Source organism: Homarus americanus, unplaced genomic scaffold, assembly GCF_018991925.1.
Source record: "Homarus americanus isolate GMGI-L3 unplaced genomic scaffold, GMGI_Hamer_2.0 scaffold19318, whole genome shotgun sequence".
Lineage (NCBI taxonomy): Eukaryota > Metazoa > Arthropoda > Malacostraca > Decapoda > Nephropidae > Homarus > Homarus americanus.
Genome location: NW_024732238.1, coordinates 7,372,798 through 7,444,886, shown reverse-complemented (window position 1 = coordinate 7,444,886; position 72,089 = coordinate 7,372,798). Strand labels below are relative to the sequence as shown.

The 72,089-nt window shown below is 40.6% G+C and overlaps 2 protein-coding genes across 6 annotated transcripts in view; both read right to left on the bottom strand.

Moving 5' to 3' along the window:
* The window catches only part of LOC121868428 (PP2C-like domain-containing protein CG9801), a 72,011-nt gene extending 51,384 nt beyond the window's left edge, over positions 1-20,627 (bottom strand). For all 3 annotated transcript variants that reach the window (XM_042369066.1, XM_042369067.1, XM_042369068.1), the window contains exon 1: positions 20,351-20,627. In XM_042369066.1, the coding sequence (XP_042225000.1) occupies positions 20,351-20,505 (155 nt within the window). In that variant the 5' untranslated portion in view covers positions 20,506-20,627. The remainder of the gene's footprint in view (positions 1-20,350) is intronic.
* Positions 20,628-25,662: 5,035 nt separating this feature from the next.
* LOC121868427 (annulin-like) lies at positions 25,663-66,698 on the bottom strand. 3 transcript variants are annotated; one of them, XM_042369063.1, is made up of 15 exons: positions 61,251-61,764; positions 42,692-42,706; positions 35,096-35,293; positions 34,346-34,464; positions 32,663-32,789; positions 32,018-32,247; positions 31,363-31,780; positions 30,810-30,975; positions 30,425-30,504; positions 29,958-30,102; positions 29,206-29,348; positions 28,062-28,222; positions 27,139-27,278; positions 26,533-26,711; positions 25,663-26,337 (listed from the first exon to the last, which is right to left on the bottom strand). In XM_042369063.1, exons 1-15 carry the CDS (start codon positions 61,387-61,389, stop codon positions 26,264-26,266), a joined length of 2,334 nt encoding a protein of 777 aa, XP_042224997.1. In that variant the 5' UTR covers positions 61,390-61,764; the 3' UTR covers positions 25,663-26,263. The 3 variants fall into 3 exon arrangements, with proteins under 3 accessions (XP_042224997.1, XP_042224999.1, XP_042224998.1); XM_042369065.1 differs by lacking the exons at positions 42,692-42,706; positions 61,251-61,764 and adding an exon at positions 66,631-66,698; XM_042369064.1 differs by lacking the exon at positions 42,692-42,706.
* Positions 66,699-72,089: the final 5,391 nt, after the last annotated feature.

Sequence of the window (72,089 nt, the reverse complement as noted above, 5' to 3'; positions counted from 1 at the left end):
TGTCTGCTTGCTTAACCTTACCCTCCTGTCTGTCTGTCTGCTTGCTTACCTTACCCCTCCTGTCTGTCTGTCTGCTTGCTTACCTAACCTTACCCTCCTGTCTGTCTGTCTGCTTGCTTAACGTCACTGACAGACAGAGAAAGACAAAATAAATTCCTCTCGTTAGTTCATTGAGAACATTAAATCTCATTGGTTGCTCACATATTGGGTCTAAACTGTGATTGGTTGCTCACAGATCGGATCTTAACTGTGATTGGTTGCTCACGTATCGGATCTTAACTGTGATTGGTGATTCCTTCTCGGACCTTAACTGCAATGATTGGTGGTTCCTTCTCGAATCTTAACTGTGATTGGTGGTTCCTTCTCGAATCTTAACTGTGATTGGTGGTTCCTTCGAATTTAATTGATTGGTGGTTCCTTCTCGAATCTAACTGTGATTGGTGGTTCCTTCTCGAATCTTAACTGTGATTGGTGGTTCACGTATGACCTTAACCTTATTGATCCGGGACAACAACACGACGCGACTGTCTGTACCGAGTGTCTTGATGGCCCACTTGCACGACGACTGGGGGGAGGGGGGAGGGGAGAGACGGAGGGGGGAGGGAGGAAGGAAAGAGGGAGAAAAGAACAGGAATATGAGTCAGAAATAGAGAATGAATGAATGTCAGAAAAGGACGGAGAGGAAAAGAGGAAAGGAAAGAGAGGTAAGGTGGGGGAGAGAACCACCATCCCCCGCAACAAGCACCACCACCACCACCACCTCCCTCCCTAGACCCCCCGCTAATAAGATTATTTCCCCATAACACCTTCTCCTTAAAACCCCCTCTCACCTCCCTTCAACGACGTAGTGACTCCTGATGGGGTCTTGAACGAGGGACCCAACAGGACCACCCATCAACTAGGAAAAAGACCCACTCTGGAGGTGTTCTTCCTCCTCCTCTTCTTCCCGGTGATGATGATGATGATGAGGCAAGATGAAGAAGACATTGTTGAAGGCTGAATACTTCTTCGTCGCCGTCTAAGTAACAGTAAGAACTTTTACACACACACACACACACACACACACACACACACACACACACACACACACACACACACGGGCCACATATACACAAGCGAATTCCATTACACCTTTAGCAAATTACCGAACGCGAAGTAATAGAATTTATTTGGAAATTGTCACTGGTGTATTAATCTAAATATTGGACTCCAGGCTGTGATAGTTCCATGAATACACTCAAGAGGTGACCAGCGGGCGTGTAGAGAGGTTCAGAGTGTATTATTAGGTTTCATTTACCTATGTATAATCTACATATCCACGCATACAGGATATATATTTAGCATATTATACTTATTTATACATACAAGACACATATATGTAAACAAATACAATATATACATGCATACATTCTCCAAATCACACACACATACATACACATACCCCATACATACATACACATACATACGCAAATACATCACTTACATGCATTCAAAACACACACACACACACACACACACACACACACCACTACAAGTGTCTCCTCGTCACTCGACCTCCATCCAGGTAAGAATTCAAGAAGGGGGAAAAAAAAGGTCAATTAATTCCCTCCCGGCAATACCTGACATATATAGACGTGGTTCGGAAGGCTTCACAATTTTCCCCTGCTGGATTTTTTCCTGTTAAATAAGGGGATATAGGGGAAAAAACATACCGCTACGTCCACTAATCTTCTGTCAAGGTAAATAGTCTCTCTCACACACTCTCTCTGTATCTCTTTTTTCCACACACACTAACACACCTCCTCACCACCACACACTAGCACGACACACTTTTCCCTCTTAAGCCCCGCCGTGTTGGTGTGTGGGGGCTGCAAGTCGGCTACAGGCTGTTGCTGCGGTTTGAGCGAGATTGGTTGAAGGATTCCCCACTATAACGAGGTCGTGTGTGTGTGTGTGTGTGTGTGTGTGTGTGTGTGTGTGTAAGTGTGTGTGTAAGTGTGTGTGTGTGTGTGTGTGGCTAACATGAGGCCTTTCTGTCTGTGGAGGGTTAGCCTGGTGTATGTGCGTGTATGTATGTATGGTATATGTACGTAGGCCTATGTGTACCTTGGAGGACTAGCCTGAGGTAGGTGTTTAAGTGTTTGTGTCTGTCTGTCTGTCTATCTGTGTTTGTATATCTGTCTGTTTGTCTGTCTACTTGTGTCTGCATGTCTGTCTCTCCAGTGACAGGTACAGGTAATCAAGGCCACATTAACAGAAGTAGCCACCTGGAGGGGTTCTCACAGCCTGATCCAGACAATTTACAGGTGCAATAACAACACCCAAAGAATAACATATAAAACCTAATGCAGTAATTACACCTCGTAGCGACATAATAACAATACCTACTTGTTGAGATTAAGGGTAATAACAACAACAACAATAATAACAACAACAACAATAATAATAATAATAATAATAATAATAATAATAATAATAATAATAATAATAATAATAATAATAAACTAACATCACATAATATTGACAGGAAACCAATCCCCCATCCACCCATCCCCTATCCTCCCCCACCATCCTCCCCACCACCCCCACCCAGCCACATCTGCTAACGACAGCTTTTGACACTCGCAGACAGCAGGAGTGGCAGCAGGTGTCAGCACTAGGGTGGGTCCTGCCTACAACAGCCCATCTACCTGTTCATTAAGTTGACTCCTTTCTCACTCTGGTCTGGGGTGTTCAGGGGGTGGTTCAGGGGGTGATTCAGTGGGTATGGTACAAAATTCAAGAAAGGGAGGGATTTTGGTTTGTCAGATATGGTAAACAAAAGAATAAAAAGTGATGAGAAACTAGTAAAACAACAAGTGGACACACACACACACACACACACACACACACACACACACACACACACACACACACACACACACACTTCTCTGTTTCTGTGTTACTGTGATCATCTTGAGACAACTTTGCCAGGGACGATTAGGACGCGCGTCCAAGGAATTAAAACAAAATAACTTCGCGCGCTTCAGGAACGAATTTAAAAGCGTCGCGGATTTTATTTGATATGTAGATTATCTCCGTGTACAGGAAACAAAGTAACGTTGTGTTATCTCCGTGTACTTAGCGATAAGAGGTGTAAGAAATCATACCGATAGCGCCACCTCTCGTTCGCACACACGCGCCATGGCCCATAAACAAACGTACCTACAATGTTAAACAAATTACCACGGACACGAGATCGCTTACAAAACAAAAAACAAAACAGAAAACACGCACGCGAATATAACATGGTATATTTATCCAGAAATATACGTTTATATAACTCGAAATTAATATATTTTTGTATCTGCCATTTTTTACAGGTTTTTAATAGACTACTGTTTAATAATAATGATAATAGTAATATTATAATTTGTAAATAGCGTAAACTGGGGATTTAATGCGGCTTCTGTTTAATTAGTTTATAATGGACAGTTGCGTGGTGTGGGCCGGATAATTATTGTCGTTATAGGATCTGGGTTGAGTTGTTATAGACGCGATGGGAATAGATTTCGTTTACGTATTGCTATAATGTGGTTAGATTGTGCTTACTGTCATGTTATTACTTCGACTATTACAACGAATATGTGTATGTATGTGTATTTGTGTATTTGTTGTATGCGTGTGTATGTACAGTATATAGGTATGTGTGGATATGTGTATGTATGTATGTATAAATTTGTGTGTGTGTGTGTGTAAAACTTGGAGACTACACCTTGATATTTATGGCACTGTCAGCACATATAGGAACATCCTTGGCCCTCGTGGTTCATCCTGTACAACCCGGATATACTGTATATATACCGTACTGACAAATAGACAAACAGACGAAAGGAAATACATTATCTGTTCCATGGCGGATGATGGCGTTACGTGTTGACTATTTCCTCTCCAATGACACCTGAGGCGGAAGAGGGGGGGATGAACACAGCACAGCACAGCACAGCACCACTCAATCTTGCACACCCAGGTCATATATACACATCCCCAGTACAGCATTAGTTAGATCATACACATTTCAGCACAGTACTATACACACCCTAGCACAGCACTAGGTAGGTCAAACACATCTCACCACAGCACTAGGTAGGTCAGACACATCACAGCACAGCACTAGGTAGGTCAGACACATCCCAGCACAGCACTAGGTCAGGAGTACAGGAGGTAGCGGCTACACTCACCACCACTCGCTGTACTGGACACACACACACACACACACACACACACACACACACACACACACACACACACACACACACACACACACACCTGATCAATACAAGATTAATGGTGACAGTAACGGTAAGGAAGAATGTTGTTAAAAAATTATACTATATCATTATGTGGATGTTGAATGTTGATTGAATATCGTACTTACACTGTTGTCATGTTAAAGCTGAATGTTAAAGAGTATCCAATGTTACGGTCGTGATATTACATAATATTAAAGAGTACAATGTTAAAAGTGTCACGGTAGTATGTTGTGTCATAACCCCGGCCTCAGTACCCCCCACCCTCCTACACCACCACCACCACCACTACACACCCCGCCTGAAGTTCCACCCCCGCTGTCTGCCACACAAGGGGTCGCCACAGCTCAGTTCTACCACACTATCCACTAACTGTTACCTGTATCCTCCTGTGTTTTGTTATACCTGTGTCTAATTAACTCAACGACAGGCCTTCCGTCCTGACTGATAAGATTGTTTACGTGTAAGGGATATTTGATGTGTTTTTCCCAGTCAATAATTTTGTTTTTATTATTATCACACTTGTCTGTTTATTAATTTTTCAGAACTAATCTTTTTCCGTCTGCGTGTCCGTCTAAACGTTCTCCCGTGTGTGTGTGTGTGTGTGTGTGTGTGTGTTATACGTCTGTCCACAAACACTCTACAACAAAGTATATAATCAAACTCGATATAATAGACGGTCGGGGGACGGTCGGTGGACGGTATGGGACGGTCGGGCTAGTCGGGCGGGTGAACTTGGCTACCTTTACCGTATAACCTTGCTGGTAAAGGCCTCTTGTGTTGACGGTGTCGGGCTGCCACGTTGAGGAACCGGATTTGACTTGACTGGGTAAGGAAGTCGCTGGTGGAGTCTCTGTCTGTCTGCATGAGCACGCACCCCAAGCTTAGCCTATGAAGGTCAGGTGGGATGTGTTGTGGTGCTGGTGGTAGGCTGTCTGTCTCTCTCTGTCTGTTGTGGTAGCAAGAAGACTCTCTCTCTCTCTCTCTCTCTCTCTCTCTCTCTCTCTCTCTACCTGGATCTATTCATCATGACAAGAAGCACCACAAAGACAGACCCTAAATAAACACGACAGCAGAATAACAGAAAGAATTAAAAAAAACTTGTACAGAAAATATATATAACGAAAGAAATATGAACCCACATACAGACAAAGACACACACACACACACACACACACACACACACACACACACACACACACACACAGAAAAAGACACACACACACACGCGCCAATATAATGATACCACGTTGATAAGTCTTGCGTATCCTTATCAAAACGTCACGGCTTTACGCTGGTATTTCTGACGTATCCTTAATTAAAATTCCACGGGTGTACGCATGATATAGTTTCGGCGTAAACCAGGTGTAGGAACACTCTTGGGTTGGAGAGACACGTGCGTATGAATGGAAGGAAGCGTATCAAAATATCACCTTCACTCACCCCCTCTCCTACCTCCCTCCCACCGTGTTATAATATGCAGTGGAGCTGAGAGAGAGAGAGAGATTAAAGACTCGGCCGATGGTGTATGTATTACGTAGTGAATAGCAGGATGTGCCAGAGACCAAGGCTGATGAAGCAGGAGAGAGGGGAGGGTGAGGAGGAGAGGTGTGAGGAGGAGAGGGGGAGGAAGAGTTGGGAAGAAGAGGAGTAAGAGGGAGGGTGAGAGAAAGGAGGGGGTGAGAGGGAGGAAAAGAGACTATGGACGTGAGGGGGGGAGATAAGAAGAGATTAAAGGATATAAGGAGAGGATAGAAGGGAGAGAAGAAGAGATAATAGAAGACAGAAGAGAACGAATGAAAAGTGAGGGGGAAGAGTGAGAATGGGTGGGAAATGGAAGGAGGGAGAAGGAGTGAGAGGAGCAGAGAGAGGACGGAGAGGGTGAGGGGTGAGAGTGGGAAGAGGGGAGGTGTAGGCAGGGGTGGGGAGGGGAGGGGTCAGCCCAGCAATGGAAAGGTGTGCCCAGAACAAGCCTCAGCCAAGCGTGCAGGAAGATGCAATGGATGAGAGCACAAAGGTGAAGTTAGGTTAAGCTTAGGTAGGTTTGGGTAAGCTTGAGTAGGGTAAGCTTGGGTAGGTTTGGGTAAGCTTGAGTAGGTTTGTGTAGGTTAAACTTGGATAGGTGAGGTTAAGCTGGGCAGGTTAAGCTTGTAGGTTAGGAAAGACACACGAGATAAAAGAACATGCCTGGTCAACGCCTGTCTACGTCTTGTGTATACACTAAACAAGATCAATTAAAACAAACAAACACACACACACACACACACACACACACACACACACACACACACACAACATGAGAGCCTGGTGAGAAGAACCGGGAGGTGTGAGGGAAGACAGGTGGTGAGTTGGACCAGGTAGGAGAGGGAGGAGGGAGGGGGGAGGAAGAGGGGTGGAGGGGAGGAAAGGCACAATCATCATCTGGAGCAGCAAGGAGGACCCATCAACTGAAGCAAGAAGAAGAAGAAGAAGGAAGAAGGAAGAAGAAGAAGAAGAAGAGATGAAGAAGAAGAAGAAGAAGAAGAAGAAGAAGAAGAAGAGATGAAGAAGAAGAAGAAGAAGAAGAAGAAGAAGAAGAGATGAAGAAGATGAAGAAGAAGAAGAAGAAGAAGAAGAAGAAGAGATGAAGAAGAAGAAGAAGAAGAAGAAGAAGAAGAAGAAGAAGAAGAAGAAGAGATGAAGAAGAAGAAGAAGAAGAAGAAGAAGAAGAAGAAGAAGAGATGAAGAAGAAGAAGAAGAAGAAGAAGAAGAAGAAGAAAGAAATGAAGAAGAAGAAGAAAAGAAGAAGAAGAAGAAGAAGAAGAGATGAAGAAGATGAAGAAGAAGAAGAAGAAGAAAAAGAAAGGAAGAAGAAGAAAAGAAAGAAGAAGAAAAAGAAGAAGAAGAAGAAGAAGAAAGAAATAGATGAAGGAAAGAAGATAAAGAAGAAGAAGAAGAAGAAGAAGAAGAAGAAAAGAAGAGATGAAGAGAAAAAAGAAGAAGAAGAAGAAGAAGAAGAAGAAGAAATAAAGAAAGAAATAGGATGAAGAAGAAGGAAGAAGAGATGGGAAGAAGAAGAAGAAGAAGAAAGAAAGAAAGAGATGAAGAAGAAGAAGAAGAAGAAGAAGAAGAAAAGGAAGAAGAAGAAGAAGAAGAAGAGATGAAGAAGAAGAAGAAGAAGAAGAAGAAGAAGAAGAGATGAAGAAGAAGAAGAAGAAGAAGAAAGAAGAAGAAGAAGAGATGAAGAAGATGAAGAAGAAGAAGAAGAAGAAGAAGAAGAAGAAGAGAAGAAGAGATGAAGAAGAAGAAGAAGAAGAAGAAGAAGAAGAAGAAGAAGAGATGGAAGAAGAAGAAGAAGAAGAAGAAGAAGAGATGAAGAAGATGAAGAAGAAGAAGAAGAAGAAGAAGAAGAAGAAGAAGAAGAAGAGATGAGAAGAAGAAGAAGAAGAAGAAGAAGAAGAAGAAGAAGAAGAAGAAGAAGAGATGAAGAAGAAGAAGAAGAAGAAGAAGAAGAAGAAGAGATGAAGAAGAAGAAGAAGAAGAAGAAGAAGAAGAAGAAGAAGAGATGAAGAAGATGAAGAAGAAGAAGAAGAAGAAGAAGAAGAAGAAGAAGAAGAAGAAGAAGAGATGAAGAAGAAGAAGAAGAAGAAGAAGAAGAAGAAGAGATGAAGAAGAAGAAGAGAAGAAGAAGAGAATAAACCATCAGCTGAAGCAACAAGATGAGCAGATGAAAGAGGGAATGAAAGAGGTCTGCCAGGTGGTGGACGCGGGCGGGCGGGCGGGCGGGCGGGCGGGCACACACACACACACACACACACACACACACACACACACACACACACACACACACACACTTCCTGCCCGTGACCCTCAACCATGAAGGACGTCGACCTGAAAACACTACCACACCACCCCAACCATCCACACCGACCATCCACACCATGCATCCACTCCAGCCACCCTCACCACCCATGGACCATCCACATCACCACTCCAACCATCCACAACAAATCCTCTGAAATACCACTATGACCCATCACACCATCCTAACGACCTTGTAGCTACCACCACCACCACCACTACTACCACAACTACCAGTCTTACCTACCATACCTGAGAACCTAATAGAACCACTAATATTATGTATATACCATCTCAGCAACTCATATCTTCACACGATAAGCCAAGACCACTCGTCCACTACCATCATCACTACCATGACCTAATAACATTAATATAATCATTAACCAACCTTTAAAAGCCTACCATACAACTTTACATCACAGCCATACCATGTCACCACTACCTGCTACCATACATTACCCCTACCACCATACACTATCACCTACCGCCATCATCTACTACCATACACTATCACCTACCACCATACACCGTCACCACAACAGAAAAAAAATTACTGTCTTTGTTCCACGTGACCAACAACCAGTAAACACAAGCTATGACGTAATTCAAGGTTGTGGTCACCAAAGAGAGGTCATGCAAGGTCACTCACAGCACAAATAATGTAACCCTGGAAGAGGCCTTTACTCCCACGAGAATAGTTTAATATTTTTTTTTTACCGCGTTAGCTATTCTTACCCGAGATCTTAACCAGGGGATTATTCTTACTAAATGCTCGAGAATTTAAACATCCCGGACTTATGATTTATGACCCAAAGAGATACGATTCCCCGCCAATGTGTCTGGAGAATGATCGCTTACACACACAACACAAACACACAACAGTATCATCCTTTTCCTCCTCCTAGCCTTTAACCACAGATGAACGAATTAGCCCTAAACCAATCAATGCTTCTTAGTCGACCTTAAGACACACTAAGCCTCCGTGTCTGTAGATCAACGATAAAGCACATTATCCCCATAGCAGCCAGCACCACACAGCCTAGTGACCTACTTTACAAGCCTAGCCTAACGTAATTATTTCATGCGTTGAGATTTTGTCCGTAGGTTTTGCCAGTTGAGAGAGAGAGATGGGGAGGGGGGGTACTACAATAAACAACCCGGGTGATCAAGGCCAGGTGTGAGGGCGGGGGAGGAGGAGGAGGCCGTGATCGCTTGATTCACTTCAACACGTCCCTACTCGCCACCACCAACCTCCGCTCTTGTGGTTTCTACTGTAAGTGCTCCAACAACTGCCGGGATTATAAACAGTTCAATAAAAATTCTTGGTTTTTACAGCAGATTTGTTTTTTAAATCAAGAGATACTGTTTTTTAACGTTGTTTTTCGATCTAAATACTAGTAGGCTATATATAATAAAAGTCTCAAGTCTATTCACCACCGTTCGCCGACTTGCCAAGACACGTATCTCTTGAATAACGGGTTCTGTTGATGTTATGTGTATGATGTAAGCTGATTGAAGTGTATCTGTGCTTCAGCGGTCAGGGAGGGTCTTGAAACACCGTCCACTAGGCCCTAGCATTATAACACTACAGACGATAACTTCTGAAAACTAGAAATGGAATTTGAACAATGTTAAAAAAATTACCTCGGACATGAAGCCTTCTCGCTCCGTTCCTCCCCCAAGTTGAATACTCGCTTATACAGTATTTCACTTTTACTGCCCCACATTTCAACATTTTCTGTCCTTTCTTGAGCTTCTTGTGTCCGCTTTTAAATTTATATTGCTTGTTACATTTTCATAACCTTCTACATGCAGGTGTTTTGTGTGAAATGAAAGGATTTATTATTATTATTATTATTATTTTACTGCTCCTTAGGGTATCTTAAAAGAACTCTCATCGGATAAGTCTTTTTAGCTATTACCCATCTTATCATACTTCTTACAAGATATAATTAATAATATCGAGCCTAATCATTTTATCAGTCATACTTGTTTAATCTCTATTATCTCAATTTATCCTTTATGACTCACTCGGCCATTTGGGAGAGAGAGAGAGAGAGAGAGAGAGAGGGGCTCTTAATCAGCTGCTGGTCAAATAGGGCTCTGTCGTATGAGGAGGCCTCAAACCTAATGGGCCCACAGGATTAAAACCCGGTTCTAATAGGAACTAATTTTAAAGGGGTCCAATTCTAATAAGTCTTTCATCCTATTGGGTAGGTTAGATTAGATTAAGTTGGGTCAGGGTTATGTTAGATTAGGTTAGGTTAAGTCAGGATAGGTCAGATTTGATTAGGCTACGTCAGGATAGGTAAGGTTCAACTAGGTTATGTCAGATTAGATTAGGTCAAGGTACGTTAGGGTAGGTTAGATTAGGTTAGGTTAAGTTAGGTCAGGGTAGGTTAGATTAGGTTAGGTTAAGTTAGGTCAGGTTAGGTTAGGTCATGATGGTGCCTATTAAACAAGGGCCCAAGTGACCTGAAACTTCTATATTGACGTCATTTGGCCCACCGATATATGGCCTTGATCTTAGCCCAATTGTGAGCCAACTTTAATCATTTCACTCCGGCCAGTTACCCTCTGCACGTTCAAAGTTTCCGCGAAATTGGCTCAGGTGGGTCGTGGTGAGGACTGGTGAGGATTATGGGTGTCAGGTTTAGGACCGGGCTGAACCACACACACATACACACACACTGAACAGCTACGTCGTGTGCATCAACTCTAGTCTACAAGAGGAACAATGTTGGAGAAGTACCACGAAGGGAGGGATGGAGGGAGCGTTTGCCTTATTTATTACTTCCACGAACAATCCACAAACAATCAGACCTTATCCAACTCAAGGTAACCAAAACTAACCCAAACAAAGCTACCTACAGCTTGTCTAACGCTTTCTTTTTAAATTAATCAATAAATCGATGGTTTTGGGGGGCACTGTTCTATGTATTCCTCAAACATGGGCTAATTTGCACTCCGCCTAACCTAGTGCAATCCAGCCCTGGGTGTGCCTCTTCTCTCTCTCTTCTCAGCCAACGCCCACAACACTCTTGTTCTCCACCCGTCTCACGAAGCTAATAATTAAGATGATAATAGCAATGAAAATAATAATAACAATAATGGAGACGTGAAGTGGTAGTGTGGAAGAAATTCACTAACACACCGTAAATAAAATGCTGAAATTCTGTAACAAGTTTTCTTATTTTTTCATGGTATCTGTATTAATATTTTAGTTCACATCATTTACCATATATTGTGTACGTTAAGTAGCTGAGTAGTTTTAAGGTAAGCTCAAGTTCATACCAGTATATAGTGTTATAATACCAAGTTTATAATACTGTCAATATGGGAATCCTCACAAAAGAACTCAATAACTAAAGCTGTACTTATACTTATTAAATAAAGCATCTGAATTACAATCTGATCCTTTAACTCAGACACTAAGTCAAATCTAACCCAATATAACCTAACCTAACGGGCCCCTCCTCACCCCTGCATGCTTCCCACGCGTCACTATCAACTCACTATTTTATCACCATGCTGGACACAATCACTCCGTCCTTTCTGGTGCATATAGAAACTAGTGACGAAATCTAGTTGTTGTTTTTTTCCGAGTCGTTTCAAGTGTGTTGAGTGAAAATGTCTATTGAGGAACTATTCTCAAGAGTAACGGGATTTAGTTATTGGGTTTTTTTCAGATGCAACTGTATTGGGGAGGCACTTGTTCGGGATCATATGAAGATCTTCCCCCCCAAAGTATCCAACTGAAGATCCTCCCCCCCCAGGCTAGATCATATGAAGATCCTCCCCCAAAGTATCCAACTGGAAGATCCTCCCCCCAGGCTAGATCATATGAAGATCCTCCCCCCCCAAGTAGGTTTGGGGGGGAGGTTAGGTTAGGTTTGGTTAGGTTAGGTTAGGCTAGGGTGGATCTTCAGATGAGCGCGACTGGGCTTGATCATATGAAGATCCTCCCCCCCCAGGGATCATAGTGAAGATCCTCCCCAAGTAGGTTTGGGGAGGATCTTCATATGATCCCTTGTTCGTAGTATGTCAACATGGTGAATGCATTTCCTACTTGATCACAGTTTTCTTACCTTTATCACGAAAACCGGAGTGTAATGAACAAATCAGGCTCTTGAAACTATGTCAAATATGTAAGAACACATAAATTTCACGATACCAGACCTGTGGTTAGGTTAAGTTCTATTTTACTGGCTCGCCGTCTGCTCTCAAAACTGGCAATGCCATCTTTGTTCGTGGTATATTCTCAACATTAAATAATTTGTATGGAAGGGGGAGTAATGCGCCCGTAGATGACGTCGCTGGTGCCGTGATAAACGACTAGGAACACGGCCAGTCTTTCATGGTACGTACACTTACATCAGAGGCAAGATGACACTACTAAGACTACCTGCTTGTTCCAGAAATAGACGCGAGAGGGCGGGGGAGGTAAGAATCGTTCTACCCTGTCGCAGCAAAACCTACAAAAAAAAATTACGAGGACAGTGTTGTTTTTGTTAGGGTATAATGCAAGTGAAACTGTTATATAAGTAATGTTAAGGAGAACAGTTAGTAGAGCTAAGTGCCTGTGCGGTCATGTCTTCCTGATGTGCGCCAAGGTTAGCCAGACATATGCAGGTGGTGAGCCTGGTCAGGGGTCTGGGCACGTGAAGCAACATGTTGAAGAAGTACCACAAACATGATCTTTAAACTATTTGTTTTCAGACGACAAGAACCCAACTTCAGCAATTAAATCCTACCCTAAGAAAATGTAACCTAACCTAACGAAACGACAGTAGTTTTGGTTAGGATAAGGTTAGGTTTAGTTAATCCGTGGCATTAGTTTTCAAAATAAATAAGTCATCTTGCCGACCTCATGCCTGACACGTCACGTCATTACTGTACATTCTGGTCACTTCTCGATTTCCGCCAAGGTTAAAGAGGCGTATGCAGGTGGCATAGACTTCCTTGCAGGTGGTGAGTTTACCGAGGCCGCAGGCGCGCCAAGATGCTGCTGCGGATGGTGCGTCATTGTGGCCAACCAAACTGCGGTTCTCCCTTATGAACGGTGAGTTTATTCTGACTTGTAGTGGTCCAACGATTCTTCTGTTTTAACGACGGACAAACGAAAATCGACCGCATAAAAAGATACATATCAGAGTTGAAGGGAGATCACTAACCATCACTAACTTCTTTTTTTTTTCAATATTTATGGCTTTAAGATATGAAGATTTAATAACAACAAATACTAACCGATTTCAATCACTACATCACTCGGTCAACAATGCCGATTTTGAGACAATGACCATCCATAAATAGAATAACGTTCATTTTAAGTCATGCGAATTGTAAATATGTAATATTAAACACAGTACATAAAAACTGGCTGTAAATATAACAAACCATAAATGTAACCTACTCTAAGTTAACCTTTTACCGGCAGACTAATTAATTACGCTTAAAGTTAATTTGCATTCCCCGTAGTGCCATTATAAAACGCGTATATAAGATAATCCCCATAACATTTCAGACTGGCACCGTTTAATATTTCTAGTTGTCACATTTAAGGATCTTATGAGATAGTATATACATCAAGATCGTTATCAAAATTAAAGCTGATATCACAAGGCTTGATATGACAATTAAAGTCGGTGTTCTATCTCAGTGTTACAATCGTCCAGGTCGTCAGGTAGAAACAAGAACGGACAGCATCGTGTTGGTGGTGGTGATGGTGGTACATGTTTCACCGTGGCAATGTTTGGCTCGTGTTGTGCGGGAGGACAGCCTGTATTTTAGAGCAGCTGCGTGTGGTTTCTGTGAGAGGGATGGGACCAGAAGCTGTGGTAGTCATATCTATTTAATAAAATCGAAATGTGTTCGTGGTGGGTGTTCGTGATGCGAGAATTTTCGTAACCCACGCGTTTTCGAGATTGTTATACTGTATTTTCGTAATCGTATCGAGATTATTGTGGTAACGTTAAATCATCTTAAGAGAGAAAAGTTAAGCATTTTAAGCAGGATTTCTAAAACACCTCAACCTCATGATGGCAAAATCCGGAATTTCTGAAATGCGCCGCACGATTTCCGGAATCGCACCCAAGGAGGAGGTGGACCAAGCACCTAGCAATGAATCACCAGGAATTGTAACTCCCTTTCAAGTTGCACGGTAATGTTAGCCTTGAGGTGCGGTTCGTTGACGTGTGTATTTGGGTGTGTGGCGGTGAACCATTACTGGTAATTTTGTTCAACGGCTGTTTACTGCGGCCAGGCGGAACAAGTGTGTTACTGGGTGAACATTGCTTGTATTTTTTACTTCTTTCTCAGCAACACCCTTAACGATTTGGCTTGACCTTCATTATTATTATTAGTAATATACTGTAGTAGTGGTATTAATAATACTATTAGTGTTACTGTATTTTTCATATTGTTATTATAAATTATATTATTACTATTATTCTTAGTATTATAATTCAACATTATTAGTATTATTGAACAAGTAAATTTTCAATAAATAACCATAATTTTATCATCATAATTATTACTATTATTATTATTCATATACCTGAGTGTTACAGTCCTCAACAAACAGAAGATATATATCGTACAGTATAGGCGTGTGTGTGTGCTGTGGAAGCATACAAGACTCAGATTATGATGTTGCAAATATCTCCTATTATTTGTAAATCAATGTGAACACATGCTTGGTGATGCTTCAGGTTCATGGGACTCACAAGGTCATATGAATGTTAGTGTGCTTGGAGGTGAGACATGCATATTAATATCCCCGCTGTGCTTCGACGGCCAGACAAGCAAAGAAAGTCCAGCAACGATGAAAAATATATAAATCCGTATCCCCCCCCCCCCATTTCGAAACTCATATTAATATTAAAAATCTACCTGTTTTGTGTTCAGATTTTTATTAGATGCATGAATTGATTCTGGGCCACGTTTTCTCATTCAGTCAACGTTAATATAGCCACACCACCTGAAAAAGCTTCCCTCGCGTACAAAATAACATCCATCAGTCAGATTAGGAAAGTCGGGTAGCGTATTGGGGTGACTAAACTAGAACACTTCACCATAGCTGTATAAATGGTGTTGGTGAAACTGTTGTCGGTAACTCTCGCCTTCTACAGTACCAGGAAATTCAGTCGTGCAGATTCATCACAGTGAAATGTGTGAGGTTAGCTGATACACACACACACACACACACACACACACACACACACACACACACACACACACTAGAGTCGCATAATAAGAACGAGAAAAAAAATAAGGGCCAAATTAATGTCATACAATATAAAAACAAAAAAAACACGAAGCTAAAATACAAAACGGGAGATACACCGAAGACATTGGATAAGCAAATCTGACGAAATAAAAACAATGTAATTTTCACCCATCGGTATAGCAATGTTTGTTTTTAGGGTCGAAGCTGCAACATTGCTCTGAGCATTGCCGGGGGGACGCGTGTTGCCAGGTTTCATAGCGAGAAATATGATGATGTGGTTTGAGGTTAGACATCTTTCTGACAACCATGTGAGATACCCTGGGTAACTGTCTCTCCCTCTCACACACATTTCAGAAATCTGGCTTAACTCGTTCGATTTTTCGCCACAAAAATAACTGATTAAACCATCCCTACTATGATAGAGACACAGTAAGTGATTACATGAAACAAATTTTGAGTTGTGAATGAATCCAAACAGACACACAAGATAAGCCCGACGCAGAGACACATGTGTGGGTACAAACTCGAGTGCAGGGGGGTGGTGTAGAGCCAAGACCACCAAGGGCGTATCCAAAAGTTTTCACACTGATGGGGCGTCGGGGAGGAAAGGGTGTCTCACTGGTATATTTATTTACTCTGGGTATACACTTACTTCCTCACAACCAGCCTTCAATAGATATAAACAACTGAGTCACTGGGAATTTAAAAATCATGGGAAATTTATTAAAGAATATTCGTTCAAAAGGGAGAAGGGGGCCTAGCCTTCGCCGGGTGCTCCCCCTCCCTCCTCTTAATCCCCCGTTGACCACAGACGTCTGGAAAAAAAGAGAGAATTGTCGCAGGCAGACACAGGTGGGGAGCAGGAAATTGAGGTGCGGCTATGAAGAGGCAGAAATACCAGGTAGATGGGAGGTGGGGAGGGGAGGTGTGAGAGAGGGAAGTGTGGAAGAGAGAAGCAGGGAAGAGGAGGGGCAGGGGATGAGTGTGGAGGAAGGATGTGTGGAGTGCGGAGACAGGAAGGGAGAGGCGTGAAGGAGGGGAGGGGGGGGGGGACAGAGGCAGGTGTAGTGTCACAGTAGCCTGGTGCTCGAGTGCTCCACTTGTAACTCTCTCCTGTTGATCCTCGTCCAAGTGGTCTATTGAGATCAAACAGCAAAATATACACAACACAACCTATATTTGTTTATAGTCGCAAGAGATTCGCATATATATATATATATATATATATATATATATATATATATATATATATATATATATATATATATATATATATATATATATTGTGTGTGTGTTAAAACACTTGAGTAAACTTAATACATTTCAAGGTTTCCTTCTGGTATAAACAAAACCCTGTAAGTCACAAGCACCAAAACCCATTAGCCTAGCCAGAGTGGATGATGAATAAACAACCTAAAACCAAGAGTGGAATCGAACCCAAGACCTCGCACAGAGGAGCCCCGTAACTCACATGGCTGTTACACATTTATATTTTTAGCGCTTTGCCAGAGTAATGCGCATTTTCCTTCGTGTGTCGCCTTAGCCTGTATGAGCCGAAATGTTCCGAAACACTACTTCATCTAGTTATGAACACCGAGTAATGCAATCATCCTGCTACAAAACTAAATCTCTCAAAAAAGTATACACAATTAACATCCTCCACAACTTACCCACTGTATCAAACAGGTGTGTTTTCTTCCATAAACATAGCGAGAAGAAAATAAATCACCTACAAGTACAAAAGTCTTCCAGTAACATGTTTCAACAGTGGTTAAATTTTTTTGTTCGTTCCTCTGTACGTGATGTTTTGACTGGTTCTTTAAACACAAAACTAAACTTATATTCCATGGTGTCCGTGGCAGTACACTTCCCTCCAGTCGACTTCAAATACTAATTTCGTCGGCGTGATGTTAAACTTCTGCTCTCCCATAACACATGCTGTATCAAACTACAGTAAATAAAAACAGTAATATGTAATATAATGGGTTAAAAATAGAATATGAAATATAAGAAGCCACTGTCTGTAATTCACAACTTAACACAGTGTTTGTTTTTTCGCCGTTGATCTTATTTACCATGGTTAAAACGTCTCAGAAGACTTACAATAAAAGACTAAGCAAATAAGAGCTCAGTGAACTAAGAATAATATATATACAAGACAGTAAAGCTATTGCCAAAGCAAAGAAAAAAATAAGCGAGATGTTTCACACGCCAAAAAAAATTGCACCTGCTAAAACAAAGTGTTGCCAGATACAGGTTTCACAATTTTCATCTCAACTGCCTAAGCTTTCACTGGACTGATAACAAACACCAAAAAAGTCATTCACTCGTTTAGACCTAAAATTTTACAATACAAATCATCAGAATCAACTCTCACTTCTAGAATTTCCAGAACATGTGCTTACAACGATGCAGGCAGGTGCGTTCTGTGTGAGCTGAGCAACATTCAATTTCCTCTTGACTAAGCATAAGAACTAGATGAGCTAGTGACAGTTCATTGGCTACCATTAACCTTCTTGGCTGTATTCCCAATGTACCGAGAGGAGACTGAATACTTTTTAGACGGTACAAAGTTAGATTTAAAAGTGTGTCGGAAGGGAGGGGAAGACTAGGCTATCTGTTTTTAAGTCACGTCGCATCCCCCCTCCCCCGTGATGCTGGAAAATGATCACCAACCTTCAATCAGTCTATATTGTCTCCTTTATGGGAATTCAGACTTAAACCTTGGCTGACAGGCTTTCTCCCTCTCTCTCTCTAAAATCTTGGCTGCAAAAGCTGGTTGGTTGAAGAAAATTATCTCTTCAATCAGTCGCTATTGTCTCTTTTATGAGAATTTAAAGCAAAATTCGGGCCAGATGGGGAGAAACTGACACTAAAAATCCCTCACTTTTACTATCGCTACACTATTTCCTCCCACCTCTCTAGAATAGAGTATTAGTAGTACTCAAGACACATTAACCTCACTAATGGGTTTTCGGATTACGCGCTTATTAGCTCCTCCCCCAACTCCTTATTTCATCTTACGATTAACCACCCTTAAACTAATCTACCCGACCATTATTTAAGCTAACTGACCAGGTAGCGTAAGGGTGTTTTACTCCTCAGGTGAGAAATAAGCTGGGGAGCGAATCTTCAGTTTGGTCGTGACTTAGCATATAACTGACTCTCTCTACTGATCCCATCCATGGAGATTTTAACATAATAACTTTTCCTCGGAGCCATATACAATATTAGAATACCAAGTACGCTTAATACATTTATATAATTCAATTTGTATTTCCTGTATTTATCACACTGTGGAACAACACTACGTAAACCTAGTGGTATAGGAAACAGAAATCGAACCTGGCCCGAAATAGCAACCATATATTTGCTCTTTCCAACAAAACTTTTCACTACAACAACGTCAGAATTCCATGGTATTTTCAGTCTGTTGTTACTATCTATAGCTTTTGTTATTGTTTCAAGAAGTGTTTGCCATCGTGTCTAATATACTAAGATAAACAATAACCTAACTGAAATTCAGGATAAAATATGATAATGGTTAGTAAATATTACACGACCACAACAACCTGAAAAACACGGCTCTTGTCTTTCTCAATTTAAGCTTATTTCACGTTGAGATTAACCATCCTAATGCGAACCTATCCGTCCCCTCCCCAGTTACCCATAGGCTGTTCAATCATCGGGTAAAATAAGGTGGCGTGTTACTCTTCAGTGTTCCATTTAAACCAATAAATTAAAACAAATTTACTGTAAATAAATTATGATAAACACCCAGTCACTACTACACCATTTGTTTCTTGGCTTCGTAATAACAGTAACGTTGCCATGGTCTGTCGTGATAAACAAGTTTGATGCGAAAATATGTTCCTTATGATCAAACAACTGCCAGAGAATGGATTTCCAAAGACTCACTGAAACGTTTGTTATTTCAATGCATAGAAAGTAAATCCAAGCGAATCTGAGTTAATACTTCACGTTGATGACCCTTGTGTAATGATGGTTAGGTCAGGTTAGGTCGGGTTGGTTCTGCTGGTGTCCTTCAATGATTTTTCAACATTTTCACCCGGCTTCTCCAATTTATTTGCATTCTATACATTATAAAACATTTTAGGTGTCATCCCCGTGGGAAAAAATATACCCGCGAGCCCTACTTTTTATTAAATAGGGTAATTCTCGCTGATTTACCTTGTGTCTATAAATAGATTATCTAGTTGAATGCCGTACTAAAGAATACACTAAAAATCATTAAGGTTACTGTGATAATCAAAGCACAGTTCGCGGAATACTGTATCACGGTAACATCATGTAAATTACAGTCTACATAAGGAAGGTGGAGTGGCTACAGCAGGTACTGTACGCCAATTCAGGTACAGTAACTGTAATCTTTGAGCTATTAAGTATATGTCGGGTCGGATGCATAGCATGGCCGTAAGATGGGTGTGGTACAGTGGCACAGCTGACGACGGTACATGTCAAAACCAGAATATAAACAAGTTAACAATGTGGGCGTGGTGTCGTAACCAGCCTGCGGGGGCGCTGCAAAAGACCAACACACTATAGAACAGAGGACAGGCAACATTTTTTTTTAATTCTGAGAGACGGTACAACAGGTCTCAGAACCTCGGTACAGGAGGGCAGAGAAGGTGTGGTACAGTGAACCAGTTTTACTCCTTCAGGTAGTACACACCCACCTCCACATACACCCGTTTAGAATTACTTCTGCCTGCACTCACAGGTACAAAACACCCCACTTGGAGTCAACACACACCCACTTAGAACCACTTCACCCCACAACAGTCTTACTCAAAATACAGGTATAGGATCACCCACTTAAATGCCACACACACACACACATGCCCACTTCCAACCATTCCTCCCACGAGTGCGCTCACAACACAGGTACACAGCCAGTGTTTGTTTACCATATCCCCCTGCAGGTGTTTTTGAATGAACACGTTGTAGTAGCTGTTTAATTACTACTCACCCTTGTAAATATTTATGAATGAAGGTGTCAGGTCGAGGGATGGTCGTTTGTTGTTGGTCGCCGCCAAGACCCCCTGACCCACCAGGCTGCGAGATCTGCCGAATTAGACCCACAAATTTCTTCTTTAACGACGGTCCTGTACTATTGCGACTCATCTTGGTCGATTTATGCGAAATTAAGCCGGCGATACTCGAAAGAAAGTATGATAATCAGTTCAATCTGACAGATCTCATTGTCTTGGCAGGGAAAATATTTTACGTCTCACTCACACCGAATTCTGATCTCAACTGTTTTGATTATGGTGAGATGCTGCCTTTACTTCTTCCTCATTGAAGTTGTCGTACTAATCAACTTTATCCACTGCATCCATATGAACTTTTGAAGTCTCAATGTAATCGTACTTATTCATCTCTTATACTTTATTTTACATGTTACCTTATACAATGTTTATTTATTTTAAGACTTTTGACCAAACTAGGTGGTTAAGTCATACACCCGCCAGAGAAGTTATCAGACGATTGGCCGAGTTATACAGCTCAGTCAGTGTTCCGCCTGCGCCAGGTGGACCCGTTTTCTATTCTAAAGGTGATGTTGGGAGGAACTACTCCAGTTACGAATGCATGTCGTCTAAAGATGTTTTGTTTCTGAAACAAACACCGCTCCGCTACTTGAGCAATTTTCAAGTAAACTTATTTTTTTTATTAAGGATGTATGCAGAGAAGCATACAATATTCAATTACCCCTATGCTTATACGTCTCGTAATCCTTCTAACAAAAACTTGAATATAGACCATGACAGACAGACGGACAGGTGCAACTTGCACGCCACCGGTGCATACTGTACTAGTGAGGACATAAGATTTCTGGTGAATCTTCCGTATACCGTTTAACGAACTTTTCTTGGCTGAGATATATGCAGGTAAATTTATTAACTTCATCGTCGATTTCTTCTTTAAGCATCTTTAATAAATGTGTAAATCAATGGCGGATCCAAGGGGGAGTCCTGGGGCTCCGGACCCCCTTTTCATCAGAAAATTCCGATACTTTTCTCTAATGCAGTATTGTACTCATGTACTTTTGTATATAAAAAAGTAGTTACTATTGACCTCAGAATATCTCCTAATATCAAGTGCATATGATGCCTTCAAAAAGCCCACTTTATTAGTCATATTTGAAAAAGAATCTGGGGGTGGGGTGGGCCTTACAGCTCCCCTTAAATCCCCCGCAGCTAGTTGGGGTAGCTGCGCTCGCCATGCACCCCCCCCCCCTTTTTGATACTCCTGGATCCGCCCCTGCATATCTATTACGGTCGGACATACAGTGGCACTATTAACCACTCACTCCGGCGTGGTCCCAAGAGTATACGTCAGGTGGTCTATATATTTAGGTTTAATACACTGTCGGCAGCATAACTCGAGAATGAAAACAGCCAGTATTCATTCTTGACGTCACTCGCGTGTACAGTATATTGATCAGGACATTTAAGAGTTTCCGTGGTTTAAGGATCTTACAAAAGTTCAAGGTCACATCATTGGAAGCCTCACCAATCCGAGGTAGTTGGCACATTCCTTGGTGTAGGTAAGTGGAGTTAGCAACTGTAGCAGCAAAGTACATGATTCTGCATGACTTTTGGCAATTTAATACAGACTAGTGTTAGAACTAGTCATTGAACTTACAAGAACTTACTAAAAAATGCAAGGCTGTTCATATCGGTTGTATCAAGACTGCGAGAGAGAAAACTTGATAAACATGGAAAACAAACTCCAACAGTAATTTTCAGATTTCCGTCACTAAACAACCAAGACAGTTTACATTGGTGATTACCTACAGGTCCAAATTATCAGGTTTCTTAGATTCTTCCTTACCATGGGTAAGAGATCGTGTCTGGTAGCATAAAAATCTTGGCAGGGTATTATCCAAAGTTCAATTACAAAGGTATATACTTTATTACATTAGAAAATAGTCACAATGTTAAAATAGAGGAACAGACGATAACAACCTAAACAACACAACTACAAGGACCTACAACAACACACATTAGGTTTATCAAGAGCACATTAGGAGAAGTCCTGGTCTCATACTTAACTACTACATCGTAATTCTATATAACTATACATAAAAAAGCCCGGTATATAAAGTGACAATTAGAACACTTCAACACTGTGGGATTAAAATACTGTACTGTATTATTAATCGATTCATCAACTGTTTTAGGTGTGTTCTGTTATTAGTGTATAATTGTACATGGTATTTAAAGATCAATCCCATATGAAGACTAACATAAGGTAAAACAATACTGTACATGTTCTAATGCACACTGGCAGCCTCTTCGGTCGAGTGAAACGATGTGAATTTAACTCTTGATAAGTGAATTGGCTGTTAGTGGCCATAGAAATTGGATTGCTTGAACAGAAGTTTCAACATGGGGTTGATTTCTAGGTTGACAGTCACAGGACTATTATGAATCTTAAAAAATAAACACCAGTATGTGTTTATGAGGTGCCTTTTCAAGAGAGCTACAACTTTCAGAACACTCAAACTGTTAATTTTACTGACACTATAAAATTTGCTTATTTTTTCTGGCTGTAGATAAATTATTCAAACTTTAAATTCTTGTTGTAGCAGCTGTAGATCAACCATGTCATAATGTAGACATCACTGAAATTGCACCTAATATTCACATACTACTGTAATATAATGCACTCCTATTACAGTACAGTAACAAGATATACTGACACCATTGTAACTATTCATCTGTCTAAATTAAAACTTAGTCTTTACACAGCATTGTCAATAAAAAATAATACTGTCTTAATTTAAAAGGGAGAATCTAAATGAATTCAATAGTTTTATTATTTAAGAGCAATAAACTAAAGTAAACATAAGAGTCAACATCCTACACAATACTGAAATGTACTTCTCTGTAACCGTATATATCACGCGCCAGCAACTCTCGTTTTTACAGGGTATTAGTAGATGGAATAGAGGAGAGAAGGGGGGTTGGGGGGAGAGGGAAGGGGGAAGGGGAGGAGGAAGGGAAGGGGGAAGGGGAAGGGGGGGAGGGAAGAGGGAGGGAGGGAGGGGGAAGAGGGAGGGGGAGAGGGGGAGGGGGAGGGGGAGAGAGAGAGGAGGGGAGGGGAGGAGGGCAGGGGGAAAGGGAGGAGGGAGAGGGAGAGGAGGAGGGGAGGAAGAGGAGGAGGGGGAGGGAGGAGGAGAGGAGGAGGGAGGGAAGAGGAGAGGAGGGGAGGGAGGAGAGGGGGAGGGGAGAGGAGAGGGGAGAGAAGACAAAAGAAGAAAGAGGAGGAGGGTATTTTTCTAAAACTAGCCGAGGTTTTGTTTATGCCATCACCCAGGTCAAGTCACCTTGTACAGTACCTTAAGAAAATGACCACTCCTCTACCCTGGCTGCCAACACCTATGACTATTATTTTTTTGTTATTGTAGCTAGATACACTGGGATGTTTACACAGGTCTATTTTTTTTTAACATTGTCATGAAGAAATATTAATATCAAAATGCAGGATATAACACCATTTTGTAGTAATAACAAGTGCAGCGATGGGGTTCAGTTCCCTAGTCCTTGCATTCTTCCCCGTACAGTATATCAAACTCTCAGGGAAGGAACTCTAGAGAAGTCCCTGCTACTTTAGGGGAAAACCCTACTACTTCTCTTAACAAAACCCCTGACTAGCAGTGTGTATTACCTCTAAGCACCTACAATTCTGTCCTTATAAATATTATCAATACAGGAGTACAGTATGGTACAAGGAAAATACATAAAATTATAGCTCACCTAATCTTTTCCCTATCGATCACAATTCATTGGGTTCTTCACTGTAAGCTACAAGAGGATATAATGGGTGTGTGTTTGCTGCAACATCCAAGATTTATTTGAAATACCCTAAGTCGAGTATAACGAGTACAATGATGTGCACTTCTCTGCATACATCAATGATCTGAAACCTCCTCCTTGACTGGATATCCAAGAAGGGAATATTCGGTTTACATTGATAAATACATTGCTAAGTAATCTCATAACATATACAATGGTGAACCACATTTGTATGGACAAGAACTCCATACACATGAATTAACATCGATTTTAAAATGCTGTAGTGCAAGGCAAGAACCTGGTGTTCCTCCCCCACACAGCAAAACTTTGTCATGTGAATTGTGATGAACTGGGTCAAATTACAATTTATATTTACGCTATACAAAATAATAATAATATAGAACATCTTGACAGTAATAAGATTGAGTAAACGAATGAAAAGGAAAATGTTTGTGCATTATTTACTGTACGTACTCTTCTTTCCAGCAACCCTAAATTAAGAACGACAATACTTGAGGGAGTAAAATTAAATCTAAAATGCTGAAAGATACAGCAATCCTTATACCAATTACATCATTGAGACATCGAGTACACTCCTAAGGCACCTATTGCTCGTTAAGCTTACCAGGGACAAAGAGGACATTTCACAAGGTGTTGGCCTCCTCTAGAGAACTCTCCTGGGTCCACCACCTGATTGTATATGTAACTAGTCTTTTCTTTGGTTTATATAATACAAAAGCTGTTTATATAATGAACTACAAAAGCATATCTAATCAATTAGCTTCAAACTATCCTTAAATTATGGTATAATTGTAATATAAAAATTCTACAATAGCCATTTTTAATTAATATATATTCATTTGTCAATTTAAAATTCTTCCTATATATTACCTTCCACAATTGCAAATTAAAAGTCATTTGATATGCATATGGTAAAAGAATAATTTATTTTATTGATTATCTAACAAGAGAAAGGAAAAGAAGAAATAAAAAGGACAAGAAGAAGTTAGATTTTTTTTCTTCTTTTACCTAATAAAACAAATTACTGTACTGTACAATCCCAACTCTCAGGCTGGGAAAGGTTCACAAGCCTTAAAACACAAATCCTCCATACAGTACTGTGTGTGTTGTACGAGGTCACTACTTGGGTGGGTCACGATGGGATGAGTATGCATGTGTCACTCCCAATCCCACACAACATTGAAATCAATGGCCTTGTTATTTTACCAGTGTGTGTGTGTGTATACTGTAGGATTATGAGGGGTCAGCCAAGAGGTAATCCCGGCATGACTTCTCAAGAAAAACTACAAACTACAGCATTTGAATTACAGTTACACAACAGATCTACAGCCTTGAAAATTTAAAAAAATATTTAATAATCTTTACTTAAAAATCTCTATAAACAGAGTATTCATATCTCAACAATCTTGTCGTGTAAATAATCAGCGATTTTTTTTTCAACACTTGCACATAATTTTTCTGAACACTGTCACCATCAATGAGACCTAGTGGGATGAGAGAGGACATTCATAAAATCTATGGCATCTAGTTTAATCTATCTGCATAGTTAGCCTCTGCTAACTTGCCATTTAGGTTCACCTGTACAAAAATCAGAGAACAAGTTTCTTTTAAATATGAAGACTATTTAATAATTTCTGAATGAAAGTACAGTACCATAAAATCTTGATTATTTAGTGGTACAAGTTTGTATATGGTACAACCCAACCAACTAGGGAGTCAACCAGACGGGAGAATGATTGATGCAAAACAGTCTACCACATAGCCTAATTTTTCTCGGTACAAAATAGTAAATTACCATGTGGATGGACGAAAATCATCACTAGTAACTGCATTTTTACATAACTATCCTCCTCTAAATCAATAAAGCACAGTGTTCAGCTTAATCACGTGTTCCTCAGTTTTCTCTACCCACAAATGCTGCCTTTTCTTATCTCGAAATACACTGATCTTTTGAGAAATTCAATGGAAATAACTCCAAAACAGACATTTTCAGGACATTCAATGCAATCAACTCCAAAATGTCAGTGATCCTGTTTTCTCTTAAAGATTAATTATAATCCTTATGCTTCTTCACTGAGTGTTTCTTCCAGGATTTCCTCTGTGGTAGTGTTTGGGACGGCATCACTTGCGGCTGCTGTAAGTTTATAAATAAACCATCATAGTACAGGAATTTTTCAAGAGTGAAAAATATAAGTTACCGTACATTAAGAGAATTCAGAAAAAAATACAAAAAGTCAATTTCCACATAACATCAATGTCTTTCATTTCACAAATAAGCATGCAGTACAGTATACCTATTACCGGTAAGTTGTAATACAGTATCACTCACGTTGATCAGAACCATTGGAGTCCAAGGCAGGTACAGGAACCTCTGCCACCTCCAGTGTCAAGAGCCCATCAACATCCTCTAGCTGGCGGGAGTCAAACATGACGGTGAGAGTGCGTTCACCCCCAATGATCGGCTTCACCATGAACTCGCACTTTGCCTCACCACCAACAGGGATGCTCCTGGAAACCAAAGATAACATTTGAATTTTTCAAATAGAAGATTAATAATTTCTGATGTCATTGTAGAGTTCGGTTTCAAGTTGTGTATTTATTAAAGAGAGTCCCTGGTGTTGTTCATTAGCAGGAAAGCATATGTGTCCCATTACCCAAGTTAATAGATCTCAAGGTCCCTTACAGTTCATCTCTTGCCCTATTTCTATAATGACATTTACTCGAGAAATAAATACGCATGAAACAGTTGACTTCTGAACTTGACAGGTGGCGACCAAGATGAGAAAGTGCACCACCCAAACCAATTTTTACTCACTTGATGAAGGAGCAATTGTCAGTTTTCACATTTATAAAGTTAACTTAAAACTCATGATTTGGGATGATGTGAAATTGTGTACAGAGAGTACGTAAATACTGAATGAACAACAGAACTCACTCCTTCAGTTTGATGAATTGCACCCGGGTTAGTCCAGCACCCTGTATGATGAAGCGTCCTTGGGTGAGAGCCATCGGCAGGGGATTGGTGAATGATGCTGTACACTTTGTTTCCTTCCTTACCATCATCTCCCCTTCATGCTGTAGATCAAATGTCTTAAATTGTCAAATATCAGACACAAGATAAATTGAACATATTCATAGGGTAAAACAGACACCACCACTTATAACACAAAAATATACCCCATAGGAAGTGAAAATAGCTATCAATACTGTACCTAATAACATCACAAGCAAATGATAACACTTTACAACATCAGACAATATATAACCACACCAAAATATGTTGAAGTTACAGTGTTCATTTTTGGTGGATGTCAACGAAATATGATGCGGGAGGCTCAGACAATGACACAAACGATGTTGCTTTTTCCAGTACCTGTATATTTTCGGGACCATCCGTAAAAACAAAAAACAAAACGAACATAACATGTGCATTCAAAGTGGCGCTTTATTCCACAACTAAAATAAAACACAATAGAACATATTCACATAAATATGGGGTAACCTAATTTATATCTAAGAAAATATACACTCCAATACCCTATAACTTTTTAAGGCATTACTTTACTTCAACAGAAAAATGCTACATAGAATATCCTAACTATCAGAAGGAAAAAATAATGAAGAATATTCTGTAATCTTATAAAACACGGATTCTATTTATTGAAGAAAACTCGATTGAACTTCATTTAAGAACCTGTCCACAAAGACCTCTTTAAAGACGGGGAATTTACACCAAAAGTTAATGAATATAATCCAAGCACATTTTTCATCCACCAGTGGCAAAGAGGATAAGGTGTTAGGAGATACTGTGTAACTTGTAATGCTAACTGGTATGGTAAAGTTTTATAGTAAACTCACCTCGATCTTAATGTCAGGCTTTCTACAACGGAAGTCATCCTGAGCAAAGTATTCAAAGTCTGTCTGTTTGACCTTGGCCAGGCAGGAGAGGTTGAAGGCACACTGATCAGCAAGCTTGCAATAGTATTCAGTGAAGCTCACTTCCATCGTTACTGTCTCCTCTTAGGTAAGAAACAAAGAAAGATTGTAGGAAATATTTTAATTCCCAGTAACTAACTTTAAGACACACAAGATATATATTTTTTTTAATTCAATAACCCGAAATGATTACCGTACCATATTTTAGGATGTGCAATAAAACAAACCTAAAAATCAGTAGGGATAGTATAATCATTGTGAAGAATATGGATGTTCTTTGCTATGATATGATCTGATTATATTCCTACTGATTTTTAGGTTCCTGGTCATTGCACAACCTAAAACCTTATAATCATTTTGGGTTCTTGAATTAAAAAAAAAAAACTGTATTGTACTTTACATATACATACATCACCTCGACTTCTCGTCCATTACAATACTATGAAGGGTGGCTCAAGGGGTGTACAAACCTCCGTGAAAAAGACCATGGCAGAGAAAAGTGGTACAGTAAAAGACAAGTGTAGAAAGTGACAGAAGAGGTTAAGGACTTCCAGTAGAAACACCTTAACACTCTTCTTCATATCCCTTCATATTTTCAACTTGCATACAGAATGAATCCTTAACCTTCACATTGATTCACAAACCTACATCCAAATCTTTAAAGGGTGTACAGTATGACAATGAAAAACGGAAAATTTAGGTTGAGCTAAAGTAATACAGTATACTGTACTACATTGCCATAAATATGGTTTAAAAGAGAAAGATACAGAATTAATCCACCTTGATTTTGTAGGAAGAAGGCCTCCCTTAGCGGTCTAGAAGGACTTCATGACTTAAATTAAACCTAGTGGCCAGAAACCAGGACAAACAAATTCTACCTTTATATACTGTACCGTCATTCATTCTTATTGGTCCTTAACATACCGAGGTTCAAAACTTCTTTCCCAGATATAAATTACAACAGGATACAAAACAAATCACAGAACTGGTAAATATTAAGCTAGAGAAAAAATAAAACCAAATTGAGAAATGAAGCAAGGTGAACAATATGTGTGAGGTAACCTACTTGTGTATGGTTTGACTGTAATGTATTGTTTGTGCTTCTTGACCATCTCCTTGACAGCACCTGTATACATCACTGTGTCTGCTCTCAGTAGAATTTCCACATCAAAGTCTTTCCCACTCTTGTTGTGAACCACCACAGAGGACCTGTCAACCAAACACTAGTAAAAATATTTGCCCAAAGTAACAAATTTCTCTTAAAACACTCAATAGACCAGCTCCATTAATACAGGGTCATTTATTTATTCAAGAACCTGAAAGGATTACCATATTTTAGGATGTGTAATAACCAGGAACCAAAAAATCGGTAGGAATAAAGCCTTACCATATTAATTATCACTATACTCCTACAGTACTTTTTTAGGTTCCTGTTTATTGGACATCCAAAAATATAGTACTGTAGTCACTAGGGATTCTTGAAGAAAAAAGAAAAAGACCTTGTGAAATGTATCTACACATAAGTCAAAAGATATTAGCATAGATAATATGTACAATTACAGGTGGGGGTCGATATGCTCCGAAATTTTACGTGTGACTAGTGACAGCCCTCATATACCAAAATTTATCGTCCATGGTCTCATTGTTTCCCACAAAGTATGCACATATAGTTGTTTTAGCTACTGTACATTAGCAAGACTAATTATAAAAACACCAAATGGCTGAAAAGATCAATGAATCTTATACAGCTGAATCTAAACACACAGTGAACATTACATAGCATAATTAGACCACACAGGAACTTGCATCAGTACTTACGTGAAGGGTTGACCAATAACAATGTCATCATTCATTTGGAAATCAAACTCGACATCTTCTATTTCCTCGTTGAGATAATACCTGGCAAAGACATTCTCGCACCTCCTAAGGGCATCACGCATCACATTACGCTCCTCCTCCGACTCTGTGACAGAAGGGAGAAGTGGGTTAGACCTCTCAATCTTGTACTGTATCCCCTACCCCTATCTTAAAATCTCATTGTATCAAAATTATCAAAAGGTAAGAATGACAGTGTAAAAAATCAATTAAAAAACCAACACGAGCTAAATACCATACTGTGAAATGTAAAAAGAAGTGAAAGAATAATCAAAACTTAAAGCAGATACCGTAGGTGTTTGGGTAACAATACTAAGCAATGGAGTTTGAGAACATACGGTACAAAAATTATGAATACCAATAGAGAAAGAGCAGGATATAGGCGAGAAAAAAAAGTACTGGTATATCACCTTCGGCATATTTGTAGAGGTGAGTAACGTCATCGCGTATGTACCTGCCCACGGCTTTTGTACTCAGGAACTGGCCGATGCTGTAGATTAATTTTGGTACGATTAAAGAGTAGAAAATATAAAGGAAATGTAAAAAAGACCACTTACACAGCAGAATAATATGAATACCTGTATTAGTACCTATCAATCTTCAGGGTTTTTTTTTTTTTTTACGGTTTGCCATATATCAGTGTCAATGAGGTTCCAGAATTACGCATCAAAAGAGATTATACCACCAACAAAGTCATCAACTGCATTATGTGGTGACATCAACAAACAATTATGTATTATAATCACAGAACTATATCAAATAAGAACTACCAGTATGTGTGGGCTATAAACTCACCCGTCTGTCTTTTTCCCCAGGAGTTTCATGGGTTGGCAAGATCCACGGTACTTCCAGAACAACTTGTCAGCATTAACTTCGGCAAAGACAAATGGCACATCATATGATCGATGGATCTCCCCTTTCTTGATAGCAACCAGGGAAGCTGGTCCACAGCGATACTGACCTGCAGTAAAGAACGAATGTATAAAATTAATACTGTTGTGATAAAGACCATCATATATGAATAAATTGGGAGAAATATGGCTGTAATGCCCGACAGGAGTGGGTGAATGAAGTGACTAATGACTCGTTTATTTAAATTAATAAATTAAGAAGAGGTCGGATAAATGTTATTGCCAAATCTATTCAGAGGAGTCTCCTTGCCAAAGAATGAAGACCATTAAACCCAGATGTTCTGAACTGTTGGGAGTTATACGAGTGGGATTTCCTGACAAACACACTACAGACCTGGGATATACGAGTTTTGGTATATGTTCAATCTTATCACACCAGCCTTCACCTGTTATGCTGGGAAGAATAACATAAAATAATGACAATTAACTACACTCACCATCACTCTCCTCTTGAGGTGTAGCATCAATTGCCTGCCACCCATTGTAATCTGGTGCTAGGTCCTCCCTAGTCATCCACACCTCATTCCACACATGGAAGTTCCAAACAGAATCAGAGTTAAGGCGTTCAATCACTTCACCCTCATCGTCAAAGAAGTAATCAATGGTAAGGGAATTGTGAGTGTCGTGGGCAGAGGAGAAGTTTGTAATGGATCGACTAGGAATGCCCAGAGCCCTGCAGGCCGTTGTCACCACACCAGAGAACACCCAACATTGTCCATACTTGACTGGCTTCTTGGTCTTGTAGTACTCCTGAAGAATAAGTTGAGAACCCCTCCACTTGGTTGGAGGGCAGCCACCACTGTAGTCAGTGCTCCAGTTACCCACAAGAACACCTGCATCATCTGGGGAGTTTACCTGCAAGAGAAACATATTTCAACTATCAACCAAGACTAAGGTCTGTTGTAGTTTCTGCAGACCATAAAAATTAAAGTTTACATTAAGTTTCTCTACAATTTTTTTTTAATATTTCCACATTCAAAACACAAGGTCATTAACCATATCTATTCAGTTCCATAACAGTATGCAACTCATTATATCCTTCATTTCTAAACTGTATCATATATTGCAAAGTGTTGTATAAAGTCAACTCACCCCAGCAGATATAGCTCGGGTGACTTTGACTGGGTCACTTCTATTAGAAGGAGACATCTTGCACACCGATGTCAGTACATACAGCACACACTCCATGACATGCTCCTCAAACTGGGCAAAGTTCCATGGACAAGGTCTATGGCATTTTGTTGTTCCTCGCCAGATAAGTCCCGAGTCATTAAGGACATACTCTTTCTTCTCTGCATCACCCTCCAAGTACACGGCATCATCTGATGAAGATTACACACCAAGTTCTAAAATCATCTACAGTATACCAAAGATTAAATATTAAAATCAATATTATCCACAAACAATTACATATTAAATTTAGAATTCCTATGTCCATGTTGGCTTATACAGGTACACAAGGTGAAGACAGGCATGCATGAGGATATAAATTCATGTACATTAGTGTACTGGACAGTAATGGGAATATTGAAACTATCAACAGTGAATCTTGAATTTCATGCTACTTAGAAAAGACCAGTGTAATATTCTGTACAGTACTGGTACCTACACAGTACAAGAACTACATAACTTTCATACTATCATCCAAAGAACATCCGTGGAGAAAATGAAGGAAATCAATACTCCTGGTGTTAGCTGTCCACTCCACCTTTACCCTAAAAAATAACTTAATTTTACCTTCACACCAGGGATTGAAGAGGACGAAGAACGTGTCACTGCAGGGGAAACTGTGGACCTTGTCGCCCGATTTAACATCCACCTCCAACTTCCACTCACCAACAATGGCTTTACTGGATGTATTTACCTGTAACACAAAAGTATTTTAGTACAGTATAGTATCATATAGTACTGTAAATGCATATTGCCCTGTGGGATCTTGCATTGACCATTGTCTAAAATGATTCTCGATCGACCAAAACAACAGAGAATGTAATGCAAACTACATCTATGGAGTTCAGGCATATTTTTATGTAGCTCAAAACATTTCTGTTAGATGGTCAAAGATGGAAGGAAACACCATAGTGATGGCTGTCACTTTACTGCAAGATCCTTATATGAATCGACTGTTACACACCGAATCCATGGGGTCCACACAGTGCACACCAACTGCTCCCGTCCACTGCCATGCAACGCCCAACTCCTGTACTCACAGTTCCCTCCACATGATTGTATAATAATTAACATGACCTTATGCAATCTAATAATAAAAAGTAACAATGGAAGAGGCAAGGCAAAACAACTAAACCTTAATCATTCTATACTTGGATAAAGAGCAGCCATTCAACTATGACCAACACTAATTACCAAGCACTACACACACAAAAATATTAATTTTCACTATTGTATTACAGTAACAACTTTATTATCAAACCGGAAAAGAAATACCATAGTAATAAAGACAAATTATTAAAAAATCTGCCAGCCATCCAGGGCATTTAAAGAGTCACTGAGTGCACAGGTCTTGAGCTGTTGCAATGCTAGAGGTGCCAAAGGTATTGAGGACAGCAAAGGGCCTGGATGGGTAAAACTGTACTATGGCAAGAAGGTGCCTCTTATTCTGGAGTGACAGACAGCCACTCCCAACCAGCCTCACTATATACGGACTATGCGGGAGAGATTCCAAAATAGTCTGTTCTGTACCAGGTTTTGTTGGATAAGTTCTGGACTTGGACCTGGGCTCCAGGTAATGGGTAAGGTCCCTGGAGTTCCCTCACACCACTGGACCACCTCCTCGTGTGCTTGAGGCACCTGGAGCTCTCGCCCGAGTTGGAATGTTGGGGTACTGAAGGAGTGCTCGAGACCTTGTCAGTAGCAAAGCTACCATTTGTCCCTGTGTTGTCACAGACCAGCCTCTTCCCTGTTTTCACAGCTGTCTCCACCCACCTCTAGGATTGGGGGTACCGAGCAGAAGACAGGCATATGGCAACTCCCCATTTCTTAAAGAAAGTTGTCATCTCCTCAGGGGCCCCCACCGAGTAAAGAAGTTCGTGAGCTGAGCCACGAGTCTGCTAACCTGTCAGCATAGGCTAGGTACATTTCAGATAACAATGAGGAGGACATGGACGACATTGAAGCTCTCCAATTGTCAACTGATGAGAGGAGGAAGGGACAGAGGATCCCCATCCTCCAGTTAAGCAGAGAAGCTTCACTTCCACAACAAGGCCAAGGGGTTCAGGAAAACGGGACAATGCATAAAAAATGTTACCGACCTCCCAAGCAGCTAACGAGCTAATCTGTGGTGAAGAGGATAAAAGTAATAAGTAATACACACAATAACTAATGAATTAACTGAAGGTAAGCAGGCCTTAACAAATCTCGTCTATAACAGGAAAGACCTCCTTAGAGTTTATAGTACAGTACCTTGAGAGTGATGGAACAGTCTGTTATATCCTCCACACTCGCCGACCAACCGTTGCAAGGTTCTACACCAATACCAATGCCCACAAGAGTCTGGTTACCGAAATTAGGATTCTTTGCATCTAGAAAAAAAGATGCAGTAATTATTGCACAAAGAAAGAAGACCATTAAATCTAACTACAGGTATTGGTTAACCTCTATCTATCTTGTCTTTAATTGATCAGTGAATAAAGTACTGCACTTTTTCTTTCATTTTCGTAACTGCAATAGACAAGAGTTGTAAAAAAAACAAAAACATTTAGACCTCAGAATTAAATAGAAATGGTGCCTGGAATGACATAGGACCTACATTATGTACCAAAATGCTTGAAAACGGAAAATTGCATGGTCTCCCTTAAAATACAGTTTTCTTTGAAGATATATTTCTCATTGACCAAGAACAAAATTTAGTCGATAGATATACAGACAGACAAGATAGATAAGTAAATAGATAAATATTCAGTAAAATAGTCATAAATTTACACCAACTCAGCATATATGTAGGAAATAGAGGTACATAATATATATAGAACTATAAACAAAAATAACGTTACATTTATATAGTGATGCAGCTGACCGTAAACAGTGAAGTTTTATAATTATTAGATTTGAAAAAATCCTCGACAATTCTACTTATAGGAGGGAGGGAGGGAGAGAGAGAGAGAATAAATAAAGTCAGTAAGAGACCCTTCCTCTATCCCATTTTCTTCTTACCCACAACAGAGAAAACGAGGGAGATTTTATCCTTATCCTCATCCATCTTCTGGTTAGTCTCGAGGACAATGGTGAATTCTTGGCCTCGCCGCAAGACCAGACGAGGCTTTTCCCGCTCCATCAACTCGTACTGGGCAGTGTGGTGTAGGGGGCCATTATCACACGTCTTCCAATCGAACTTCTTCACTATTAGGAAGTCTGCCAAGGTGATAAGAGGGGCGTGAGAATATACCACCACCGCCACCAATAATAATAATAATAATAATAATAATAATAATAATAATAATAATAATAATAATAATAATAATAATAATAATAATAACTAGAAATACGTGTTAGTAATAACTAGAAATAATAACTAGCAATAGTAAAAAAAATAGTAATTGATAATATCAATAATCTAATATTAACACTGGTTAACACAAACACAAGTGACATGGACAATATTCCCTGGCTAAAATTCCCCAACCACTCGGCAATATAAATAAAAAACGCCGAAAATACAACTATTGTTCAGTTTTATTACGGTTTATATACTGTGTATAAATTAGTATAAAATTTAAACGGGTAATAAGACTATCTTCGTTATACGTTAACTTACAGGTTTAATGAACTATCTGGAGACTATCATTATACTTTCATCATGTCTACTGCAAAAATAAATTAAATAAATAAATTTGGTGAAATACATAGGTTACTACATGACTAACGGGTTATGAATAGCATGAGTTGAGACAAGAACGTTCCTGTCTTGTACGGGAGTATGACCTGGCAGGTACGTCGTGTATGTTACACGTGCATCTCAGAGCGGGTCTGGCGGCCTTGCAAGTAGGAAATGTCTACACTAATTGTCAAAGGTCTATCATATATTATATGCTATACTACTGTACACGAACGTATCACTTAATAAAAAAAAACGTAGAATTTTACAGGATGTATTAATTCTTGTTCCAATTACACTAAGAAACTTAAATTGCAACTCCATATTTCCAGAGTCTAGAAGAAAAAATCCCGGGACAAGGACTGGTGTTATCCCGGGACAAGGACTGGTGTTATCCCGGGACAAGGACTGGTGTTATCCCGGGACAAGGACTGGTGTTATCCCGGGACAAGGACTGGTGTTATCCCGGGACAAGGACTGGTGTTATCCCGGGACAGAAGAAACTTCGGGCAACCAGTAACCCTAGTTGGAGGCCTTTGAAACACGGTGTTATAGGAAGCTACACTGACATAAAAACAAATGAAGTACTAAGATTAGCAAAAACTTCAGGAGAAATACTTTAAATGTACAGAAAAATAATAAAAATGATACTTTGGTCATATACTGTAACTAGGGATGGGGAGATAATAAATATTAACTGGCAGAGTTGTGGGTAGGAGGGCCAGGGGATGGCACAGACTAATAAGGTGGACGACTGAAATTAAAAACTCTGTCCACAGTGAATACAAGCAAGACCTTGGAGGTTTGGTAAAAACAGCCCGAGACCGTTTACAGTGGAGGACTGTGGTCGCCAACCTTAAGATATGTGAACGGTACTCTATTGGTTGAAGTACCAGTTAAGGAATAAAATCAATATATAGATTCTTTCCGAAAATAAGAAGGATAAAAGTTAATTTTCTGCTGAAGTATGGTCAACATGTTAGGGGTCTTCTACTCGGTTAAGAGGAATATTAACAGTAGTAAGACAAGAATGTGAACTACTATAGGGTGCTGGGAGCCGGGCAGCTGTCCCCTATAATCCTTATATCACCCCACATAGAGGCCCCTCATCGGCTTGGTGACTCTCAAAAAGAGTTAATTACATCTTAATAGACGTCCTCAACGGTGGGTCTTTCACGGGGTCTCCCTCACTTGATATATATATATATATATATATATATATATATATATATATATATATATATATATATATATATATATATATATATATATATATATATATATATATATATATATATATATATATATATATATATATATATATATATATATATATATATATATATATATATATATATACACAGTAGAGGGTGACCTGTCATAATCACAGCCTCCTGTAGTTAAGAGGCGGAAGGGGAATATGTGTACTATGAACCTGTTGTATGGAAGACTGTACAACTACGAGAGTACTTTTAAGTTAATTATATACAGTGAACAGTTGCGGAAATGTGTTCCTACGCCCTTGTGGTAACCCCTGCCTCCAAACGGCACGTTACAGTAGTGTCACTGTTTATGAATGAATGGGTATTGGTCGTGTAACGGACGTCATTGGTGGATAGGTTTGCTATAGGTCATACAAGGTGGCTGTTTGGAGAGACAGGTTACCACTTGGGGATGAGAAGCATTTCCGCAATTGTACTACGAACTTCTACCATATTTAAAGATAATCGCAATATTCCAAGGTTTGTCGCGAGGTAACAAAATTAAAAATAATCTTTGTTGATATACTGTATATAATATGCTAGTTAGTGGAAACATCTTCAAACTATCCCCACATTGAGCAAAGTTCTTCAGGTACTGTATACATACAAACTTGCATATAACATACAGAACACACATTATAAACACATAAAAGCACGTACACACGCGGTTATCACATGACAGTGAGCGGGCCATTATTGCGTCACTTAGCACCAGATGCACTCAACGTTACGAGACGCACTCTGTCACTAACTGGGTATGACCATGAAATATAAGTCCTAAATAGCATATAATAAATTAATACCGAACTAAAGCAGGAATTATGATCTCCAGATAAATAAAGATAAAATAAGAAAACAGTAAATAAATGGGAGACAGGGTAGACAATCTAATTTCAGTTAATGTAATCAAGTCTACTTCTAGAATTTTGTTAAGAAAAAATAGCTTTACTAATTAATTGGACACGAGAGAATACTTTTGAATACGATTTTCCTGTAGAAGAAACCGCATTAATGGAGATACTGTTACGTTTACAAAGGTTATATGGTTAGTGTAGTAATTCAATGACGAAGGCCTTAAGAAACTAATATAAAACAAGAACAATTGTCGTCCCAACAACATAACGTGAGAACTCAAGAACAGGACGGTCAAATTTAAACTGATTATTCTGCACTCAAATTACAGCAAGGTCAGTCTTACTAAACTCCCAGTCACAGTGACAACGTGTTAATATTGTTGTTGAGGCCTTATTTATTATCGTTATTAATGGTTTAAACACCAATATGAATTAAATTTTACTTTTCAAACACGACAATTTGATAAACCCATAACCGTAACGAATTTTCTAGTATTGCAAAACTCGAGCCGAATGAAGAGATAGAAGTTTGAAGCGCTATTTAAATGATTAGGAATAACAAATTAAAATGAATAATGTACCTAAATTCACCTATGGAGTAGGGGCCGCTGAGTGAGGGTGAGGAGGGGAGCGGGGTTAACAGTATTTATGGTCGTTCCTAATTCCAGGACAAAGGAGGCTCCGCACACACAAACACCTGACCTCATAATTATTTCCAGGATATACAGACGGACGAACGGGAAAGGTGGGCGAGCATTCCAGGTTACCCCTCCAAAGACAGCGGGGAGTGGACAATAACAATGTACCTCCCCTACCCTACCTTTTCCAACTGGTGGACGATTTCCGCGTGGGGGATATTATTTTAGGTGCGGTTTACCACAGTGAGTCACGGTGCATTGCATTATGATTCATGAAATCCACTGGTCGGTGCCGCTATATAATCTGTTATTGTATAAACCTCCTTCATTATTCATCATCATCATCATTATTATTATTATTATTATTATTATTATTATTATTATTGAATACAGACGTTTGTTACTGGGGATTATCCAAGTCGAATTGGACTGGAAATTATGTTAACTTTTCTAATTTCACGGCAATAAATTAGAATATTCATCATCATCACTTATTTTCATTGTAATTACACACACACAGTCTCGTTCAAGATTCTTCGAACACTGCTTGAGACAGCTGGCAACTTAAGGCCGTTTGTTTACTATAGTACGTAGTAAAAATTATGAATGAATGTAAAGGTTATCGGTGATTGGTTACTTAGTTCCCTGTTGCTTCAGTAATGGTTGGGCTTTGTTTCGTATTATATTCTACTACGTACTACAGTAAACAAACGGCCTTGAATGCCAGCTGTCTCCAGCAGTATTCGAAGAATCTTGAACGAGACTACGCGTTTGTTACGGCACGCACTCTCCATGTATACAGTATTAGGAACACAAATACTTCTATGTCAAGCATGTGTTGTATTATCTGTAAATATTAGGGACAAACAAAACGGGGAAAATATTATCCACTCTGATGTACTTAAACCCCTTAAACCTATGACGCGGTTTATATTATTCGTCGTGTAAGCCCATGAAGCTGTTTACAGTACCATGCTGTGTAAACCCATGAAGCTGTTTACAGTACCATGCCGTGTAAACCCATGAAGCTGTTTACAGTACCATGTTGTGTAAACCCATGAAGCTGTTTACAGTACCATGCCGTGTAAACCCATGAAGCTGTTTACAGTACCATGCCATGTAAACCCATGAAGCTGTTTACAGTACCATGCCGTGTAAACCCATGAAGCTGTTTACAGTACCATGCCATGTAAACCCATGAAGCTGTTTACAGTACCATGCTGTGTAAACCCATGAAGCTGTTTACAGTACCGTGTTGTGTAAACCCATGAAGCTGTTTACAGTACCATGCTGTGTAAACCCATGAAGCTGTTTACAGTACCACGCCGTGTAAACCCATGAAGCTGTTTACAGTACCATGCCATGTAAACCCATGAAACTGTTTACAGTACCATGCCGTGTAAACCCATGAAGCTGTTTACAGTACCACGCCGTGTAAACCCATGAAGCTGTTTACAGTACCACATAAAGTACCATGAAGCTGTTACAACCATGTCGTGTAAACCCATGAAGCTGTTTACAGTACCATGCCGTGTAAACCCATGAAGCTGTTTACAGTACCATGCCGTGTAAACCCATGAAGCTGTTTACAGTACCATGCCGTGTAAACCCATGAAGCTGTTTACAGTACCATGCCGTGTAAACCCATGAAGCTGTTTACAGTACTTGCCGTGTAAACCCATGAAGCTGTTTACAGTAACAACGTATAAACCCATGAAGCTGTTTACAGTACCATGCCGTGTAAGCCCATGAAGCTGTTTACAGTACCATGCTGTGTAAACCCATAAAGCTGTTTACAGTACCATGCTGTGTAAACTCATGAAACGGTTTACATTACCATGAAGCGGTTTACACTACCACGCGTAAACCCATGGAACAGTTTAGAACATAAGAACGGAGGAAACTGCAGCGGGCCTATTGACCCATACTGGGCAGTCCCGTTTATACCCAACCCCTATTGCTCATATAAGCATCCAACCTATGTTTGAAGCTATTCAGCGTATTCGAGTTAATGATGATATTTGGTAACTTGTTCCATTTATCCACTACTCTGTTTCCAAACCAGTGTTTACCTATTTCACGACGAAATATAAATTTGTCTAATTTGAAATCCTTGTTACGAGTTCGCTCCTGGTTGGATAGTTTGAGTACCTTTGTAATGTCCCCTTTCTTTAAGCCTGACTTCCATTTATTCACCTCTATCATGTCGCCCCTCACTCTACGTCTCTCGAGGGAGTGCAAATTAAGATGCTTTAACCTGTGTCTGTACTCAAGGTTCCTGATGCCCGGGATTAGTCTTGTCATTCTCCTCTGGATTCTTTCCAAGGATTCTATATCCATTCTGTAATACGGTGACCAGAACTGAACTGCGTAATCCAGGTGAAGTCTCACAAGCGCTAGATATAATTTTAAGATGACCTCGCTAGTCCTGTAACTAACACTCCTTTGTATGAACCCAAGTACTGTATTAGCCTTGTTACGAGCAAAAACACATTGTTTACTTGGCTTAAGATTCCTATTTATCATTACTCCTAAATCTCTCTCGCAGTCGGATTCCACAATGGCATCGTTGTTCATCTGGTAACTGGTTTCCCTGTTTACATCTTCTATACTAAATACTTAAAATTTGTCCACATTGAATTTCATCTGCCATTTTTCAGACCATTCGAAAAATTTTTTTAGATCTTCTTGTAGTTTTGCAGAGTCCTCGTCAGATTTAATTACACGTCCTATTTTAGTGTCATCAGCAACTTTACTTATGTTGCTGTCTATGCCAATATCTATGTCATTTATGTATATAATAAATAATAATGGTCCAAGTACTGAGCCTTGGGGAACTCCACTAGTGACGTTGCTCCAATGAGATTTAGTGCCGTTTATGCTCACTCGCTGTTTCCTGTCCCGTAACCATGCCCTAATCCATTTAAGGATATTACCTTTGATGCCATGCGCTTCTACCTTTCTAATTAGTCTTTCGTGGGGGACTCTGTCGAAGGCTTTGCTAAAGTCGAGATATACCACATCATAATTGTGCCCCTCGTCCACCGATTCGAAAACTGATGAAAAGAATGTTAATAGATTAATTAGACATGAACGCCCGCTTGTGAAGCCATGTTGGGAATCATTGATCAACTTGTGCTTCTCCAGGTGGCTTCGAATAGAGTTTGAAATGATTGATTCTAGTAATTTGCCTACTATTGATGTTAGACTGATTGGGCGGTAGTTAGAGGATAGTGATCTATCCCCCCCCTCTTGAAAATCGGTATTACATTCGCTATCCTCCAGGATTCTGGTGCTACACCTGTTTTTAATGACATGTTAAACAACTCTGCTAATGGCATACTAAGCTCTTCCTTACATTCCTTTAATACTCTGGCAAATATCTCATCGGGACCAAGTGACTTATTAGGCTTCAGTTTGTCTATTTGCTTATTAACAACATTACTAGTCACTACTATCTCACTTAATTTGTTTTCTTCACTATCTCTGAATAGAGTCGGTGCCTCGGGTATCATGTTTAAATTTTCGGTGGTGAAAACTGTTGAAAAATATTTATTCAGATTATTGCTCATTTCTCCGTCGTTATCAGTTAGCTCGCCGGTATCTGAACGTGTTGGTCCAATCTTATCTCGTGTTTTAGTTTGAGACATTTGGTAGAATCCTCTGGGGTTTGTCTTCGCCTCCCTTGCTATCTTCAGTTCATTATTTCTCTTTGAAGCAATATAAAAAATAAAAGAACGAGCAAATAATTTTTTTTACAGCTCAGTGTTAAAAGGTAGTGTAAATAAATGCAACATTATCTTACCCTTTAACGTAATAAACCTTGTAAATGAATGCAATAATTTAACGTTGTTACAAAACAAACCAGTTAAATCAATACAATTACTTTCAGTTTAAATTAAAAATGTAAATTAATAACACTCGGTTTCCAACAAGAAAATGCAAAAAACGAAGATTAAATTTACACAAAAAAAAATGAAAATCAATGCAAGGTTGTACAAATTTGTGACTTTTTTTTGTTTAGTAACACAAAGCACATAAAACAAAGGTCGATTTTTTAATTTACAGTAAAAAAGAAAAACTAAAATCAATGCTCTTTTCTACTGGTCAGTTTAAAAAAGACCTGTAAATTTACAAACAGTGCAGGTCTTACCAGTGAGTAGCCAAAGTAAATTACGTACCTGTCAGTGTTGGATCTACACCATCACCACACCCAGAGAGGAAGAGGAGAGAGAGGAAATATAAAGTCAAAATTAGTCTTACATTTTCTATAATTGAAAGATTTAGTATATCACTCTAGAGATTATTAAATATATCCCAAAGAACTTGTATATATAGAATTAAATTATATACATTATACAAGCAAGCTATAAGCATACTTCACTATACTACTGTACATCTGTGCTTCGTGTATAAGACGCTAATTGCTGTCAATAAAATTTTATATGGAAAAGCGCCCAGTTAAGTCACAGTTAAGCTTACATTACAGCAATTAATATATATGCTTTATATATCTACAGATGAACCTGAACATATAATACATATTCAACAGTTCTAAGTAATACTAATTATTCTACAATTCTGAATAATATATTACGTACAAAGTTTTAAGTAATAACCGTTGAGTAATATATTCAACAGTTCTGGGTAATGTTTACGGGTTTCAAAATATACACCAGGTAGGGTTATTAATTTTAACTGGTCCTAATACGAAAGTTTCACTCCAAAATAAATGTTAAATTTCAAAAGAATATACGTATTGTGCATAATTTTTTTGGCGAGTGTGTGAATCTGCAGTCAAGATCATATTCACTGGAAAGGCGATGAAGGAACTTTATGAAACAGTATCCACATTTATAAGAGAAGATAATTGACCTTTAGCCACAAGTAAACCAAGGTCAGAGGTCAATAAGACTACGCAAGAGGTCATCGGGAAAGGTTGTAATTTTTAACAAGACTGACAGTAAAATAAGGCCAAATCCGTCAAGGTCAAGGCGCCATAAATTCGTACAGGTAATGACTAAAATACTGCTAATTAAACCCATGTGAGATCTTGTTAGTGATACAGCTGTAGTTAGGGTTAAAATCACAAGCGCCCGAGACTCGAGGTGGACCATCCAGGGTATGTTTATAATTTATTGACCTTCATATTGGAACGTGACCCTGGTGGCCTTAGGGGAAATATTTACGTCAGATTGTCAGACAAACATCTCAGCCCTCAATGGTTCTTCCTGTATACAACGAGGAACCACAAACACACGGACTCTAGACAAACAGATCTATACACACGATTGTTTTATCGTTCCCGAGGATGATAATTATTCCCGCTTTAATAAGCAAAAAATCAACTTTCCCATGAATTCATGTGCGTGACTTAAGGCGTCGAAGATAGGTATGCACACACACACACTGGTGGGGTACATTTCTCCCTCGACTACGTGTGCTGTGTCTCGTCCTGCAGGGTGGCAATGTTATGCGGGCTCCTTCACCCTCCATGTGGCTACACGCACGTACAGCGAGAGAGAGGGGGTGAGAGAGGGCGAGAGAGAGAGGGGAGAGAGAGGGCGAGAGAGAGAGAGAGAGGGCGAGAGAGAGAGAGGCGAGAGAGAGAGAGAGAGAGAGAGAGAGAGAGATATCAGAGGTCAAATCCACTGGAACAAGTAATGGTGACACAGATCAACAAGCAAAAACTTTACATTTCTTTATAGGCTTCGGTCGAGTGTACGAGGGTTTACTTTATAGGCTTCGGTCGAGTGTACGAGGGTTTACTTTATAGGCTTCGGTCGAGTGTACGAGGGTTTACTTTATAGGCTTCGGTCGAGTGTACGAGGGTTTACTTTATAGGCTTCGGTCGAGAGTAATTTTGTATACCTATACTATGGGTTGGTTTTTGGATTCATATAAGTTTGTTTACAAGTCTTGTCTGTTTATTAAGCTTCCTTAGAAACAGCTTTAACAAGGCTCCCACTCTTAAGTCACGTCTCAGACGGTTCACTGGAGAATCTTTAAGCTGACGCTGCTGCTGTTTAGGTCTCGTATCGTCAGTCATTTCCGGAGGGCGTACCGGTGAACGACACTCTTAGTGAGTTACCAAATTAGTCAAGTTCTAGGAATAAACAAGGCAGCGGGGTGAGCCACAAGCCGGGCGCCTCATCTGGGCACGGCTCAAAATGTTACTGCGTTATGTACAGTCACGGGAAGTTAAGTCAGTCCCCCGTCCCATCCATGAACCCCAAGACTCCTGACCCTGTGAATCAGGTCCAAAGTGTCATCAATGGGCCTAACAATGTGTGATGTCTCTCACTGGTTCGCGAGTCTCAGGTCGGAGGACTGACAGCAAAGTGAAAGCTAGTTCCGTAAGCCTCACCGAGGGACAGCCACAAGCCTTGCAAGAAGATCCAGTTTAAGTAACGAGGTTAATTATGAGCCATATATAGGTCATGTGTTGAGTGACGAGCCTACACCTCCCTCCACCGTCATACTTAATTGTAGAAATATTTAAAAATATACATATGTATTAATTCATATAAAATAAAGCATCAGGAGTCATAGAGTATTGAAATAAACACAATCATGAGCGCAATGATTGTAAACATAAGGTGCTATTAGGTTAAGTGAGGTGAGGCAATACAAACATGAAGGAGCTTTAAGTGGGCGGGGCTGATGTCCTCGAAGCCAAGTGAGACGAGGTGAGGCAGAACAAGGTGAGGCTTGTGTCTCTCCGTACCTCCTTCCCTCATACCTCACCCCACCACCTCATCTTACCTCACCACCACCTCTCACCTCACCCACCCCGCCCTCCTCCTCCTCCTACCTCACCCTCGCACATCTGTCAGCCCCACCTCTCACCCCCTTGCAAAACCACACGTATGCGGGTATGACGTGCGCCGATTGGTCCTTACACACCATGACGTGCAATATCCCCCTTCTAACCAACAAGTATCAAGTGTCTGGCAACTTACCCTCGACTCCTATAGACACTAGAAGAATCACCTGAAGAATAGTCACCCCAGAGTGTCCACCTGAAGAATCATCACCCTAGCCCATAATATAGATATTCCAAAATACATGAGGCATATTACAATGGGTAGGTTAGGTTAGGTTAGGCATAAATAACCACCATGGAGGGTCCCGATCCCACCTGAAGAATGGTCACCCTGCCAAACTCTGGGGTGACGATTCTTCAGGTGATCCCCGTATCCCCACAGAAATGAAGTGTAGACCTTTGAGTAGACCACTGAATAACTAGATACAGCAGCCTAAACTAAGCCTTTACTGGGTACACTACACACTGCACTTGACGGTCTCAATTTCCCCAACTGTAAAGGATAGGGAACGATTTACAGCTAGGTGGCGAGTGCGCTGGGTGGCGAGGGTGCTGGGTGGCGAGGGTGCTGGGTGGCGAGGGTGCTGGGTGGCGAGGGTGCTGGGTGGCGAGTGCGCTGGGTGGCGAGGGTGCTGGGTGGCGAGGGTGCTGGGTGTGCGAACCGGTGATCTTCAGAGCAGGAAGCTAGAGGTGTGTTCGCTGGGTCGCCGTGACTATCTTAGCTAACCCACCCTTAAACCAAACCTAACCTAACCCATCCTTAAATATACCTAACCTAACCCAAATAGACCATAACCTCAAATAAACCAAAAATAATCTAAATAAACCTAATCTAACTGAACCTGACCTAACCTAACCTGACCTAACCTAACCAAATCAACCCGATGACCTAACGAGTCCCCAAGGGCCAGACACAGCACGTCAGGCCCGCATACGTGTGTTTTTTGCCAACCTGTGGTCTGGTTAATGTTGACGGTATGGTTACAGAAGTGTGTGTGTGTGTGTGTGGACCTGCCTTGTCACGGTTAGGCTCCCTTGTTGCTGGGCTAACCTCACTTTTTATTTGCTGTGGGTGTTTGCTGTGGGTGTTTGCTGGGTGTGTTTATTTATATTTCTGCGAGTTTGATGATAAAACGGCTCCATTAATGCAATAACAAACTCACACGGCTCCACGGATACACAAACAAACAAACACGAACAATATGCCTCCCATCATACAGTGGAGGCATAATATAAATACCACACATGGATAAGACACTAGCAAAAAAATGAAATTAAAATGGATTCAATAGGCTCGTCTCCCACCGACCAAGAGTGAGCAGTCTATCCAAACAATTTACAATATATCTGCATAACTAAGAGACTAAAAGAATTATTTTAATATAGAAGAGAGTAATTAAAGTGTTGTGCTCACTTAAGCTTAAAACAGAGGAGAGTGTTGTAAGTTTAAGTGATTTTACAGTTCGTTATTTTCGTTCCGTGGAGATAATTCTATTTTTCCATAAACACGGCAATACTAATAATACTAATGATAAATAATAAAAATAAATAATAATAATAATAATAATACAAAACAAAACGTCACATTCTTCCGGGTTAGTGTCGTCCAAATTGCCAGAGTTGTACTTTCCCACATTGTGAAGGTCACCCAGATTGGCAAGGACGTGGTGCTGGTGGTTGTGGTATGGGTGAGGTACGAGTAGCTGGTGTTTGTGATCGTAGTGGTGGTAGGAGGTGGTGTGGTGATAGTGGAAGTATTGTACTAGTAGTTAGAATTGTAATGGTGGTAGGAGAGGTAGTAGTTGTGGTGGGTGGTACGAGAGAGAGGAGTTGTGGTAACGGAGGTTGAGATAGTGGTTGTGCTCGTAATCAGTCGTGGTGGTAAGAGAGGTGGTCACTGTGGTGGTGGCTCATAGTCAGCACATGTGGTCACCAAACAGGATTCACTTACAGTTTACACCGAGGCGCTGACTAACTGTTGATAGCATACGAAGGGGGGCGTGGAGGGATAGAGGGGACGTGGACGGGTACGTGGAAAGTGGAGGGTAGGGGGACGTGGAGGGGTAGGGGGACGTGGAGGGGTGGAGGGGTAGGGGGACGCGGAGGGGGGTGATAAACAAACGCTATGAATAAACTCTGCAGTCTGGTCAGCATTACGTAACATTAAATTCCGCAGAACATCAGCCTTTTAAATCCCAATTCTTTCTATTTTAAACGTCTAAATTAATCCTTTTTCAGTATCGTTATTGTCTTCCGTTTGCCCGTGAGGTAACAATGTATATATTATACTCGAGCGTCCGTCCGTCCGTCTTGTGGGTAGTCGGGGAGTGTGGTGGTAACATGCAAACATCAGATATTAACCAAAATACATCCCGTAAATATATCGTAAGATCTCTCAATAAATTATCATACTTTGTTATCCTACCGAGTTATGGCCTCTTGATTTTGGGGCTGCAGCACCGAGGGGCACGCGTCTGCCCAGCTGTACTGATGGCCTTGCACTGATAGCGACGGAACGGAAGCTTACTGGAAACACATCAAAGTATATATCCATTCAAACAAATCCAGCTCGAGATCAATGACGTCACAGCCCAAAACGAACGAGCCCCGCAAAGCAAACTGACAATCTAAACCTTCTTATAACTGCATACACTGCATCCTGGAGGGAATTTGTCGGGCTAAACAAAATCAGTGTAACAGCTTAGTCTAAATGTGTTGACAGGCAGCAGCTAGAGACGAGGCTGTGGGGTTCCGACTTGGCAAACGTGGTTGAAGGTAAACAATGCCTCGACCGCAACACCCAGCCAACACTTACGAACACCAAGCCAGCCAGCTGATACCTACTGTACACTAAATAGCAAACACCATCTTGTCACAGTATAATCTTGATGGCGGTTTGGACGTATTTTCTGTAGGTACGAGGACGATCATTTGGCAGGATTTCCGACTCCAGTTACGAGGAAAATTCAACTCGAAAACCTTTACATAATTCAGACACCGGGAATCATTGGGCTAATATCTTTGGGATTATTTGAAATTTATTGGATATATTTCCTACATATTTTTATAAACGTCGTCAGTGTACATGTTCTAATTGGCTCCAGACTGAGGCCTTATCAGCTGGTGCAGTGAGGCGGCGCTGTCCTTACTCAGCTAACCGACAAGAGTGACAGTTTTCATGGGTAATTAAAACTGAGTGACCTCGTGCTCTCTGTCACCAACCAGATACATATCAACATCTTCAAGAGTCCACATCCTTAAGAGGGAGTTCTTATGCCAATGTATACCACAATATCAAGACCACAAGATGACACGAAGTAAATAAAAAAATAAAGACTGAAACGAAGATGAAAGTGGTATCAAACAGAACTTATTTAATGTTCATCATTATGGTAACAGATATAATAAAAAGTAGATTATTAGCCCAATAAAAACGAGGTTAGCTCAATAGTCTTGCAAGATCCACAAAACTAAAAATGCTGACAAGACTGCCCAGTGCCCACCCCCACCCCCCCTGGCCTAACCCGCTGATGTGTCAAGAGGCGCAAACTACACCCACCAAGGCACCATCACCCATCACAACACCTAGCGTCTGACAGTCTTCCAAGTATAAAGGCAATCCGATTAAAACTATTGGAATGGTGAGCCTTGGGAATGGTGAGCCTTGGGAATGGTGAGCCTTGGGAATGGAACGGAGTTATCCAATCAATCGTCCCGTGAGTGAGTCGAGATCAGTATTCAGGGGGGTAAGTGATGGAGGTAGCAGCCCTGAGGGTGTTATGGTGGCGTGAGGAAGGCTGGGTTGCTGGCTGTCAGTATCACGGCGGATCTTTGGGAGGGAGGGAGGGAGGGAGGAGCAGGAAGAGGGGCTGGGAGGGAAGAAGAGGGGGGAGTAAGGAGGGGGTAGATAAGGTGGGAGAAAGGAGGGAAAGGTAGATGGGGGAAGGAGGGTGTTAAAAGAGGGAGAGAAGGCTGGGAGGGGAGGGGGGGGTAGGTGAAGAGAGAAGAGGAAAGGGAGGGAACAATTCATATAGTTAAAGAATGGAGATAAGGAGGGAAAACAGAGAGAGAGAGAGAGAGTCTGTGCTTGTATACGGACAGTACAGTAATCCCACTCCCTCCCTCAAGTACTGTCCTTCCAACACTCCTTCAAGCACCACCTCCTCCACCGCGGCCCTCAGCGTGACCTACTGGTAGATAGACATCACTTAACTGTAGTATACAGTAGGTCAGGAGGTGTACCTGAACACACGGTCTTTATATCAACAACAAAGACAGTAAGAAAAAAAAACTAATAATAAAAAAAATTAAATACAAATAAAAAAAAACAAGAAAAATAAGAAAAAACAATGAAAATGTATAATAACAAATAGCAATAAAAAACATGATCATTCAAGAAATACTTCACATACTGTACACAACACATTCTTCCTCGCCGTTGGGTCAGTGTACAAACAAGAACGATACATCTCATTTACAATACGATCATTTATTACAACAACAAAACGATAACAAAAGATTTAAACTACCGCGGTGTATAGCTAGCATGAGCCCCCAGTCCTAATGGGCCCTAACCTAAATACTTAACCTAACCAAATTACCTAATCTATGTACCCAACCTATCTCCTGTACAAGACCACATTATGCTGGTCTCAACTGGCCTGGTGTTAAGTCACTGTGTTTCCCTGGCGGTGTAAACTAAGGTCAGTGAGCGGGTGTAGAATACCTCTGTAAACTAACAGTTGTAAACTTTTTAAGAGAGGATTTTCGTCATGCTTTTCACCACAACCACAAACCAAGACAACCAAAGTTATATATCCTAATTCAAATAAACTAACCAAGAAACTAAACTTATAAAAACTAACCTAACCAAACTTATACAGAGAGAGAGAGAGAGGTGTAGGGGAGGAAGGTGTAAGGAGGGAGGGATGTGCATGGAGGGGGGGCGGGGGAAGGGCAACTCCCAAGAGGGGTGAGTCAGACAGCGAGACAAACTTTTTTACCCTGTCCAAGGTGAGTGGGGAGAGATGGGTGGAGAGGTAGGGGTGTGGGGAGGGGGAGAACGGAGAGGGGGGTGGGGGTCGTACATCTTATCATTACCTTCGTCCTCTAATTACCCTGACCTCGACACGTCACAGCTGGAGGGTGTGTTAAGGATCACCGGTCTTATCACCGACATGGACCGAGGCCAGGAAACCCATCATTATGACCGAGTGGTTATTTGACCGTCAAGGAGGAACAACTCGAAGCTCTGTGACCGCCGGGCCCTGTGGGGTAATCACTGCCATATTTTTTCCCATTGTGTGTTAATACGTAAAGTACGATTGGGTTATGTCTGGTTGGGTTAGGTTATGTTATGTTATGTTGGGTTGGGTTGGGTTGGGTTAGGTAAGGTTAGGTTAGGTTGGGTTAGATAAGGTTAAGTATACATTAGGTTAAGTTAGAAAAGGTTAGGTTAGGTAAGATAAGATAAGGTTAGATTAGGCTAAGTTAGACAAGGTTAAGTATATATTAGGTTAGGTTAGATAAAGTTATGCTGGGTTAGGTAAGGTTATGCTTTATGTATGGGGCAAGGTTAGGTTAGGTTAGGCTAGTTTTGGTAAAGTTAAGTCACGTTAGCCAGGTATAGAATTACAACGTGTGGACGGTCAAACGAGCAATACTCAGTTGGGCGCCTCACCTGGGGGGCCATAACTAAAATTAATTCGGCATTATGACTGGGGGGGTGCACCGCGGCGTTGTGTGTATGAAGCTGCCACAATCTTCACAAGAGGGCACCAATATATGTAACCTGTTCCCGAATGACTGCAGCCTTTAATGTACAACACGAGTCTTGTCCCGAGGCAGTGGAGAAAACGTCAAAGATTTTAAACACCATAGGAAGACCTGAAGCTCTGTGGGGTCAAATGCCAGGTCTGCAATTTTTATCTTAATGAATTCTAATCAAAATTGGGGGAGCGCTTTAAAAATGTAAAACAAAATATCGGTTCTGCACTAATGAACGCACGCGCAAACGCCACTGGACAGCTTATAAACTCTCTTCACTCTTTGGGGACTATCACTTAAGGACCTTTGAGAATCCGCGACCGGAGTTTTACCAGCTGCCCTTCACACATCACTAGCAGCAAACAGTCAAGCATCCTCAGAACTCCCTCACGGTACAAAATATTCCTCCAAACGCTATAGATGCCGTGTATATAATAATAAATGTTACACTATAGGCAAAAATCACTGTATAGCGTCATTAGTTAAAACTTTAAAACACTTCTCGGATAATATAAATGCCCTCTCATCTTTTTAACGACACTGGGGAAATCGGGAGCTAAATCTCTGTACATAGGTAAAATTTTATGGAAATATTCATATAAACTTTCTCCCAGTAATTTTAACAAATCTTCATTATTTTGTACAAACCTGAATTAAAGGGATGCAACGATTTAATGGTGATGGTCGTTAAGTGAGACCATATATTCTAACAGTCAAATATTTCAGTAAATATCAAGGTTCTTGGTCTCAAATTCCTAGGTCAAACTTTTACCATAATAAATAGAGAAATGAGAACAGTATGTTTCAATTCTGACAACGATACTTACATTAATCACACTCAACCTAAAAATTATAAACATTATCCTATTAAAGTATTAACCAACGGTCCTTACGGGTTTAAGCTTCACAATATATTTTCCTCAGTAACAAGACACGAGAATAATTTATGTGCCTCGTTTAAGCCAAGACTAAAAATATCGTGCCTAAAAGAACACTGAATATTCATTGGTGATTTATTTATAACGGTGCAATTGTACGAAACAAAAATCATCTGATCAACCGGAGCAAAAAGTGCGTGTGTGTGTGAGTGTGTGTGTGAGTGTGAGTGAGAGTGTGTGTAGTAACGTAGCCATGTGCCTTGTGTTAGTATTTTTGTCGGAGGCGAGCATACCATGTGACGAGCTGACTCACTGGCGGATCCTAAAGAGGGGGGTAGGAGGTAGGGGGGATGTAGTGATAACGACCAAACTCCCTTCTCCTTCCCCCAGCCGTTCCACATATACACATCCATATAAAAAGTATTACACGATATAAAAAATAAAGCTTTAAAACCTTTGCAGTAATACTCTGGAGGTGTGCTTTGCTGGGCGATGTAGGTATTGGCCGTATTGCTTTTTGTCGGGTCCATGAGCGGCGGGAATGCAGACACATCACGCACTGTGTCGTTTCCCCCCCCTCCCCCTAAGGCACCAACCCTGTGACCTCTCCTTCCTGTTGCACAAAACCTCACCAGCTCCACTATTCCAAGCTTAAAACATACAAGCTAACCTACGCACATTAACTGTAAATTGTAATACACTAACAATAACTTGCTACTCAAAATTCAAATTAAAAAAATCTGAGCGGGTTGCGCGGTGAAGTGTGTATTCCTTCGGGTTCTTTTTTTTTCCATAAATCTGGTTCAACTCGTAAAATTGGCACGAGTTTGAGGTATCATCATACATTTACTTCCTGACATAGTGGTTAAAGACCCACCATATGCTGGGTAAATATTTATAACTAAAGATTACAAATAAAGTTGTAAATTTCCTCGAGTAGGTGGCTAAGTAGAATTCCGTAGTCATCACAGCCAACACAAGACCCTGATGTATTTTACCGACGAGCAGTTCCTTACACTTATCATTCCTGCTATGACGATCTACATTATATCTTTTAAAACAATTCGATAACTACTATCATTATTTTCATTTATTAATTATTATTATTATAGTCGCGTTTAAAAGAAGTAACATACCAAAACACATTACAACACTTATAATGGAAATACAGTACATCAAATACTGAAGAAGAAAAAATCGTACATGCTCTGCTCCGGCCAGCCTGGACCAAGTGAGGGAAGACTTCAGGGAACAGTACAGTATTTCCCCTTGTTGGTGTGACTGTCCCACTATGACAGAAGTAAGAGTCATCAACATTACCCACAAGACGTTCTCAAGTTCCCCAGCATTTATCACCTCTTATGACCGTCCGTACTTGAAGTCGGGGGAGAATGGGCGAGTAGGTGAGCAGGGCGATAGGTGTGTGTTTGTGGGTGTGAGAGGGCTAGGCTTGTGTGCAAGTAGACGAGAGGTTTGCGTGAGTGGGCAGTGTGTGTCTAGACTGTAGGGGTATGAGTAAGGGGCGATGGAGGTGTACGGGTGGCGAGGCTGGTGAGCGAGGCGTGTGAGCGAGGAGTGAGAGAGATGGGCGTGGCAGGCAGGCCGGTCTCCCTCTCTCCCCCACGCCACAAATACCACTAAGTGCACCACTGCCGCGGCCCTCGTCTGTCTACCACACTACCATAACAAACACTCGGGTGAAGTTAGCTCTAACATAACTTAAGGTAGGAGGCTATGTTGAAGCTATACCACAACTCACACCTAATTGGATATTTAATTATATGTGACAGCATGTTAATTACTATACCACGAACTTTTTATCTTTACTGTATTTGTACCTTATGTTTCTGGATAAAAAATATATAAGATTGCTACTGAATTTTCTGCTGTAACCTAACCCTACCCAGCCTGACACAAAGCATATTATTCCTTGCTATCTCCTCTATTTCACTCACTCCACAGGCCTGTAGGTTTGAACACGAAACAGTCCATTAGGCCTTTCTTAATCCACCTCGCCTTTCTTCCTGGAGAGGTGAAGGACAGGTGAAGGCGAGAGTTGTGCAAGGAGAGTAAGGCTGGCGGAGGAGTGTAGGGGTGATGGAAAAGAAAGGAGGAATGAAGAGGTAGAAGGAAGATGGGAGGAAGGGAGTAGATGGTCAGTGAATCGCCACCTCCCACGGTACATACCAGTCCTAGTTACGACCCAGGCTAGGTAAGAGAGACCGAAGGAAGGGGAGAGGTGAAGTAAGGGATGCTGGCGAGGAGGAAGCCGTGAGACAAGGACTAAAGGGTGTTGGGTGGGGGGAGGGGGTAAAACGGTGAGGGCTGAGGCATAACTTGGTGAGGGGTGATGTGAGGGGAGAGGAGGGGGAAGTGTTCTGATGTATTGATACGACTGGGTGGTGTGAAGCGGAGGAATGACACGCTAATACACAATCTATTTCTCCACCTTATTCACTGACAGTACTGTACGGCCGCCACAGTTAGGACCGTAAATACATCTTAAATACGCTATAAAGACGTGGGTGAAATACGTCACGACTCGAGGGATTAATCTAATCGGCATCACATTTTTCCAGTTTTTGCCTCGTGTGCTTCTTCCGAAATTATTATATTTCCTTTTACGTCTCTTCTTTGCCTATCTGTCTACTTCTCTTTGTCTGCTTATTTGCCATCATTTTGTGTCTCTCCATCACGCTGTCATCTTAGGACTACTCTCTCTTACCATCTGTGACCCTAACATTAAACTACCCTCAACAGCTATACAATTCCCTTAGTGGTGGCGGCAGCGTTTAACCCTACATCCCTCCCCCTTCCCTAAAACCTTGTCCACCACCTCACTGTCCATCACCGTCTAAGAAGCCTGTCCAGAACCACTTCACCCGTCACCCCACAAAACCCCGACACAACCGCCCCCTGTCCCATTCTTCTCATTGCTCAACTTTTCCTCTTCACGGTGTCTTCCGAGGGAATTTGATCCTTAACTAGACACTTGATTCTGGAGAGACTTCTTAAATTCGAGGGACTTACTAACATATTTCATGACGTGTTTCAGTTTCATAAACTTATTGACAAAGTTTGGAGTACAGTTTGCCTATTGTGAGCAATTCAGTCAGGTATTGACACTGAGGGTGGTATCACTTCTCACTGCCACACAGGACAGAGGTTCATACACTATATATACTGTTAATGAATATGATCTATTCCTTTGTGTAATTCATGACGGTTTTAACAGTAGTTTTCTGTTTTGTTTTTCTTCTCTGGTGGGTTTATTATAGGACACAAACAAACACACACAGTGATAGTGGGCCACCAGCTGTAGAATAAGGTAGTGGTAGAATATGGCTGGCGGTTATATTAAAGTTTTATAGGAAGGAGTGGTGGTGGTAGTTACAGTGGTGGTAGAGATTACAGTGAAGTACGGTTGGTGGGAGAGGTCATGGTGGTGGTGGTGGTGGGGAAGGATATTGCGGTGTGAGGTTGCGGAGGCGAGTATTAAGTAACCGCCAAAGAGAAAAGAGCAAGTCCGTCCACCAGCCCAAGACATATGCGTGACATATGTGCACCCACACATTGCCAGTCAGTCAAGTGACACTACAACCAGAATCAGATGGTTTACTTAGAAATATAAAACAAATTCGTGCATAAAAGTCTGGTACAGTGGGTTTACTTATAAACGAGAATACATCCAAATACAATACTGTATTCCTTAACCTACGTAGTTATGAATATTAGTAAATGAATAAAAAACTTTACAATGCATAAACAGATAAAAACAGAAAAACAAGAACAAAAAGTACAGATATAAAACAAGACCTATAAACGTGACAATGGCAAACTACAGTCAGGCGCCATTCATGCCTAGTGGGACCTTAGTGGGTACAATCATTCACAATCAAGACCCCAACACTTGTCTACTAGCGACCATTAAAATGCACTTATTCCATATGTACCGATAAAACCAGTTTACTTATTTGAAACGACCTGAGAGATGAGGGTAGGAAGAGAATTGTGTTATTCTTGAGGACTTTTTCATCAACGTTTCTATCAAATCAATCTTTATATCTACGTGAAAATCTATCGTCAAAAATGATCCAGTGAACAGAGGTGCCGGGAAACAAGGAGTAGCTAAATATCATTATTATTATTATTATTATTTACTACTACATCATAACTATAATACACCAAGGTATCATTTTTCAGAGTTACAATCGTGACTTAACCTCCGTCCAAACTAAAAGCAAAGAAACGAGCAGATTCAGTAGTGGTATCCGATACTACTGTTGCAGTGGTTCTACTACAGTACTCATGACTTCAACCCTGTTACATCTTAACTAAGAAAACAGTATAATTATCTTGACGCCGTGAAAGCTACAGCGTCATATCAAAGCTTTGGCGACTAACGGTACTGACAAGACGAAATGTAGAAATGGGTCAGAAAAATACAGAAATTATTATGTGGCAACACTACCCGCAGTCACCTCCCTACAGCTTACCCCCCCCCCCCTTCCTACTAACCATCTTTCTTTTAAAAAAAATTATTCCACTTTGAAGATTACGTATCGTTAACTAAGCCAAATCATCCCTACAAAAGGATCCCATATGATAAGCTTGTAATGGTTTGGTTGAATCTGTCATTGTATACACTGTCTTCTATAAGCTGAACCAACATCTACATACATAAACAATTTACCGATTATCTACCTGTATACCTTACTATCTTCTTGTGGGTATATCTATATGTATCTATATCTTTGTGTGTATCTATCTCTATCCCCAACACTTCCTGTCTGCTTCGCTCAGCCAGCCAGACGGGTCAACAAGGAGGATGACTGGAACTCTGTCTGAGAACGGCAGCAGCACTATTTAAACTGCCGCCGGGGACTTATAAAAACTGTCTCAAGAGTATTCCCATTCAAGGTTCTACTCCTGTTGCACGGGTACTAAGCTGTGGTAAGGCATGCTGTTTTATATCGTTACTAAGCTTTTTGTAAGTGGTGCCAAGTCGTTTTTACACTTACTAAGCTGTGGTAAGGCGTGCGGTTCTATTTATCAACTAAGCTGTGGTAGTAATATTTCGGTGATACCTTCGCAATTTTGATAACACACTCTGAAGGTATTTTTTTGTCATTTAAATACAAAAAAAAAATGCAAAAACTTTTAAAGCACAGATCTCTCGGTGGATATTCGTGTTATACATTGGTAGAAATCAATCGCCACTTGGGTTAAAATATCAGTGTATTAGGGTTACGCTGGTTATTAGGTTAATGCACGTGGATTAGGCTATTTGGGTTACATCTCTTCGGTTTGCTAATTTCTGTGGATTTGACAAGATTAGGTTAGTTTATCTAGATTAAGTTTAGCAATCAGAGACGTTAAACTAGATTATTTGTTCGATTAGGTTAAGTTTAGGCTATGTTACCGGATTAGATTAAGTCGCTTGGATTATATTAAGATTTTAACTCGTCGATTAAACCAAAGTAAACTATCTCAAATTTAGCTGAATAAATTACAAACTTAAATAACTTCAGGCATATAAAGCTTCATCTTAAAATCACCGACTGAACTTAAAACCACAAACATCCGGAAATATTCAGTTTGGGCATAGGTGTGGTACGCTAGCCTAAGCAATTATTCCAACGAGACCGCCACAGAATTTCTGACGAGGAAGATTTTGGCTGCGCCATCACATACATACCAGGGCTGGGCGGCATCCGGGTGTGATGAGGATAGTGTGTGTTCGTGTAATGTATTATAACTTGTCAAGAGGAAAGGTCGAAGGTGGAATTGTACTGGGACGTGTGTGTGTGTATGTGTGTGTAGATTTGTACACAGGCATGGCAACAACACGATCATCAGGTTGGTCTTCCCAGAACTATCGTCTCGTCTCGTCCCTCTATCCACGTCTCCCTCTCTTCCTACTCTTCTTGCATCTCATTCTTCTACCTCTTCTTGACGACCTCCTCTTAAAGTTATTAAGGTCATCTGGACACGTTAAGGTTATGCGACTTGCATTAGGTTGTTTAGGTATGGTTATCACATACAGATTTGATGAATTCTACAACTGGTGCTTCTCCTTCACCCTTTCTTTCTACACTCGCTTTATTCTCCTCTTCTCTCATCTTGTCTTCATCCATCTTAATAATGACTTACAACTTCGTGCGCGGATAACATCACCTCATTCCTAGTTCTCAGAAATGCGTGCATCCCCACCCCCTCCCTCCGACCTTCACACACGGCCCAATTGCGTGATGTCTCCTCTTGCCCCCTCACACACGACCCTATAGCGTGTAGTGCCCCCCCCTCAGCCCCTCACACACAACCCCCAGCGTGTATCTACCACACTGTTATAAAGTGTTGAAGGCAATTTACCACTTATTTCCCACTCAAGTAAACATCTGTACTTGCACGCGCTGGTAAGATGTCACGCGTATCTAAGTAATTTTTGTATTGCATTTGTTAGCTCGGGGATACAGCGCCCAAGGAGGGTTACTACCCCTTAAAATTTGCCTGAAGGTGGAGCAAGTGCCCTTCCTTGATGCCGAAAACCCCAGGTAAAAATAAGGCTGGTCACACCGAGCGCCCAAGATAAACGGCAAAAATTAGTTAAAACCTTTAACCATTTTCTTGCCACAGAGGGTCTGTGTCAAAGAGTGCTGCCTCCATGTTTTATTACACCAAGTAAGTAGGTAGATGATCCACTTGAATTATATTGTCACAAAACACCGCCTTAGATATTACAAGGATACCTAAAGTTGGTCACGTCACTACACACTACCTCGCCCGGTCTGGTTCATCGAGTTAGCCCTAGTGCCCGCCCTTCCCGACTGACCGGTAGCGTCCAGCAACATGTGGGATTTTTTTTTCTAATTATATACGTGGTCTGGTGTTCTAATTACCCGCACTAACGCAGCCATAAACCACGACTTGGTCACCTCTTTTATAATGCTTAAATACCCGCACTAACGCAGCCATAAACCACGACTTGGTCACCTCTTTTATAATGCTTAAAATGTTGAATGTTTTCATGTTTCTCTGTAACTGCTGTCTGGTATTACAAAGGCACCGAAGAGATGAGAACTACTAACACTTCAAGCACACCACTTTAGTGTCTAGCACAGTAGGTATGAAAAACTAACTTTCCAAATAATTGATCAAAATTTATGACCTTGACCTTTGACTTGTTCTGGAAATGATAAGATTTCCTGGAGAGTTTCATCAAAATATCAATAACTATGCAAGAGTTATGCTTCGGGCACCCAGACAGAGACTCAAGAGGACACCCACACAATACATCCTTTCTTCTTCTCAGGGATGAATAAAAACCAGTACAATATCACGTTAATAACTGACAAAGCTGCACAAACTTGCTTCCAATGAACACAAACAAGCCGCAACTGTGAGCAGATCGAGTTTCAAAATCTTCCCTGTTAGTCTCCCTGAGCCCGATGTCAACGGGGCCACTTCAGGGATCCAACTTAACATGACAAAGTTTTTCTGTGTGTGTGTGTGTTCGCTCAGAGGTCATCTTACATGTTGGGTTAGTGATTTTAGGCCCCAACCCACATACAGTACAATACTACGAGAATCCCCAATTGGAAACCACCTGTTGACCTAGTCCCTCGTCCTGCTCGACACTATAATAACAGCAACAGATAATATCCATACTTTCTTTAAGGTCTTGTTCCTTTAATCTTCCACTCCCAGAAATAATGAAAAAAGGCAAAACAAGAATCATCGATGGAATAATCGATCCCCTCGAGACACAAAAATTGTTAAAATTCGTCAGTTGTGTATAGAGAACTTAATGAATTTTGGTTCCAATAAGCCGATTGATATGGAAACAAATGTCAACAGACCTACGAATAATCTTACCCCTATGAAACCCTTGAGAAGGGATTAATAAAGTAAATTTTATAAAATCTTTGTCAAAACGATAAATACTTTGAATTATTATCCAGTATCCCCCCGTGTGTACACGCATCACCCTACGCTGCCCTATGTAGTCTTAATAAACCATGTACAACTCAAACTCTTTAGCCCATTAATTTTCATACAATGTCTCTTTGGTCCATCCCGCAGCCACCTCTCCTTTATAATCTTGGCAATGAACTAATTAACATGTATACGTGACGCCGCCCAAGCCTAGCCATCTTGTACTCTCCTTAATACGTCTTGTGTTTACCCTTTCGTCGAGACATCCACAGTAAAGGGTTCTTGAATTAAACGCCACAACCTCTTACACAGACCTTGATTTCTTCTGACATTCATTTCACGCGTTAGTTGAATAGCCAAGTTTTACATTTAGAGTAGCGTTTTCACCTTAAGATTAACCACTAACACTAACCTAACTCAATCCCCCCAGAAGGTGTTGAACCATCAGATGAACTAAGCTGGGGTGGGTGGCTGGGGGGCTAATCTCTTGGTGATCACTTCGTTCTTTTTAAAAGAAAAAATATATATACGCTGACAAAACCGGTTTACTTTGCAAATAAACAAACGTGTCGGCAAGGAGCGGCTTGGTCGGGCGGATCGCTGTTGCCCAGTAAGAGGCTCGCGGGTTAAAACAGGAACCATTTATGCGGTTGGTTGGTAGCTGCTCTCCTGCCTTGCCAAAAACAACCACGTTCTCCCTCGTTGATATATTCACCATCAAACTGACCCAAAATAGCCTAATCGAACTCCTAAACTAACCTAAAACAGCCTTATCTAATTCAAACTAACCCAAAATAACTTGATCTAACCCCAATAATAATATTCTAGCTCGAACTAAAACAAAATTGCTTAATCGCAGATATAGGAAAACCAGTGAAAGAATAGGCCAGGTTATGTAGTACTGTATACAATAGCGCTAAATGTTGCCAATTGGGTCATTAGATCAGCCACTTTATTTACGTATGCAGAAAAATGAAAAGGATACCAACACCCTATGATAAGGAAACGCCTCCCTATCTAAACAGGAAACTTACGTATTCTAAGTTAAAATGCGATATTTTTTGCTTACAATATTCACGCTTTGTGTTCAAATACCGTGCATCAAACTGTGTGCAAAATGTGAACTGTAAATTGATAATGGTAAATATTAAGCACCAATAAACTAGCAATATTTCACATAATGTCTTATATTTGTTAGTTTAAAGCAATTTTTTACGAAGTGGGTATTTGCACTGACAAACTGATCCCTTGATGACGAGGTTCGGGTGCAGATCCCTTTAACTTTTAAAATTACATATTATAAAAGAAAACACTTAACTTGGACAAGCAACTCACCGACACTCTCACCGTAGACAGGTGTGACGGGCTTGGGACGGTCTACAGGTTCAGACTTTGAAGGTAGGTTGTTGGGCTTCTTTGGGATGAGCCAGGCAAAACATCCCGATTCCTTGCAGGAAGAGCAAGCGTTGCCCATTGTGGCTCTCTCTCTTTGGACGTCTTAAAGTGGGAACTATGATATCACAGATCTTCGTTGTGTATGGGAGGATCCTGGTGGGTCAGCTGCGATAATAGCCCGCCAAATCTTGCAGAAATGTTAACAAATTCGATCCGCTCACACTTCCCTAAATATATGTATATATCATATAGGCGTATTCTATGCTATTATAATTTATAATGCCTTCCCTCAACACAGCTCTCTTCTGCTCCAGACGAAACTCTCATTTAGTACCAGTTTGGTAATGTTCATTTATCACTGAACTGGGCGAACTTTACCGCGTCAAGCCTCACAGCACCGGTGCTTGGGAAGGATATCTGACACATAGGCTCGTGAGGGTTGCCAACTGGTGAATGCGCATGGAGTGTTGAGAACAGGTCGGGGTATCCGCGCTGAGACTGCCCACAAGTACGAGTTGCCGTAACTCCATTATTTTCTAAACAATTTTGAGGAATTTACACGTATGCAATTTATGTTTCCTTGTATTAATATTTTGAGGTGCTTGTTCAGAGATCGACACCAATTAATATTTATATTCAGATTGAAAATATACGTATATTACATAATATTATTAAATGGGCAACGCCTAGCTTGGCCCGTAAAGTGGACTTCGGCCACTCAAATTCCCGTCGTGTGAATGGAATTCCTCCTACGGTATAGTATGAGCTGTATATTATGTTATGACGCATATATATAATCAATTATTCATAAATTCTGGCGACTCGGAGATTCGTTGGTTAATCTTTTATTGGTAACGAGAACTTTGAGGACACTTGCAGGTGCTGTAAGATTTTTATGACGTAGCTCAAGTGAGAGAGTTAAAAGGCAGTTCTTGTTTTTTCACTGTAGAGGAATATTTATCGTACGAACGTCTGAGAATGAAAATCAGTCGTGATGGCCTCCCTGACGTCAGATTTAAAGGTAAAAGTAGTGAAGTGAAATTTTTATTGCCTCGTGCATGTGTGTGTGTGTGTATGTATGTGTGTCAACAAAACCTTGATTCTCTCCCTCGCACGAGACATATATTTCCAGACATTCATTCGTGTTTTGAGCACATTGTGAGTGAATTAAGTTAATAAGGACTTAATCGCCCACTTGTCCACTCATATCCTTTTACTTCTCAACCTTAAACTGAAACAGGGGTCAAAATCTTTACGTTGTCAGTGGCCAACTCGCCCTTAACAGGTGAGATTTTGAACCATTGTTGCATCTCTTAGTTGCATCCTTGTTTCTGATCCACCTACACAGTGTGTGTGTGTGTGTGTGTGTTAAAATAAACACCCCCATCAACGTTTAATTCTTATAAATGTGCCACATATGAATGCCACTTCGATTTGTATATAAAAATTGATTCTATGATGTATTATTGCGCTTCAACAACAATTAAAAGGTACACACTCCCTTTGAATAATTTGTAACTAAATGCAATAGTGTTCACACCACAGTTAAAAAAAGTAAACTAGACGTCTGTAATGTATCTATGGTCTTGAAAATTAATATCGTGCCAAATTGGATATAGTGAACTTAATCGTAAGGAAATTCAACTACTATTCACACACACACACGCACACACACAGAGGTGACTCATCATGCTATTTTCTGACAAGGTACTGCCATCATCAACATTGTACAGTTAATGTTTCAGATAGAATGTGTTGGTGTGTTTTTGTGGGCAGATAAGACTAGACTTATCAGAGTAAACTGATGATGCTTTGTGTTGTAAATGATTCACTGCAGTTTCTCTTTTTTTATGTTTGTTCTCTCGGTAAGTAATACAGGTAAACTTAACATTAGTGATATACAGACAATTATCATATAAAATATTATAAAAAGTATATTTTCTTAAAGAAATGTTGGCACTTAAATTACGATGTCCAAAGTTTCAGCGAATTTGCTGTCGAGAATCAGAAATAAAATAATAGTTTCGTATTTAAATTCAATTTCTATCTACAAAAAGGCTAAGGCATCACCTTTACAGTACTGTCACCACACCAATACTGCAGTACATACTACCTATATTTCATGCTTAAACCACAAATGCGATTTGTATTCCTGAATAAACTTTGAATAAGTTAAGGCATCACATAATATACCACCATCGCCGAATTACTGTACTCGTTGTATTTCTGAATAAAATTCGTGAATTTAAGACAGCTACTTTATAGTACTTGCATCATATACCTAATCCTGTACTCGTACTTTTGTTATAAATATTCTGACCCTGGCACTATTACTGCGTTAGGTCGTCTGGGGTGTGACAGACCCGCACACACCCCCCAGCACTCTGGACTGTGACGCGACAGTGGCCAGGACCGGTTTTGCAGGTTTTTATTCAGCATCCCATCGTTTGCCCGTCCTTCAACTTGCATCATAACTGCATGAGCCAGTTAGATGTGCCCTTGTTTCTTCCTCTTGGTGGACGTTTAACGTACGAACGTTTAAGAATCCGAAGGTAAGAATCCTAAATGAATGGTGGTGTTGAGTACAGACAGTCCACATGAGTGAACAGTGTGTAGTACGCTTCAGTGAATGATGATCTGTTGTACAACTGAATGAATAGTGCGTATTTCACTTCAGTGCGTGACACACTTGAATAACCGGTGCGTAATACGCCTCAGTGAACAACGTGTAGCGAGTGTGAATGAAGAGTATAAAGTGGGGTTGAATGATCAATGCACAGGCAGTTAAATAAAAAAAATGTCTGGTACAATATTGATAAAGACGTGTGTGTGTGTGTGTGTGTGTGTTATATTTATAGAACTATGATGAAATGTTTCTTAAATGTTAATAATCTAAACATAGAAAGAGATGTTTTCACTGTCAATCATCACCGAACACTTCACATGTGTCCTGAGCTGACATGAGTCCCCACTTACTGTATGTGTGGGTTTTCATCAGTGTCTTAAGAAATAACAATAAACAAGTAATATCTTAAGACTTCGTGCAATATATGTGATTAAATGATCCTATGTAATTAATAAATTTTCGGATTTAAATATTCATTCATTATCAGTTTTATACACCATAATGACTCAGTACTATTTGTTTCACCATCACACAAACACCGCTGACGTAACACCTTACTGTCTCGTCCAACACTCATCTTCTTTCAAAGAAAATTTGGATTTCCCGACACCTCCCACCGTATGGCCTCACAATCACATTTCACATCACCACACCCTTGCACACTTTAGTATTTAATTTAACACGTATTTATCGACTTCAATTCGAAAACAAAAAAACGTACGTGATATAGCACACTACTCCCGGATCAGTGTGGACGATTATGTCGCCGTTAAATGTATTAATATTCAAGTACAAATACTGGACAGCTTTGCCGTCATTGTACTTCAGGTGGCGCGGCGGGGACAATCAGTATTTGCTCTCATTATTAGCTAGATTTTGTTGTGGCGCGGGAGATAATCATATTTTGTTTTTTATTATGCAGTTATAACTTCTTCCACTGGTTAAGGTCGGCGGGGAACTTGTCCAGTTTTACAGCCAACCGTATTTGTATTTGACCTAAATAGGGTGGCGGGACGACACACACACGTGCATTCTTTTTAACTTCTGATTCACGATATTGAATTAGTTCCTGGAGGTATGTAATTAAGGTATGAACAATACCTTACTAAGTATAAAATCGCCTCACAAAGGTACGATACAGTGAATGCCAAAAAAAAAAAGGAATGTCACACATACTTAAATCATTAAAACATCATTATCCTCCGTAATGCTCGGGAAATTTTTTCGAAACTTCTCGTTTTTGTTTCCTATACTTAGCCATAGGAGGTGATCTTATCCTAAATTCGACTGAGCAAAACCTATTAATCTCACACTCATCTCCAACGCAAAACCAGGTTACCGTAATGTCTCTCACGAACTCTGTGCGAGACGTTACGTTATATCCTGTCCTTGGCTCCACCGGGTGTATTTCCGGCCGTTTGAACCAAAAATCTGTGAGTGAGGGTTTTTCTACATTACCGACGTAGAACAGTACTTTTGAAATACTTCCCCTCTGGCCTGGAAGAAATGTTTTTGTTTTTTCTCAAGGCGTCGTCAGTCAGGGCGTTTTTGTTTAACTTTACAAAGTGAAGGGTCATTGTACTTGGTCCTCTATGTATCACCTTAGTCTACAATATAGCAAGCCTTTTGTTACAACAGAAGGATCCTAATTAAAATCCTTCTTTACTCCATGTTAACGTTTCGATGATTGTTGTCACAGGATATTGGTTCTCTTTTGTGTAAGAACAGATCCTAATACACTAAACCCGTATTGGGGCGTGGCTGTTGTGACGTCACCTTTGAATTCTAAATGATGAGTGGTGGGATTTTTATTAATCTCGCTGGCAAAATTTTATGGGGGCGGAATTAGTAGCCTAGCCTATACTGTACAGCCGAAGGGACGTACACATTCAAATCAAAACAACTCATTACATACGTGGCAGTGAGGGTATAAAAATAAATGAATAGAATAGAGTGAAAACGGAAGCTCGACAGTCCTACTTACAATTTCCGATCTCACCTGGTGGTAATGTAGACCACCCTGGCCTATTTCCAGGTTCTTTTGTCGTGTCTCAGTGCAAGGATGTGTGAGTGATTTCCGGCACTCCAGGACACTGCGGCGGGCCTATCCTCATACATGAACACTAAATACGGGTTACAATAGTCTCGCCGCTGTTTTGACGTCATTTTGAAACCATTTTTGGGTGGGTGTTTCAGTGATCGAGTAAGATTGGATCACATATGGCATCGACGTCACCTTGTACTATATATGTTGTAGGGAATCTAAGTTGGTGTATATGTGAAGTTAGGTTAGGTTAGGCTGCTTTTTTTTTCAATTCAATAAGAACACTGAAAAAAACCCGTCTTTAACTGTGTGAATATTGCTTTATCCTGCACATTGTCAGGTCCAGCCTCTGTTACCAGCGAACTAACACTGAACATCAAAATTCATAAAGTAACAAAGAACATACCTCCACATGAACGACTAGTAAGCTAATAAATTATGAAATGACAAATTAAACAAAATGGAAAAAAAATCACGAATAACACACATTTGTCTCTTCAATCATAACTCTTGCGAATATATTTTTTACTTACTTTATCCTCTTCGCCATCAGTAACCTTTCACGGTATTAACATATATAACGCCTTAACACATAATAACTCGTCAATATTAGTATTCTCCTACATGCTCACGAAGGAGGGAGGATTTACCTTTGCGAAACCTCTTGTACGGGCGTCCACTTCGGGCCATGGCGTATTAATGTTTGTTGGGAGTGATTTGAGGCGGTGTGTGGTGTGTGTGTCCTAGTTAGCTAACTTAGCTGTACAGTGCGTGTTTCCCAGACGCGTAACTGCAAGGATATAGGATACTGGTGTCGCTTGAAACACAAGTAAAATAAGCTAATTTAAATTATAGCTCTAACCTTACTTAACCTAAGCTAACTTTAACCAAACTAAGTTAACTTTAATCTAACTTAAGTTAACTTTAACCTATGTTAACTTGGGTCGCGTTAGGGTGTTTAATAATTAGGTGATATACGCAGGGGGCGAAAAAATAAAAAAAAATTAATAATCTGTTAAATCATCTCTGTTGTGTATGAGTAATAATAGCAATTGAAAGTTCAGAGCCCCGTCATACACTGCACTGTGCAGGGGAGGAACGAGAGATAGAGAGTATCAGTGCAATTCTGACGTCATTTGACATGTCTTCAGTGAAGTGAGTCCGATACATATTCACATCTTTACACACATAAACACACATTCACACACACAGTACCTGACATAACTTTAGCCTCTTACTTAAAGGACATTGTCATTAGTGCTTGTAATAATAGTCTTTTGTTTCACCCACACTTACATATGACCGGAAAATACTTTCACTTTACGTAGTAAAAGAAACTTGGGAAAGAAAACAATTAGGTTAAGTACATACGAGTAAAAATGACAACATATCCGCGCCTAGGAATCCCGTCCTTGGGTCATATACCTGAGACTGAGACGCTGTTTTTCCTTTCTCTAACACGAAACATTTCTTGCATGTGAATGAGTTATAGTTAGTGTTTGTAGCGGTGGTGTAGCTAATTTGTTGTAGAATATTTAAACACACAAGAGATGAGACGGCATTGTTTTCGTGTTACACCCGTGAGTCCGTAACGATGGTTCTACATAAGAAACTGAAGAAAATAAGACCCTGGTTGTAGCTGTAGTAAAATTAATGTAAAACAAATAATATCTATGTTTTAATTAATGCTATTTAATGTTAATAAATGGAACAATAGAAGTAGCTAACCATTAATGGTAAAGAAAAAACGAAATGGATTGGGAACGCCATCGTATGCACTGTACAGTAAGTGCGTACGTGTGAAAACGTAATTTTCTCTACATAAGAATATGAAAGCAACACGTATTACTGTCCATATATGTTTTAAATAATACTTACTAATGTTAAACAAGAATTCTATTCACCAATGGTTGTAAAATCTAAAGCATAAGGACAGCCAATGATTGTTGAGCGAGTTTTTACTCAGATGACGAATTCATCAGGTTCAACTCTGGCTGACCGCTGAAGCTGAAACTTTCCATTAAGATGTCACAGCTGTTGCTGAAACTGTTACTGAATCTGAAGATTTTGTTGAAGCTGCTTATGATGCTGAATTTGATGGTGTAACTGAAGTTGATAAAGCTTCGGATGATAAAGCAGTCAAAAGAACCGTTCACAATCACAGCCGCTTTCTTTTCTCATTATACATCTTTATGTATAGGTCATATGCGTTTTTCACATCCCTGTTAATTTTAATGGATCCACTTCAGAAAATATGTTCATTGCTTGCTCCATATAATATCCACAGACCTCTCACCTTTTTCATATCGTTTTAACACATCTAGTTTCTCGGCTAAGCTTATAGACTTTATTTTAACTTTTGAACCAGCACGACCATCACATGCTCTCGTTGAATAGGGACGCAAAAATGACGTAAGATACCTGAATGTTTTTCTTCTTTTCCTGTTCAGATGCGTGAAAACAAAAGGCCCGCCAAGTTGTGACTTTATATTAGCGATGCTGGCGTCACCACTCACAAGCCGTGTTGCCAGATACTTGTGATCAAAAGTAGCGGAAACAGACCTTAAAAGTAGCGGAAGCATGCTAAATTCATGCTTGCCTTATGTCTCATGAGTTAAGGGTGTAGAAGCCTGAAGAGTCAAGGGCATAGAAGCCTGAGCAGTCAATGCTTTATGTCTAAAGCAAGTTATTGGAAGCTCCAACAACTTGTCCCTGAATACGAATTCGCAACTTTCGATTTACAGCAGGTACCTACTTTGCTGCTAGGTGAACAGGGACCAAGGAAGAGTGTCCAAACAACTTCCACCAGCCCGGGAATCGAACCAGTGACATCTTGCTTGCGAGGAAAGAGCGGTACCGCTCTACCACCAGCGCCCCCTACCTGTAAATGTAAACTAGAGAGCTTTTTTCTCGCCTCGTTTCAATTAAATTAACATGACTTTCTTTTTGTCTTGTTTTAATTAGATTAACATGATTCTTCTTGTGTCATGTTTTAATTAAATTGAACTTTTCTTCTTGTTACTTGTTTTAATTAAATTAAATTGAACTTTTCTTCTTATTCATCTTACTTAAATTAACACAAATATAAATCTTCTGTAAACACACACATCACTTTTAGGCAGATTGAAATTTCTACTTTATAGATCTACACTGTTCAGTAAGTCTTCCTCTTCTGCATCTACTTCCTCATCTCTATAGATTGATGAGTCATAGTTGAGTATGGACATTGGAGGATCAATTGACGAACAGCAAGTTCCATTTAATTCAAGACTTGTTTTTATTTTTATTGTTGTTAAGAGCTATAGCCCCATTCTGTTCCTCAATCTAGTTTTAACTGATGTAACTTGAAAATACTTGTTCAGCTAGCTGTAAACTAGCTGTACAGTGAACCCTCACTTTACGCGGTTAATTGAACCCACGGCAGCCCGCGTAAAGTGAGAAACGCGTAAAGTGAACAACATAACATATGGGATTAATTGAGAATAGAGACCGGGCCGACCCCCAAACTCCACTTTTTCCCGACACAATACGTACGTTTTACTAAATATAACATCTTAACTTTATGATGGTATTCACACACACATAATATAGAAGGGAACAATCAATAAGAGAATAATAAACTGAAGGTTAGGTTAGAAAAAAACAAGGTTGGGGTTAACACTTACGTTAGTAGGAGAGATGGGTCGGCGTAGGGGAATGGAGGCTGGTTCCGAGGCAGAGGGCCCTCAGGTGAGTCTTCATCGGTGTTATCCACACTTACTAGTGCCTCCCTGACAAATCCCTCAAAGTCATCTTCACTGTCTCTACCTGTCACTATCACTGGCTTGGGCTGGCTGTGGTGGGTTGCGGGCGAAGAACTCTGTTATGCTTTGCTGACGGCTGGTGTTTATGTTGTCGTGATAAACCTTGATGTAGGGCTCCATAGTCTGCAACAGCTGGGTAGTGAAGATTTCATACCTGTTAGCGTTAGGGTCGTCGGAAAGGAGGAGCTTGACTTTCTCAATACACTCGATGGCACCCCTTACATTACTATGGGATAAGCGGCGTTCTTCTTGGGATGACGCACCACCTGCCTCTTCACTGACGTCATCATCATCTACCATCTCGTCGGTAGTCACATTGGGATCCCTTATCACCTCCAGGATGTCGTCGTTGGTGGTCTCGGAGAAGCCTGCAGCTGTAACACTCTGCGCAGCTTCTCTGGCAAGGTCCACTGCTACTGCAACAGTCTGAACCTCACCAGTCACAGATTTACTCTGCCTAATACCCGGAATGCCTTGCAACACATGTCTCCATGCGTGACGAACAGTTGCTACAGACAGCTGATCCCATGCCTCCACCAAGAAGTCCACAGCTTTCTTGACGTTGAATGTTCTCCAGAATTGTTTCAAAAGTACTTCTTGCTCTGCCAACTGTTGATCCTCGTCATCTTTGCTCTTGCTATCGGTGTTGGTGTCACTCAAGTTACACAACTCTTCCTTGGTGTTGGTGTAGTCATTCAGGAGCTTGAATTTTTTAGCAGAGAATGCAGCTTTTACATTACAGATCAATTCTTGGTCCATGGGCTGTATTATAGACGTAGTGTTGGGAGGAAGGAAGACCACTTTTATGTTGGGGTGACGATCTAACAGTAGGGGCGAGTTTCCTGGTGCGTTGTCAAGCAGCAACAAAATCTTGATTGGCACATTCTGTTGCTCACAGAATTTCTTCACATCGGGAACAAAACAGTCATCAAACCAGGAGACGGACAGTGTAGAGAACATCCACGCCTTACGTGCGGTCAGCCAGTGGACATTTAGCTTGGTCATGTCCATGCTCTTGTAGGCGTGCGGCTTGCGTGTTGTGTGGATCACCGATAACTTGAGCTTACAGGAACCGGAGGCATTGGTGGTAAACAGGACGGTGATGCACTCCTTCTGCAACTTCCGGCCCCGACACTTGCTGGCATTCTTCACAACAAAGGTCTTGGAAGGTAGCTTTTTCCAAAAAAGACCAGATTCGTCCATGTTAAACACCTGGTCGTCGGTGTACTGTCCTTCCTCCATAAACTCACGTAAAAATGGAGGAAATTCCCTAGCCGCAACACGGTCAACACTAGCTTCTTCACCACCAATGTTGATATTGGTGATCTTGTTCCTCTTCTTAAACCTCTGTAACCACCCAGAGGAAGCATTAAAGGGTTTGGGCTCTGTAATTTCCATCTTTCGTGACACAGCAGCATACAGTTCACGTGCGTACTCCTTAACGGAGCGCGTGTCCACCGCCATGTTCCGTCGCGCCTGACGCACCAAGTAGCTGACAAGTAATTTTTCCGTCTTGAGAAGCACCTGGTTGTGGAAATACTTGATCATAGAAGCACCTGTAGACTTTGTGATGTTCATGGGCTCCTTTATCTTGGCTGCATCCTTCTTAATTGTCCTGATAGTTGATTCGTTAACACCATGCTGGCGTGCGAGATCAACCTGTCTTGTTCCTTTCTCCAACTCTTGTATGATCTTATATTTGATTTCGTAGCTTAAGGAAAGTCGTGTCTTCTTTGGCTTAGGGCGGCTGGGTCCAGGTAATGCAAGGTTTCTTTGTGGTGGTGGTGGTGGTGGTCCGGTGGAAGCCATTCTTATGGAACAATGGATACCGATATACACGGTGTAGCCGGGAGGGGTGTAACTGACGCGGGTAGGTCAAGGGGCTTGAACGCTCCCGCGGCGGGGCACGTCATAGTACATTAAACCAATCACAGCTAGCGGGGAGGGAGGTAAGGATGCTTTGCCCAATCACAGTCCGCTACGTCATATGACGTCACCGATAACGCAACAAAAACATACACTGCGCAACCTACTCGCGCCGCTTACACAACATGGCGGATGGCGGGAGAGGGCGGGAGGTTTGGATCCAAAAATGGCGTGGCGCGAGAGGACCGCCAGCCGCTCTCCGCATAAAGGGGTACACACACAGTGGAAAGTGAGCATTCCGTGTTCGGCAGGGTACCGCGTAAACGTGGAAATGCGTAAAGTGGGACCCCGTAAAGCGAGGGTTGACTGTAAACTTTTACTGCAAATTCTGCAAGCTCTTTTAACACAAACTCTCCCGCAGCATTTTTTACTGTGATTGC

Bases quoted from the DNA above. Each gene is read 5' to 3' on its own strand.
- LOC121868427 (XM_042369063.1), bottom strand. From the start codon at position 61,389: ATGGGCAACGCTTGCTCTTCCTGCAAGGAATCGGGATGTTTTGCCTGG. The intron at 34,465-35,095 runs GTAAGAAGAAAA...CTTTTTTTCTAG, and splicing joins CCTCGTTTTCTCTGTTGTGG to ATGCAAAGAATCCTAATTTC. The intron at 27,279-28,061 runs GTGAGTTTACTA...TTTGATCTACAG, and splicing joins AGCCTGACATTAAGATCGAG to CATGAAGGGGAGATGATGGT.